Genomic DNA, 72089 nt, shown 5'->3' with positions numbered 1-72089 from the left:
GAGTCACAGAAGTTTTCGATCAAACTGATATTATTTGAGTTTTCCATTCATCCATGTCTGTGTGACCTTATTTATAGGTTGGATGACAAATAAACATCACTGTGGGCCTTAAGAAGGTTTCAACGGTAGAGGTCATTATCCCCACTGTTTCCTGTAGTGTGGTCCACTTGAGTTTTGGATATCCTTCATTTTTGGCTTCATCCCCTAAAGTGAGCTGAAAAAATGGATGGACGGCGTGGATAAGACACCTACATCCACGGTGGGCTCCATAGAGTTTACTCAGTACTGTATAGCGTACTGGGTTACTCAGTACGGAGTCGGCTTCCCGTGGGTATGTTCGGGAAATTTGCGACTGTACGACCCATTTATAGCCCGATTTACGAGATCAAGCCCACCTTATTTTCCCTTGCGAGAACACGCCCCAGCTGTACGGATGGCTTGCCAAAGGTCGAAAATGCCCCTGCTTGTTCCTTCAAGCGGATAGGTGGTGCTCGAAGACGAGCGCTGACACTCCTCGAACTCCGAGTTATACGAACGGTTCAAAAGATATCAAAGTTACATGGGCCCCACAGTTACGTATTTATTATATCCACAACGTTCATCCATATTTCGAGATCATTTGGGAGCATTATCAAAAAAAAAAAAAATCATATCCAAAGATCAACTGGACCACACCACAAAGAGCAACGGGAAAATTGATTTTCACCGTTAAAAATTTTGTAGGGCCCACCATTACATTTATTTTCCATCCAATACATTCATGAGGTCACAAAAGCCTGGATGAAGAGGGAAAAAAAATTCATAATGATCCAAAACTTCTGTGACCCCTAAAAAGGTTTCAATGGTAGACATTCAATCCTCCACAGCCTTTTACAGTGTGGTCCACTTGATAGCTAGATCTGTCTTATTTTTCACCTCAAGCCTTAATACAAGTTCATCGAATATATGAACGGTTTAGATATAACACATACCTTATAGTAGGACCCACAAAAAGCTGTGGGGATTACAATAGTAAAAAAAATAAAATAATAATAAATAATTAGGCCAGGAGCTTATGGCTACGGTGTTTTCTATAACTACGGATTATAACCGTAGCCATAGCCATAGCCCCTGCCGTTTCGATATATCCTTTTATATGTATAGAAGGTCTTTCGATTAATCGAAAAAGGTCCAGAACTGTCCGACGAATTTGCCTCAAAAATCCTGCAATTTTCGATATGGGTGATATGACCAATAGCTACGGATTATAACCGTAGCCATAACTGTAGTCTGTGCCACTTTATGAAATTGTTTTTTATTTTTTTATTTTTTTACATGGATAAATTTATTCTACCTACAATTTTCTCTAATACATATTTATATAAATATGTATATATAAGCATATAAAAAAAAATTTCTCTCTTTTTTTTCATTTATTTCTTTATTCATTTAACGAGAATATCTCCTAAACCAAAATTAGTTACTTGACGTACCCTATATGATTTTGGGGTAGGAGAAGCTACTTTAGCCAACCAACCTGGTTATTTTTCAAGATTCCATTAGATCTATGGTCGAAAATCCATTTCATTCACTTTGCGGTCAATTTCAATCAGTTCGCGGTCAATTTCATTCATTTCATTTACTTCGCGATCAGTTCCATGCATTTCATGGTCAATCCCAGCGATTCTGTTTTGATTCACGGTCATTTCCATGCATTTCACAGTCAATTCCCTTCACTTCACGATCATTTGCATGCATTTCACGGTCAATTCGCTTCAATTCATGATCATTCCCATGCATTTCACAATCATCCCAAACTATTCCGTGTTGATTCACGGTCATTTCGAGGCATTTCATGGTCAATTCCCCTCACTTCACTGTTAGTTGCATACATTTCGCGGTCAATTCACTTCAAACCATGATCATTCTCATGCATTTCACGGTCATCCTAAACAATTCCGTGTTGATTCACGGTCATTTTGAGGCATTTCGCGATCAATTCCCTTCACTTCATGGTCAGTTACATGCATTTTGCGGTCAATTCACTTCAAACCATGAGCATTCCCATATATTTCACGGTCGTCCCAAACAATTCCGTGTTGATTCACGGTCGTTTTGAGGCATTTCGCGATCAATTCCCTTCCCTTCATGGTCAGTTGCATGCATTTCGCGGTCAATTCACTTCAACCATGATCATTCCCATGCATTTCACGGTCGTCCCAAACAATTCCGTGTTGATTCACGGTCGTTTCAAGGCATTTCGCGGTCAATTCCCTTCACTTCACGGTCATTTGCATGCATTTCGCGGTCAATTCGCTTCAAACCATGATCATTCCCATGCATTTCACGGTCGTCCCAAACAATTCCATGTTGATTCATGGTCGTTTCGAGGCATTTCGCGGTCAATTCCCTTCACTTCATGATCATTTACATGCATTTCATGGTCAGTTGCATGCATTTCGTGGTCAATTCGCTTCAAACCATGATCATTCTCATGCATTTCACGGTCGTCCCAAACAATTTCGTGTTGATTCACGGTCGTTTCGAGGCATTTCGCGGTCAATTCCCTTCCCTTCATGGTCAGTTGCATGCATTTCGCGGTCAATTCGCTTCAAACCATGATCATTCCCATGCATTTCACGGTCGTCCCAAACAATTCCGTGTTGATTCACGGTCGTTTCGAGGCATTTCGCGGTCAATTCTCTTCACTTCACGGTCATTTGCATGCATTTCGCGGTCAATTCACTTCAAACCATGATCATTCCCATGCATTTCACGATCGTCCCAAACAATTCCGTGTTGATTCACGGTCGTTTCGAGGCATTTCGCGGTCAATTTCCTTCACTTCATGATCATTTGCATGCATTCCACGGTCAATTCGATGCATTTCACAATCAATTTCCTTCACTTCATGGTCATCCCAAACTATTTCGTGTTGATTCACGGTCATTTCAAGGCATTTCACGGTCATGCCCCTTCACTTCACGGTCATTTCCATGCATTTCACGGTCCAATCGCTTCACTTCACGGTCATTTCCATGCATATCATGGTCATTCTCACTTATTCCATGTTGATTCACAGATATATAGGCAACCTTGTATTCAAGATACAGGGGAACCATATAAAATTTACCAAGATGGACTTCACCCTAATAACAGGGCTGAAGACTAGTGATCTCTATATACCCAATATCCATCGTTCAAAGAAGTCATTAAGAGACAAATACTTTCATAAATTTCCTATCCTAAAGAAACATGTACAGGAGGTGTTCAATAGGATAGTTTATAGCAATAAGCACGAAGATGTCGTGAAGTTAGCACTAATATTATGTGTGGAGTGGTTTATTAAGGGTATCGACACGAATATGTGTAGAGTGATTTGTTAGGGGTACCGACACGAATATGCCTTCAATTAGGTAGTGTTTTTTCAAGGGACCCACATATGAGACCCACTGTTTGGTAATCCAGAGTCCTCATGGTGGACAACCTTCCAAAAGGCATTTCAGAAAAAGCATATGAGACCCACTATTTTGTAATCCAGAGTGTTGATCTAAGGGACCCACATTGGATGGACTGTTCACCAAAAATTCAGATATTGACCATAGGCCTTTTCCCACTGTTTGGTAATCCAGAGTGTTTACCAAAAATTTTGGTATGTAAGATATATGTGGACCTCCTAGATGCTGAGAATCGGATGAAAATTCTAAGAATATTTCTGGCCCAAGAAAACCTAGATTTTGTATTCCGATTTGACGAACTTGTCAATGCAACTGAAGGATATTCAGGGAGTGATTTGAAGGTGAAGTACCTACACCTGTTGTCTTTCTTGGCCATATATTCCTCAATTTCTTACTTTCTTTTTGTGCAGAACATTTGTATCGTAGCGACATATAGGCCAGTGCAAGAACTTCTAGAAGAAGAAAAGCGGCTATTTTCCTTGACTTGTAGGTTACTGTTGATGTCTGTTTATTTCCTTGGATGCAGTTAGAGTCGAACCAGATTTATGTATGCTTTAAGGAATAACTTCATTTCTGAAAATGTATGGACCAGTGCATGGGCATTGGGCTTTGTGAACAGGCATTGATGTGTCCACTTGTGCATTTTTACAATTCATCTGATTACTCGTTACTCTCTCTTTCACTTTTTCACATATGCTAAATTGCCATTGCCTTTTGGTTTAGGGAGGTACAAATAATGCACCGTGAGTATTGAGGCCTCTGAATTTGGACGATTTTATTCAAGCAAAAGCTAAGGTATGGAAATAATCTCCTTTTGTAGTTCCAAATTCCTATAGTAATTGATTGAAATACTTAAAAGAGAAGTGCCCAGTGTATATTCTCTCAGGTCAGACTAAGCGTTTGCTAGGGTGATGCCGTTGAAACTAATATCGATATCTATACAATTATTCTATAATCTTAAGAGAATAGGGGGAACGATCACCACCTACAACCAGTGGTAAGCCACAGCCTAGTTTCTGCCTTCATAAATTTGTATGTACATATGTATCTCGGTTGCAGGTGATCAGTCCTCCAAAAATAAAGGGAATTGATCGCGAAATGCATGCAAATGACCGTGAAGTGAGGGGAATTGACCAGGAAATGCCTCGAAATGACCGTGAATCAACACGGAATTGTTTGGGATGACCGTGAAATGCATGGGAATGATCATGGTTTGAAGCGATTTGACCGCAAAATGCATGCAAATGACCGTGAAGTGAAGGGAATTGACCGCGAAATGCCTCGAAACGACCGTGAATCAACACAGAATTGTTTGGGATGACCGTGAAATGCATGGGAATGATCATGGTTTGAAGGGAATTGATCGCGAAATGCATGCAAATGACCGTGAAGTGAGGGGAATTGACCGTGAAATGCCTCGAAACGACCGTGAATCAACACGGAATTGTTTGGGATGGCCGTGAAATGCATGGGAATGATCATGGTTTGAAGCGATTTGACCGCGAAATGCATGCAACTGACCGTGAAGTGAAGGGAATTGACCGCAAAATGCCTCGAAACGACCGTGAATCAACACGAAATTGTTTGGGATGACCGTGAAATGCATGGGAATGATCATGATTTGAAGCAATTTGACCACGAAATGCATGCAAATGACCGTGCAACTTAAGAGACTAGAAGAAGCACACTATGAACACAACTTGGATAACATGGAGTGTGTACCGACATGGGTGTGTACTAACAAGCTAACTTAAAAAAGCAAAACAAATATATATATAAACACATTAGAAAAAAAAATGAAAAAATTACACTTCGATATATCGAATAGAACACGATATATCGAAACTCTTCGATATAATCGAAACCTAATCGATTAATGGTAGAGTAAGTTGTCGATTATATCGAAATCTAGTCGATATAATAGTAGTAAGTCATCCTTACAACCGACCGATATATCGACTATTATTCGATTGATCAAAAATGGTCACACACTGTCCAGCGACAAAATGCTTTTTAAATTGTATTATCAATATAATCGAGTAGATGTCGATATATCGGGGTATCGATATATCGAGTAGATTTCGATATATCAAAAATTGTCAGAAAATGTCCAATGTCGAACTGCTTTTTTAGTGCAATTATCGATTATATCTCCGATATTTCGATATATCAAAGTAAGTATATATCGAGTAAATATCGATATATCGAAAGTGTACCTCAATGGTCCAGCAACCAGAATCTTATTGACTGGGGAAGGGTTTCAAGTGGAGGAGGTGGGCCACCATTCGCTGATCGAGAAGCTCAATTTAAATGAAGAGGGGGGAGGAGATGGTGATAGAATCGAGGGTATGTTGTTGTATGGGTCAATTGAGAATGATTGTCTATCATCATCTGGTAAAGAATCTCTATTGATCGAAGTGCTCAAAGAAAGATATGATAATGGACTGGAGGATGTGATATTGCATCGGTCAATAGAGAAATCATCAGGTAAAGGATTTGAAGTAGAAGTGGACCACCATCCACGATCGAAAGGATTAATTTACATGAACAAGGGGTATGAGATGATGACAAACGCGAGGATATATCATTTGATGAGTCAATAAAGAGAGGGCCAGTTTCATCATCTGGTGGAGGATCTGAAGTGAAGGAAGTGGGCCACCATCTTAAAATTGAGGATATCTATTTGCATGAAGGGGGAGAAGGAGATGGTAGTGATTTAGAGGGTGTGTTATTCCATGGGTCGATAGAGAACGAACTACTATCATCATCTCAAAAAGTATTTGAAGCAGAGGGAAGCCACCATCCACCAATCAAGGGTCTTAATTTACATGAAGGGGCAAAAGGAAATGGTAATGCACTGGAGGGTATGTTACTCCATGAATTCATAGATAAAGGGCCGCCATCATCTTCTGGTGAAGGATTCCAAGTGGCGGAGGTTCCCTACCATCTGCCTAGCAAGGAACCCGGTTTACATACAGATTGGAGTACAAGAGATGTTAATGGGCGAGAGAGTGCATCATTTAATACATCAAATGGGAAAGGATCCCAACCGTTGCCTAGTACAGGAAGTGAAGTCGACAAGGTGGGCCATCATCAGCAGATCGAAGAACTTGGGTCACATTTAGCAACCGCAAACGGTGTGGTAGCACAGCCAAGGAAATGTTCCCAGTCTGACCAACAAAGGCATTGGATGACAGGAGGTAGTCGATCACAAACAATTTTGATTTCTTTCAAGTGTGGGAAGGTTGAACACTCGAATGCACAGAATTGTCGAAATTGACCGTGAAATGCATGGAATTGTCCATGAAGTGAAGGGAATTGACCGTGAAATGCATGGAATTGTCCGTGAAGTGGAGGGAATTGACGGTGAAATGCATGGAAATGACCGTGAAGTGAAGAGAATTGACGGTGAAATGTACGGAAATGACCGTGAAGTGAAGGGAATTGACCGTGAAATGCATGGAAATGACCATGAAGTGAAGCGGAATCACCGGGAATGACCATGAATGCAAGAAAATGACCGTGAAGTGAAGGGAATTGACCGTGAAGTGAAGGGAATTGACCGTGAAATGCATGGAAATGACCGTGAAGTGAAGCGGAATCACCTTCATTGACCGTTCCATGCATGAAAATGACCGTGAAGTGAAGGGAATTGATTGTGAAATGCATCGAATTGACCATGAAATGCATGCAAATGATCGTGAAGTAAAGGGAATTGACCGTGAAATGCCTCGAAATGACCGTGAATCAACACGGAATAGTTTGGGATGACCGTGAAATGCATGGTAATGATCATGAATTGAAGCGAATTGACCATGAAATGCATGCAAATGATCATGAAGTGAAGGGAATTGACCGTAAAATACCTCGAAATGACCTGAATCAACACGGAATAGTTTAGGATGACCGTGAAATGTATGGGAATGATCATGAATTGAAGTGAATTGACCATGAAATGCATGCAAATGATCATGAAGTGAAGGGAATTAACCGTGAAATACCTCGAAATGACCATGAATCAACACGAAATATTTTGGGATGACCGTGAAATGCATGGGAATGATCATGAATTGAAGCGAATTGACCGTGAAATGCATGCAAATGACCGTGAAGTGAAGGGAATTGACCGCGAAATGCCTCGAAATGACCGTGAATCAACACGGAATAGTTTGGGATGACCGTGAAATGCATGGGAATGATCATGAATTGAAGCAAATTGACCGTGAAATGCATGCAAATGATCGTGAAGTGAAGGGAATTGACCGTGAAATGCCTCGAAATGACCGTGAATCAACACAGAATAGTTTGGGATGACCGTGAAATGCATGAGAATGATCATGAATTGAAGCGACTTAACCGCGAAATGCATGCAAATGACCGTGAAGTTAAGGGAATTGACCGCGAAATGCCTCGAAACGACCGTGAATCAACACGGAATTGTTTGGGATGACCGTGAAATGCATGGCAATGATCATGATTTGAAGGGAATTGATCGCGAAATGCATGCAAATGACTGTGAAGTGAGGGGAATTGAACGCGAAATGCCTCAAAACGAACGTGAATCAACACGGAATTGTTTGGGATGACCGTGAAATGCATGGGAATGATCATGGTTTGAAGGGAATTGATCGCAAAATGCATGCAAATGACCGTGAAGTGAGGAAAATTGACCGCGAAATGCCTCGAAACGACCGTGAATCAACATGGAATTGTTTAGGATGACCGTGAAATGCATGGGAATGATCATGGTTTGAAGTGATTTGATCGCAAAATGGATGCAAATGACCGTGAAGTAAAGGGAATTGACTGCGAAATGCCTCGAAATGACCGTGAATCAACACGGAATTGTTTGGGATGATCGTGAAATGCATGGGAATGATCATGGTTTGAAGGGAATTGATTGCGAAATGCATACAAATGACCGTGAAGTGAGGGGAATTGACCGCGAAATGCCTCGAAACGACCGTGAATCAACACGGAATTGTTTGGGATGATCGTGAAATGCATGGGAATGATCATGGTTTGAAGCGATTTGACAGCGAAATGCATGCAACTGACCATGAAGTGAAGGGAATTGACCGTGAAATGCCTCGAAACGACCGTGAATCAACACGAAATTGTTTGGGATGACCGTGAAATGCATGCGAATGATCATGGTTTGAAGCGATTTGACCGCGAAATATATGCAAATAACCGTGAAGTGAAGGGAATTGACCGCAAAATGCCTCGAAACAACCGTGAATCAACACGGAATTGTTTGGGATGACCGCGAAATGCATCGGAATGATCATGGTTTGAAGCGATTTAACCGCGAAATGTATGCAAATGACCGTGAAGTGAAGGGAATTGACCGCGAAATGCCTCGAAACGACCCTGAATCAACATGGAATTGTATGGGATGACCGTGAAATGCATGGGAATGATCATGGTTTGAAGCGATTTGACCGCAAAATGCATGCAACTAACCGTGAAGTGAGGGGAATTGACCACGAAACGCCTCAAAACGACCGTGAATCAACACGGAATTGTTTGGGATGACCGTGAAATGCATGGGAATGACATGGTTTCAAGCAATTTGACTGCGAAATGCATGCAATTGACCGTGAAGTGAAGGGAATTGACCGTGAAATGCCTCGAAACGATCGTGAATCAACACGAAATTGTTTGGGACGACCGTGAAATGCATGGGAATGATCATGGTTTGAAGCGATTTGACCGCGAAATGCATGCAAATGACCGTGAAGTGAAGGGAATTGACTGTGAAATGCATGGAAATGACCGTGAATCAAAACAGAATCGCTGGGATTGACCGTGAAATGCATGGAATTGATTGCGAAGTAAATGAAATGAATGAAATTAACCGCGAACTGATTGAAATTGACCGCGAAGTGAATGAAATGGATTTTCGACCATAGATCTAATGGAATCTTGAAAAATAACTAGGTTGGTTGGCTAAAGTAGCTTCTCCTACCCCAAAATCATATAAGGTTCGTCAAGTAACTAATTTTAGTTTAGGAGATATTCTTGTTAAATGAATAAAGAAATAAATGAAAAAAAGAGAGAAATTTTTTTTTATATGCTCATATTTATATAAATATGTATTAGAGAAAATTGTAGGTTGAATAAATTTATCTATGTAAAAAAATAAAAAATAAAAAAAATTCATAAACCGGCATAGACTACAGTTATGGCTACGGTTATAATCCGTAGCTATTGGTCATATCATCTTTGATACATATCGAATACTCTTCAATATGTATCGAAAATTGCAGGATTTTTGAGGCAAACTCGTTGGACAATTCTGGACCTTTTTCGATTAATCGAAAGACCTTCGATACATATAAAAGGACATATCGAAGCAGCAAGGGCTATGGCTATGGCTACGGTTATAATCCGTAGCTATAGAAAACACCGTAGCCATAAGTTCCTGGTCATTTATTTATTATTATTTTATTTTTTACTTTTGTAATTCCCACCGCTTTTTGTGAGTCCTATGATGAGGTATGTGTTATATCCAAACCGTCAATATATTGGACAAACTCGTATTAAAGCTTGAGACAAAAAATAAGACAGATCTAGCTATCAAGTGGACCACACTGTAAAAGGCTGTGGAGGATTGATCGTCTACCATTGAAAACCTTTGAAGGGTCACAGAAGTTTTGGATCATTATGAAATTTCTTTTCCCTCTTCATCTAGGCTTTAGTGACCTTGTGAATGGATTGGATGGAAAATAAATGTTACGGTGGGCCGTACAAAATTTTTAACGGTGAAAATCAATTTTCCCGTTGCTCTTTGTAGTGTGGTCCAGTTGATCTGTGGATATGATTATTTTTTTTTCGAAAATGCTCCCAAATGATCTCGAAATATGGATGAACGTTGTGGATATAATAAATACGTAACTGTGGGGCCCATGTAACTTTGATATCTTTTGAACCGATCGTACAACTCGGAGTTCGAGGAGTGCCAGCGCTCGTCTTCGAGTACCACCGATCTGCTTGACGGAACAAGCAGGGGCTTTTTCGACCTTTGGCAAGCCATCCGTACAGCTGGGGCCTACTCTCGCAAGGGAAAATAAGGTGGGCCTAGTCTCCTAAATGGGCCATAAATGGGTCGTACAGTCGTAAATTTCTCCGCATGTTCTCGTATATAAGAAAAGTTATTTATGCTAGTCGACTATGACAATCCATACTCATGCATGCAAATAATTTACACGTGGAAGCACATAAATCCTACTTTTCAGGTGATAGGGCCAATTTCAAACTGTAAAATAACCCAGGAAATATACCGAATGGGTGATCTTAACCGTCGGATTTCTGTCCATCAAAAAGACAGTTAAAAAAATTTCCAGTGTCCGATTTAAACGTACAGATTTCCATTAATCGGATTTTCATATCATCTAATCTACCTGAATTTTGGGATGTGGCGCATTTCCAATGGGGCCAGTGATCCAATCTACCTGAATTTTGGGATGTGGCTATGTGCATGCGTATGGAGTATCCTACTCTGCAAGAGTAACAATACTTTTGCCCGTGAGATAATGGTACTCGCGCCCGGACGCGGTTTTGTGTCGGTCTAATTTTTAGTATTTTCACTTCATCCCAGTGAAAATGACCTTGTAAACGGCTTGGATGGAATATAAACATCAAAGTGGAGCCTAGGAAGGTTTCAACGGTGGGAATTCCTTTCCCTACTGTTTCATCTCGTATGGCCCACTTGAACATTTTATCCTCCTCATTTTTAATAGTATGCACTAAAACGAGCTCTAAAAACGGATGGACGGGTTAGATTTCTCATAAACATCACGGTGGCCCCCACCTTGCATCCCAGCGCAGGAGCTTCCTGCGAAGGTCTTTCGCAGGAAATCCTCGTCCCGCGCGCCATAATTTCTTTATTTCAGAATCATTCTTGGCAATTTCATGACCGTCCGATCCTCCCAAAACAGCTACAAACATACACTTTAAAACACCTTTTTACTCTACTTTTCCCTCCATCGAGATGGGTCACACACTATAATGCCATGCTTTGCAGGTTAAGATTAAGATACAACGGGATATATGGGGACCACCGTGATGTAGGCATGACATCCCATCCGTTCTTTACGTGCAAACCTTAGTGTTCTTGTCGGAATCCAAAAATCAGGCCGATCCAAAACTCACGTGGGCCACACGATGTAAAATGGTGCCTAAAACCTCTAAGATCACGTGGTGTGGCCCACCTGAATTTTGAAATGGTCTGATTTTTAGGTTATTCATTCATCCTAGTTGGGTTCGTCTTATGAATTTATTGGATGGGATATAAAAAACACCTAGCCCACATAAAATTCGAAGATTTTCAATGGTGGGTGTCCCATCACAATCGTTCCCTGTGAATGGATTGGCCTTATTTCCACTTGCAACTAGAAGCCAGGCCAAGCTTTGATATCGGACCCGCTCATCAGCCCATCCTCGATTTCTGGATGCTCTCTGTTAAAAATCAGGCATCTGATCGTACACAGAAGCATGGCCCGAGTAATGTTTTGCCAGCGTTCTTAACCGTTCATTTATTTTGTGCGCCTGTGATCCAACTGATGATCGTTTCCTCCTATTTTTTTTTGAATAAAGTCCACAAATTAGACTGCCGGATGAGCTGCCCCAATATCTCATACGTCAGCGACTGCACTTAAAATTTTCTCCTCCCGATTTTCCGGATTGCTGGGGCCCACCGTGATGTTTGTGAGAAATCCACTCCGTCCATACGTTTTGCCTGCTCATGTTAGACCACGGCTCCAGAAATAAGGCACGTCCAAAACTCAAGTGGACCGCACCACAAGAAAAAATGAGGATTGAATTTCCACCGTCGAAACATTCGTGGGGTGACAGAAGCTTTGGATGGTTAATATATATTTTTTTTCAGTTCATCCCAATGGGAATGGATGGCAAATAAACATCACGGTAGATCCTGGGAAGGTTTCAACGGTAGGTAATTCCTTACCCACATTTCCCCCATCGTGCGGCCCACTTAATTTTGGATCTGCCACATTTTTAGAGCCACGTCCAAACACGAGCCGGCAAAACGTATGAACCGGGTGGATTTCTCAGAAGAGAAACATCAGGACGGGGCTTTGGTGGATCCCTGTGGGGCCACCACCAAATCTCAGGTGGACCACACCACAGGAAATAGTGGTGATTGACCATTAAAAACATTCCGTGGGCTACAAAACTTTTGGACCGAGTTGATATTTTTTTTTATGGTCCCTTCATCCAGATCTGTGTGACCTTATCAATAGCATGGATGGCAAATAAACATTTCAGAAGTTTTTAATGGTGGGCGTTCAATCACTACTGTTTCCTGTGGTATGGTCCACCTGAGATTTGGATCTGCCCCATTTTTCCAATGATGTACTAAAATGATATGGAAAATCATATGGACGGCGTGGATATAATATATATATATATACATCACCGTGGGTCACACAGTCAGGGATCCACCGATCTCTGTGGATCCGGGGATCCACGGAAGCCGCGCCCTTTTGTTTATATTTTGAGTCCTGGTGTTGTAGACCGCGGAGTACTGAAGTGAATCCATAGAATGCCATGGATCAACGGAACCGCTCAAATGTTAGGTCTCACAATGTATAAACCAAAAATAAAAAATACGTTTCCATAAATGATCCTGTCCATTCAATATAATAAGATACAAGCCATACATAGATCAACGATTTACATTAAAAGACCATTTTTCGAAGGTTAGGATCACCTTAAAAGGAAAGACGGAACATGGACCATAGTTCCTAATGTGTCCCACGTGGTTCGCGCTACGAGCTTACTTCAGTAGTCCGAGGACTACCTGCATTTTACCACTCTATTTTAATTGATTTCATTCTCCAACGACCAGAGAGAAAATAAGAACAGGAACTAGTGCTGCAAATTCCTCACATTCTCTCGAGTCAGCAGTAGCAGGAGATCATTGAAGCTATTTTTACTGACTTTAATGGCAGCGACCCACTTCCCCTTTTTTCCATTAATCAATCCCAGAATTACATTTTTGTCTTTTTTCTGAAAAGGAAAGGGAAGGGCCATGGAAAAGAAGAAGGAAGAGAAACTCACTCAGAAGAATCAGGAAATAGAATCACATGAATATTTGGTGAGTTTTGATATTTTCTACCTTTTATTGAAATGGGTTTTTTTTTTACTCTTGTTGGTTTTTTTTCTTTTTTGAAAGAATGGAAAGTTGGTTTTTTGATATTTTGATTCTCTTTTGGGTCTTTCTCATTGAAATTTTTGTTGGGTGTTTGGTTATTGTTGTTGCTTGTTATTTTGTGTTCAAAGCATTTGCAGTTAGAGAGATTTTGTTTGAGTTGTTTTCTTGGGTTTAGTTAGTTATTTGTTTTTTTTTTTAAATGAAAAACTAAATACAAAAAGAAAAATAAGTTAAAAAAGTAAAAAAGAATCAAATAAGATTACATTTGGGTTGTTTTTATCTTTCTTTGTTTTTTTACTTACATTGTTTGGTTGAACATTTCTGTAAATGGGGTTGATTTTTTGCTGATCCAAACCGTTCATATGGTGTGTCCTATGATGGATGGGAGGTATCTCAAATATGTCCTGCTGGGACCCTCCTAACCGTTTAAGTGGAACCTTGTTAAATTTCATACATTGGTTGTTATTTCTCATTTTCATCAGAGGGATAGGATTATGGAGGCGTTGTGCATGTCCCATCTGATGATGAAAGTCCCACCAGATCAACGGCTTGTATTATCAAAAGGTGGGCGCCATCCCTACCATCGGCGATCAAGCATTATATAGAGCCTTCTCATGGAATAGCAACCAATTTGGTAATTTGTTCTGCAATTTCCCATTCAACTATATATATATATATATATATATATATATATATATATATATATATATATATATATATATATATGATGCATAGTGGATTTCTGCAACTATGTTTGATTTAGAAATGCATGAAAGAGCCTGAAATCAGTAGCTTCTTTTGTTTTCTTTAGCAATGGAAAGTTGCATTTAATGGTATTTTTAGAGGGCGACAGAAGCTGTTCTTGGACTGTAATGCTGATTCATGCAAAATGCAGTTTTGTTTATGGATGCATGAAAAAACCAGCAAGTGATGGAAAGTGATAGTTGAGGTTTCTCATGAGAGTTTTAGAATCATTTCCTGTAATCTGTTGATGATTTATGGAAACGAGTTTTCTTTATTATGCGTGAAAAGAAGCTTTTGAAAGTGGTGTTTGAGGTTTTTGGAAAAATTATAGAAGCATTTCTTGGACTATATTGCTGAGTTTTGCAGATGGGTCTTGTTGCTTATGGATGCACATAAAAAGATAATCAAATATGGTATTTGGGTCTGTTTCTATTTCCTGCTGCCTCTACTCAAATGATCGGTAATTTACAAAGAGCTGGTTTTTTTTGGTTTGAGGTTTTTAACATTGCTCGAGCCTGAGAGCTATATGGCTTCGTTCATGTTTTCAGTTTGTATAACTGGGTACCTGATTCAATGATCCAAACCATTGATATAGAGAGCCTAGCCATGGATGGCCCATGCACATAAATCCCCCAGATAGGAATATCCTAGCTATGTAACATTTGGCCCTTTTCTTGGTTGAGTGCAAACTCTGGCTTATCTTCTCTCTGAATATCTATTTTTTGACCACCTTATTGAAGTGTTGGGATTTTTTCCAATCTGAGGTATTTCTGGTGCATGGACCTTACACAGCAGGGTCCATAAGACCAATTATTTGGATTGCTGAACCATGGGCCATGAGCCTTGGACACTACCTATTGACCACCTATTAAAGGGTTAGGATTATTCCAATCTGGGGCTTTTTTTGGGCATTAGGCTATCCATAACAGGGTCCATGGTGTCAAAAGTTTGGATTGTGGAAATGTGGCCCCACTTCACCCTCTTGTCCAAGCTGGAAACCTGAATGGCACATTAAACCTTTCGGCATCATTTACTGTTTTGCTATTGTTTTAGAGAGCCACTGAAAGTGCTTGTTTTTTTTTTTTTTAAATCTCATTTCTATTAGTGGCTCTTTTTAGATATAGGAAAGTAAGTTCTTGGATTTCTTTTTTTGTTTGTTTCTTTTCTGTTTATTTGTTAGCGGTGATGATCGTCATAAATGATAAAACAGACCGCTGAATGCCAGAAACAAACCGGTGTGGATCGTCTTAGAAAGAACTCCAAAGTTGGTAGCCCTCCACATGACGCTGTATCTTCGCAAGCTCAGCAATACATACCGACTCTTCAATGGCCATATACGCCTCAGCCATCCACTGTAGAACACACACTTAGTAGACAGTTGCTTAACACCCAACAAAACTCTCCAGCAATCTTAAACCAAAGACAAGCCCCGTTGCTCAACCCCCAACAGCAGCAACCGAATTCCATCAACCATCATCACCAACACGGGCAATTGCAAGTAACTCCATCGCTTGGGGCCTATTGGCTGCCTCCACGGCCTGGATTCCAAGCAGCCTTAACTCCTTATCAGCCCTTGGCTCCTGCAGGAACCACAGATTCTAGTTGGCAAGCTCCGGTAGTAGTTGGGGCTTCATCAGGAAGCGAATCTATTTCCACATATGGCTATCAAGGTGGTTATTATCCAATGGGATTTCCAGGTAAAGTAAAATACTAGAACAGGACTTCTGCAAGTGTTATATGTTCTTGGTCTTGGGATGATTGATATCTTTGAATCAATACTCATAGCTTGTTTTCAGGTCCTTGGTATCCTCCATCTTTGTGGGGGCAACCACAGCAACCACAGCCTCCATATTCTCTGCATTATCCAGCTTGCACTGGAGGATATGATCACTTTGCAGTACCACCGCCAGCATCAGAAAGTTTGTCATTTGGACAACCACATCAGAGAGGAATTATGCAGCTTCAAGCGAAACTTTCTCAGAAACACCAGCGGATATGGGAAGCACAAGTACGCTCTTATCAAGCTATTTCCTTTTCTGTTGTCATGGGCCTTTCGTTTGAAAGAACAGAATATGGTCTGTGTTTGATACCATTCTCAAAACAGCAGCAATTCATCCAAAATTTATACACATGGCATGCATAGAGTCATCGAGATCATCTAAATCATGGGCCACATTGTGGATGGAGAACAACCCAGAAATCGCACTAACAGGACGATCTTGAGACTACCTGATTTTGCCTGTCGTATTTGACCACATACCAATTTATTCTTATACATCCATTTTATGGCTACAAATTGGATGGTTATGATCGATTAGTGTAATTTTTAGGATGTTCCTTCTCTAGAATCAGACTCATGTGTTTAGACGATCTTGATTGATGTACATGCATGCTACAATGGTGAGTCACAGCCCCTTAAAAAAATGGGGCAACACACTGTAGAATTGACCATGTTTGAATCATGTGGTCATCAATGTTTAGTAAATTGGAGTCTCTGATGTTGATGATGCAGTCAGCTGAAAATGTTCATCTTCGAACTGCTCTTTGCCGCGTGGAAGCAGAACTGGCTACACACCGGAGTAAGCTACTAAAGCTGGAGGCTGAGGTTTCATCCTTGAAAACACAGCGGGATTCTGCAGCAGAGGGATCCGCCAGGGCTGGTGCCATTCCTGCTGTACAAACATCAAAGAGAGGGAGACCAAAGAGACCCATTGCTTCAGTCAGTTCATTACCCTTTACTGATGATTTACAACCCAAAACTCGCGGAAGAAAGCCCGCATCATGTAAAGTTGAAACTGAGATTAAGGGGTTGATTCCTGAGAAAGAAAGCTTAAACAAGGAAGAAGATAGAGCAAAAGCCTGTCAGCCAGTGCTTGGTATTGGCCCGGCATCTTTTCAAGGGGAAACTGATGGAAAGATCTCAAACACTTTTGTGAATGGCTGCCCCTCCGAGCTCTGTGGAAGCAAGCTTAAGCTCTCTCCGGATGTCCAAACCATACCAACATTTCAAAATCAAGTGCATTACAGTCCCAGAGTCCAAATCAGTCCGGTCAGTCTCACTCCCGCTGTGGAAATGAAAGGACAGGACGACAAGGAAGAATGCCGGAAGACTGCCTTCTCCATCCCATCTCAGCATATCAAGGGAGCTGATGCGGCGGGGACAAGTAATGGGAACCATGCGTGGCAATCGAATATCTTATCCGAGGATATCAGGTCGCATGCTTTCTACGATGGTGCCAATATCATAAGACAAGGAGGGAAGTTGTTCAGTGGATGGAGCTTCGTGAATCAGGATGCTTCGGAGGAGCCTGAGGATGTGGTGGGGTCAGGGAAAGACGATGATGAGATGGAAGAGGATGTTAGTTCGGCAGCGGATGAAATGAGTCAGGCCAAAGCCGAGGGTGGCTTTGGAATGGATCCTTCAGCTGTCACCTCCAATAGGTGGTAACGCAATATAATACTCTACTAAATAGGCAGGTTAGCATTTTTTTTCTTGGCAGGTTAGCGATTGTCATATATCAATTACATCTACTTAGGAAATCGTCTGCTTGCTTGGGTTAGCTTTCTTTTCTAACGAGAAGGAAGTTAGCCTGGGATTTTGTAAGCTGCAGACTTGTTACACTGACACTTAAACTGAAATTACAGATAAAAAGAGACTAGTGTGGAAATGGTGATCAATGCGAATCTAGTTTTCAGATTTTGTTTTCATATTGATGTCGTTGAGATTGAGAAGAATGCGTTCTCCATTTTTTTTTTAATGATGTCGATGAGTAGATTTGATTTCAGGACAGTATGAATGATGAGGCACTGAATTGAAAACAAGTGATTGTTCATATTGGTTGATGGTGGTTAACCAATCTGAATTCAGACTGATTGTGAAACATTTAGGGCCCATTTGGCATACGCTTAAAAATGAGTTCATTTCATTTTAGTTAATCATAATTATGTATTAGAGATCATACTTCATTTTGGGAAGGATTAAAATCGTTATTGATAACCAACAATCAAGATCTCTAATATGGAATTACGTTTAAGTAGAATGAGGTGAATCATTTTTAGGCCTCTACCAAATAGAACGCTGGTGTCGTATTTTGGGATCAATGGTTCATCGATTTTGATTTAGGGACATCTGACTTATCACTGATACAATTTTCTTAGTTCTGTAATTGTGTCAGTTTCATTGACTGACGTTTCCCAAATTTTGATTTAGCACCCCATAACTAGTAATCGGCATTATGTGGTCATTTGACAAAGGATTCGTACGCCTGCTTACTGATCAAGTTCCAGCAGTAGTCATGGTTTACTCTCTCTTCTTTTTTTACCACTAATAATTATTTGTTTATATTCTCTGTACAGTTTATCCATTTCGGCAGATGAAAAACCATAATAACTTAGGCCCATCTGTTGGAGGCCCGCTTGAAACGGAGAGGCGAAATGTGGTTCCCATCTACACTTTAATGGCCATTTCATTCAATGGCACTTGCACAAGAGCATCCAAATTGGCGACTTACCCGGTTTGGTGGATTTCAGGACTGAGGTTACCTGATATTTATGAGCAGCCATAATCGATGTCAGAGATCCATGTGAAAGCACGTGTGACAGATCCAGGCCATTCATTAGCTAAAGGTGCAGTGCAAGCATGCCATCTCCCAACAGAGAAACGGTGATATTCTGGAGGCGTGATAGATGACTCGTAGGCACTTGGAAATACTAAAAAATGCTCCCCTAAGAACTGTTAGTGTAGGGGATCAAGAAGAGCATCTGAAAATGATTTTTGCCCACTCAGAAAAGCAGGAGCCTGCCTGATGATGTTTACAGGCCCTGTTCCCCACCTTTTATTCACCCAAATCATGATCTGGGGTTGCATCTAAACGCAACCGTTCCTTTCATCTTTTCAACTGCCCTTTCTTTATGCATATGGCCGCATGTGATAATCAAACAAGCCTGACTTATGACTTATGGACCATGGCCATACCTGATGAAAAGCATCTCTCACACAGGCATGCCTGCTTTAAAAGGGGACGTTTTTCAACTAATTCAATCCAATTTTGGGATGCAAAACCCACCTCTCAAAGTTTACAGGAACCAATCCTTGCCTATTTAAACATTTCTCATTCCCCCTTTTTATCTTCTGTGATACATCAAAACAAAGGTAATGCATCGTGAGAGGGATGAAAATAGGAATCCCCTACACATTCATTACCAACAAGCCTTTTTTTCAACTACAGTCAGCATGCCGGCAATCTCGATTGCTTCTCTACCTACATGAAAATCAAACGTTTGTCCTAGATGCAGGCTTCAAATTAGAACTCAAAAATGACCGTCTCCACAGCGCTTAATACTTGGCCCTGTTTGGTAGATGCCTAAAAATGAGTTGGATCTCATTTTAGTTTCATCTCTAATGCATAATGGGATCATCTTAGCAATAATAATGTATCACAGATCAATATCTCTAATACGTAATTACTGGCAACTAAAATGACATGAACTCATTTTCAGGCATCTGAGAACAGGGCCTCGGGGGTTAAAACAAAATCGGGAGAAATATAATATCTTCAAACAAACAGGCATAGAATCAAGTGTCCCCAGCATCTCCACCCTGCACCAGCCACTGTCAACAGATTTTTTTATTTTTTTCTCCCACTACATAGTAGGCTGACCATGCAACCTTCCACAAATTCCAAAGCTGACAATTTAGGCAGCGCTCTGCGTAGAGGCCAAAGAGCCACCTGTATCTTGTTTGAAATCGGTGGGTAGTGCTTGTGGTCCCTTTTGGGGCTTGCTGAGAGGTTATTTGGCTTGTATTTTTGTAGCTCGTGGTGTTGTTTTTTTGCTTTTTACCTTTGTTTTTGTTGAATAAATTTGATTCGTGGATTTTTATTTTATTTTTTAAGGCAGGGTGACCGTTCCTGTTACGATGGCACCATCATAAGTAGGCATTATAACAAATATTTTTTTGTAAATGTTGCTATTAAGTCATCCACGGATTCCAGAGTAGGGATGCTGCCGGGGTTATGCAGCTAATCCAAGAGCTAAATAAAATAAAGAGAAGAAATAAGCCACCCATCACAAAATATCATTAAAAAATCAACCAAATACTTTTCTGGGCTGCCAAAGATTAGCTGCACTTACCAAACTTCTTTTTTAAGCCAAAAATGATTCGATGAGGATATAAAGAGGACGCTTTCATCATAAAGAGGACGCTTTCATCATAAAAATAAAAAATTAGAATAAAAAGGTAAGTTGGTTATTTTACAAAAGTTAGGTGATCCAAGTTTAATCTCCCTCTTGCAACCATTATACACTCCACAAAATTGACGCTAAAAGAAGCACCAAGATGCAAAATAGAAGGGTCTCCCCACGTTTTTCCAGCTGATTGGTGCAAGTACCATTGATCTAAAAGTGCCCATGATCGCCATCAGTATCACAAACCAACTGAGATCCATCATGACAACATACATACAACAGTTGTATCTGATGGATCACCTCCCTCAATACTTTCTCTGGGAGCTGCTCAATATTACTTGCCGGAAAGGTGGATTCCTCATCACTGTTGAATTCTTCCAATCATTTTTTTAAAATTCATCCATTCAGTCTTCTTGATTGGCACAAATCTACAGAAAGACTTCAATAGATCAATCCACCAATATGACGATGGAATAATTGCTTGAGTTTGGATATTTAATTGAATTGAATTGCAACTCAACCAATTCATTATAGAAGATAAGGTGGAGGGGGGCCATTTGAATTCATAATGACAACTCAACCCCTATCAGAATTCTATGCATTTCAAGTTGGACTTCAAGTGGGGGCTAATCTTTCATTATGAATGTCAGGGATAGAGTGGCCCCCATTTACGCATTATTGAATTTAACTATTGCAAATCAATTTAATTAACCATATCAATGCACCATCAAGCGAAAATCAAAATATTATATGAAGAATTCCACCTCAGATTTCATTTAGTACTTTTGAGCACAAAACAAACCTGAAGGTACACCTTTGAGGCTATTCAACGGCAGCGTGAAAAGCCAGAGTATCTGCCAGATACAGAAACATGCATTGAAAGATAAATTTTTGGAAGCTAAACTGCAACATTTTCGACCAGCAAAGAATACGCTAAGAAATGAAAACCAAATAGAAATGGAAGCATCAACAAAATGCACTGCAAGTCTGCAACAATGCCAACTAGCCAACAGTGCAAAAAGAGAAGATGTTGCAAATAACAGGTGCAATGTTAACATTACAAATTAGTTCAAACTCCGCTAGTTGTGCAGGCTGGAGATGCTAGGTCGGCAGCCGGTCATCAAAATTTTGCAAAACAATCATCATCATCAAGCCAACCCGAATAGATGGGACAAGGCTATGATGATGATGAAATTAGTTGGAATATTTATTTTTTTTGTTTTTTATGACAACAAAGTTGAACTTTATTGGATATTCAAATCTTACTACAAATTAACATGATGCTGCCCAAGTTAGAAGGCTTCAAAAATACCAAGGGAATGTGCTTTCGTAAGCCAAATAGGGTATAACATTTCCACTCGCATCGTGGCTCTAGTGCACATGCCGACATCCACAAGCTACCCTTGTTTAATGATATAAATTCACATCTAGTCAATGTGTTTGAAGAAATTTTCAATCAAATAAAAGATATTCGATAATTTAATAATATAAATATCCAAAAAAACATGATTCCATTTTGTTGCTTTTGTAATTAATTTTGATTTGCACAATACCCATTTTCCATTTTGGGGAATGAATTACCTACATTTTTGCGTTGGGCGCATGCACATAAATTATGGATGCAGTAGACATCCATTCCTAAATTGTTGACCATCTAATACGAGACGATTCCAATATGTTGACAACTTAATAAGCTGTTAGACAATTGCATAATGCAATGTCAACCAACTAGATCATCACAATTGGAGTTTATAAAAACTAGACTAGAAAACCTGAACTATATGTGTGCATAGTGTGTAGCATAGCATTCACTCCTCTAAAGCGTGAGGCGTAAACTACACACTAGTTCTAGATTTTTAATCAAGGTTGCTTGGTTGCACCAATTTCATGATATTTTGCACAAAATTAGATTGATTAATAATGAAACGCAGCCTAAAGTAATAGGAAAAGGGCAATGATTAAGTATAAAAGTAAAGAAAGAGTACCGAAACTGATTTAACACTGTTACTTATATTATTTTACTAAAAGCATTGAAAAGATTAACTAGTTTTTATTGAAAATAATATATGTAATCAATTATTGAAAACATTAATTGAATGTTGTAGTGAAAAATAACTAGCAACATGAGCTATCAGCTATGTAGCATGTAATGTGGTCTATGCAGCATGTAGTGTATGCAAATTATCATGTAGCATACGCTACACACGATTTAAGCTATTTTCATGAGCTACGTAGCATTAAGACTAAGCTATGGTATGTAGCATAAGCTACACACTACATAGCATAAGCTATCTAAAATGCAGGAGCATAACTAATACAATAACTTATTATTAATTGAAATCACAAAAAGCAATGTATGACCACAGCTTTTTAGTTGCTACAGAACCAAATGACATGCAAAAAAGGTTGCCCTTCTGTGGAAGGGACTCAGCAAAAAATAAGGAGTCGCCACTATCTAAAACTCCCCAAATCTACAAAAGGCTATAATCTGTAGGACCACATAACCCCAAAGGTTAATAAGCTCAAAGGGAGCTGATTGAATAACTCCAATGGTGTAGCTTTCCAAAAGTTTCTGAGCAATGGCCTCAATTATGGAGGAGGGTATTAGTCACCTTCTCTGGTCATATGATGTACCATCTCTATTTAACAAGATCTAAGATTTTTAGGATTAGAGCTCCAGGGAAAGATCCTCTGCTTGAACAATAGACATAAGAAAATAAAACGCGAGCGAGCAAGGTGTAAGATAAAGGAAATGTAGCAAGTGTAAAATATAAAAACTCCATCTACAAGTATTCTGTAAATTTAATGGAGAGCTTTGGTTGTTAGAGAGCTGAGTGTTAAAGAACTCTCAAATCCTTTTTTTTCCTAGCAATGGTTTGGGAGCAGCTTCCCGAAACCCGGAGGTTAAGGTGCACCCTGTACACACTTGCCAATTGCACTAACCGAAGATTTGAGTCTTAAATTCCTAACCACTTTCTCTTTTCTAGTTGTATGTAGTTCCTCTTCTTCTCCTTCGCAAGGTTGAGTTCAAGGACGAATAGGTTTCCTTAGAAGGATGAGAAGAGAGGGAGGAGTGTAGAGAAGGGAAGAAAATCTAAAGGCCTTGGTGGCAGAGAACCAAGGAAGAAAGAAGGCTCAAATCCTCCTACTTGGCAATGTTTTGGGAGCCATTTCTCAAAAACCCAAGAGGTCAAGGAGCACACCCTTTTCTATTGAAAAAATAAGTTTCAAAGGGTCTTAAATACCCGACTCCTTTCTCTTTCTCGAATACTTGGAAGCTCACACACTCCTACTTCACAATGTTAAATCTCCAGGAAAAAAGGGGTTTCCTCAGTTCAACTCTAGGAACATTGGGGGAGGAGAGAGGGAGAAAATGTAGAGAATGTGTAGGGGGAACTTGAACCAAAGGCCATTTGCTTGTAGAGAGATGGCTTATTTGTAGATGAGGTGGGTGACATTTTGGTATTTTTTTAGAATGATTTCAGGGCAGGGGACACATGACACAAATCCATTTGACTTTAGGTGTAGGGACACATGACACCCTCTCATAGGATCTCGAGGCAAGTTTTGTATGGTACTTTTGGAGATCTTTAGGGCAAAGGTATATGGATCCCCAATGTCATTTTCTCATGAGGAAACAAAAAGAGAAAAAAGACTTAACAGCACAAAAGAAAAGGGAGACCTGGTACACAAAAAGATAAAAAGGAGGAGATGGCACAAAAAGACAAAAGGGTGACGCGTCTCAACAAAACAAAGGGTGACACATGACAAAAAAGTCAAAAGTAAAAGCGAGACATAAAAGTCAAAGAGTCAAAGGGATCAAAAAGTCAAAAGTCAAAGTGAGATACAAAAGACAAGGTAAACGAGTCGAGGGAGAAAGGGTCAAAAAGTTAATGGGAGCGCACAAGGAAAAGTCAAAGATTTTTGGGCTTTTGGATCGAATTGGGCTTAGGAGGCCTGGCCTAATTTAATGGATACAATTCATTGTGAGGTAGAAGTTAAGGGGCAGCCCCTCCTAAGTCCTAATCAGGTCCAATCGAATGGTTTTTAGGAACTTCTAATGCTAGGTGGGGGTGTCTACACCTTTCAAGTAACCAAGTAGTGCAAGAGACCGAATCAAAACAATATTGTGACACCCTAACATGATGAAAAGAATCATTTCCAAAGTAACTGTCAATAATACAAGCTTCTGAGAGTAAATTAACAACTCCACCCAAGGGATTCTCTTAAAAGTTCCAAGTGGGTAATATGCCAAACTGATCTCTATATGTTTATTTTGCATCAAATGCATTAGTTATTATAAAACCTGCCCAACTGATCTCAACTGATCTCTATCCGCAACATAATTCATTATGAAATAAAACCTGCTATAAAAGAATGTTTAGTCTCAAAGAAATATTATTCAAAGAGGCAAGAAGCATGTGCAAAGTAGTGCTCAAGGTAAAAGTTCAATAGCATTGTGTTCCTATCATTTTCCCATACATGAGAATTTCAATGGTTCTTTGTTTCTCTCATTCTTTGAGTGTCAAAGGTACATTTTTTACTTCTCCAAACAAATCTTCAGTTGATATTGGATGGGTAAGCTTTCCATGAAAGATCTGCTGGCTCTGAAAATTATGAAGTGTGTCCCTAGTAATGTTCCACAGAGGTTTGAACATGATTGTCTCAAAACTGCAAAATTAATTTTTGCATTCTTCAAGCTTCTATGTCCGCCGACGAGCAATGTTGAGATTCAAACAACACAAGTGAAATAAAGAAGCATTAGAGACACTCTTGCCTTTTTAAATGAAGAACAACAAAATAATGGGCTACCCTATGATGTGCACCTGCCACCATTCTTTACATGGTGGTGACCTCTTCACTGTAAACATGCCCTACATTTTGGCAATCCAAGCCATCCAAATTGTGGGCCCTATTGAAGATGGAGCATGGCGTGAAAATGACACTGCCCAGATGATCTCAACCATCTGATTTCCCCATTGAATCTCAACCGCGGATAACTTTATTTTACCATCCAATTTAAGGCCATAAATAGGATAGTCAGATCATTAGATTGTTAAGAATCTTGGGTCATGCACGCAGTTTAGATTTGCAGGCATGTATGCCTGTCCAGGAAATGGGTCATCGCCATTTAAAACATGGTGGGAAATGCACACCACAGTCTAGCCCTAAAATAGCAAGTGAGTGCAGCACTAGAATTTCTAGCCATGGTTAACAGAGGAATGCAGCAGAGTGCCTCTTACTAGCTGAATAAGCTCAATGACAAAGGCCAGATACAACAGCACAAACGAGGTTACCTGTTTGCTGTGGCAAAGCAGAGGGAGGCTGTCCCACTCATTACACACATGGACAAAGTTCTGATACAACAGGAAGAATGTAAGGAAGGTTACCTGTCTACTACGGCAAATCAGGGGGAAGCTGTCCCGCTCATTACAAATGCTTGAAGCAGGCTCTGTGCAGCATGGGTCTGTTCGGGTGTTCCCGATATTATAATGACAGTCTCAGTTGCCCCAGGTGCAGTATCAGTGATGGTAATTTTAGCACCAGAAATCTGAAAATGCATTTATTGGTCAGTAACAAAGCATCAAGGATGCAGGAACATCAACAGCCATCATGTCTCAGAATAAACCTCGCGTATCTGTTTTAAACAGCCTCCATCCTCTCCATAGATAGAAGCAACAAGTGATCGAGGAACAACAACTTCTACAGTCGTGCTTGTGATAAAAGATGGCTGGCTTCCACTGCATAGACAAACAGATATCCATGGCAATGTCACTAACGTACACAATTCAGCACCTCAAAATACTACTGAAAAAAATTAATACTGAAAGAGTAAAAATGCACAAACCCTCCAGCTCCACCCATTCTTCGCTGGGGAGCTCCTGTGTAATCTGAAATTCCAATTGGACCACCACCATCCCGTGTGCCCTATATTCAGAATAAAACCAAATTGAGAAGGAAGCATATAAAAAAAATCAAAAAATTTCTGCGATCTTTACGATATCACTGATTAAGTAATGGTATATGATGGTGTGGAACAAAGCATGTAAAAATTTACATCCAATAACTTATGCAAAGGTTTCATAGAGACGTGATAACAGAAGTCGTAAAGAACATAACTGAAAGGGAAGGGAATCAAGTGGGAAAATGGTCTCCTTGTAATTTTTGGTATATGACTTACACCTGCCAAGCAGGAAAGAAAAAGCAATTGACAGCTGAAGTTCCGGTCCCAATTGTTTCTGTGGAACATTTGTTTGCAATCCACATAGGAGTAATGAAAAAGCACCCATCAAGGGATGTCAAGACTCCAGTCATAGCTTTTTCCCAAAAAGAAATCCCTTATCCTTAGCCTTCTACACCAGAGCAGATCGATTGAAAGGATGTGCTGACAATATTCATGGCAATGGGGCAGAACTAAATGTAGAATGACTGATAAAAACAAAATGAAGATTGTCACGGACGATAAAACAGACAAATACCTGAGCTGCCCATGGCACTGAGGATGGTAGTCTTTCAGAACTATGTGGGGGGAAGCCATGTCTGTGAATGCCATGAGCAAAAGCAGATCGTTCATCATGATGAGGAAGGCCCCCAACACCATCAAACTTGTGAAAGGGGAGGCCCAAATTAGAATACATTCCAGGTGGTGAAAGATCCCTCCTTCCCATGTAGGGAACAAAAGGAGGTCCTTGATCGGGAAAAGCAGAACGTGGTGGATGGTTCATGGAAGGAAACTTATCACGGAATTGATGATGCCGCAACCTTGAAGTTATTTGCAACACCGCTTCCTGAACTGCCTCAAATTCCCCATTTATCTGGAGAGGAGAGATTCAAACATCAGGTTGGCACTGAGACTATGATCAAGACGTTTGCTACATTGGATCGCCTTTCTGTCCCACCATGTGTTAATCAGACCATTCATCCAGTAGGTCCAACTGTCAATGGCCTATGTGGCAATAATCTGAGGATCTCTGAACAGGCTAGTGAGATCTTTTCCCATCCGGCCATCTACGGTGGACCTTCGATGAATGACCTAGATGAGGTGCGGCTCATGGGGATGCATCCCTAGTATCTTTCAACATTTCAATAGGTAAAACACACGCACCTGAACTACTTCTTCATTTTCCGAGGCACATTTTGGGATCTGATCCTTCCCCAAAATACGTATGTACGCACCAGATGCCTTTCTCATTTCAGCTATTATGGCACCGCCCTTGCCAAGAAGGCAACCAATCTGATTAGAAGGAACAAGAAGCCTAGACGACATACTTTTCTCTTTACCGTCAGATACAGGTCTCAAAACCCTGCTCTGAACTCGAAGGACTGCATCCTGTGCAGCAGAGATCCTATCATCCAGATGCTGCACCATTTAAATTATTCGATTAATGGAGTCATCTTAAGTTGTGCTCATAAAGCAATGGAAGTAATCATTAAAAAGAAACAAGAAAGTTACAGGAAGGAGATGGACTATAATGAAATATTATGCATAAGAAGAAGATGTGTCACATTTGAACAGCATCCTGATGCTCCCAGACTGTACAAGTGGGATCCATTTTTTCCATGAACCAAACCACCAATCTGATGGGACCTACCATGGATAGGCTTGCCCAGAAGTTTTCCCAAACTGGAAAATCCTAGCCATCTAGCCTTTCACCTTCTTCTTTTTTTTAACCTCTATTTGTAGTTCACTGATCGACAGTTTAGGATCTTCCAATCAGGCAACCCCCATATATAAGATAGGATGCATCAATTCAATGATTCAATCATTGACGCATTGATCCCACCTCTATGAACTGAGCAGATCAGGACAATATTCATGCACAGCGCATCGTAGCCATTAATTAATATCAAGAGGAAAACCTAAAGTTCGACAAGTAACTTCAGAAATCCAGCAGATATTAACAGTTGACTCGTCAGAAAAGAAAAGGCAGGACAAAAGAAACATTACTGCAGGGCCGGATATAATTATGACACGGTCATCTGAGTCAGCAACAGCATCAGGAATTTTGATATCACAACCTGTTTCGTGTTGGAGCGCTTTTATTATGCTCCCTCCTTTCCCTATCACACCTCCGATCTTATCATCCATACACAACAACCTGAATGTGAGTATTTCCTGAGAAGTCCTCATTCGACCCAAGATAACACTTTCAGTTTCATGAAATTTAGGAATAGATGGGGTGATGCTTGGATGAAAATCAGAGCTAGAATGAGGCCTGACAGCATATGGTGCCCCTTGAACAGGGAAATGATGAATTGCAGGTGGGTAAATTTCTGGCTGAGGAAGAGGCGTAAACGGATGAGATGATGGCCCGGCAGTCTTGCTTGCAGGAAATGAATCACGGTCACGAGGTGGGTTCTCAAGAAGCTGTTGAGAAACCAGTTGAAGAGCTTTCCTAACTGCATCTAACCCTCCTGTTATCTGCAATCATAATGTGACGGCCACAGAATAACTTAAATGTTAAAATTTTTTGAAGCTTGAACCCTAAACCACACAAGATTGTTATTGCAGATGACACTAAAGATAAGAAAAAAATAAAGCACAACCGATGTAATAAATGAAACAGGGCTGCGAACTGCTTCGATTCAGGATGGTCTGGTAATTGCTACATTCAGATTGAACAGAATGACCATTGCCCCAAATGGCAAGTGAGCTAGTTACTTTGCCCATTGCCATCCAGAGCTGATTCAATTAACTTTTTTTCTCAGTTGGCATTCAAAGTCTGTTTCTTCGCTAACAAAAAAGAAGAAATATCATGATCCAATGGCTTTTATGTTACCTGGACCAGTTCATCAAAGGGCGAAGCACATGAAGGAAGCTTGTCCCTAGGAAGGATCCGGATCTGCGCCCCACTTTCTGCAGATATATGCTTAATTACGCTTCCACCCTTCCCCAGAATGCAACCAACTTGGCTAGAAAGCACAAGCAATCTCACATAAACTGCGGAAGACTTCTTACTCGCTTCATCTTCCCCATCCACCTCGGGATCTACTTCGACCATTCTCTCAAAAACACGCAACAAAGCCTTTTGTGCAGATGAACTTGCCTTTTCAGATTGTGGACTCTCTATAGGAGCAACTTCCTTATCATCCTTGCTCTCATCTTGTTCCCCAGCATCATCAGAGTCATTAGCAATATCATCAGATTCATCATCTGATTTCTTCTGGTCATTGCTAGTTTCTGCATCTTTATCAGAACCCACTATAACAATAATTCTTTCAGCACACCCAGGGATAGTTTCCTCAATTCTGATCTTTGCGCCAGTTTCTTTGCGTATCTTATTTACAACGGTGCCACCTTTACCGATAACACTGCCCGACTTCAAAGCAGGACAAAGTACCCGAAAAGCAGTGGAACCAGGGGGTATTTTCAGTGGTTGAAGCTGTGGATTGAAAGCTGCAGTCTTTTGCCACTTTGCCCTTCCATTCAGCTCTAAAGGATTCCTATCATAGGGTCTCTTAGAAGGTGTTATTGGAAAAGACATGTCCACAAGAAGATTATAGTGAACCTTTGCAGTTTGACTCTGCACAGAAAAAATAAAGAGGCAATTAGAAGGCTAGAGACAAACATAATGAAATGTTATAGGACAATCAAGGGCATTAATCAATATAAAACAACAATGTATGATGTGTTAATGGATATATGCACCACTGAAGAGTCAACCTCATCAGGTTTTACAAAGCGGCGATACTCGGATCTTCTGAAAATTGAAGTACTTTACTTGAATACACAGATAAGGACAAGGATAAGGGGACCCCATTCCACGAGAACTAGACTCCAGATCAACTGGTGTCTTGAACTCTAGACATGACAGTTATTAAGAAGTTTTATCGAATCGTACAAATTGCAATATGAACCCAACCTGCCATATTGTTAGTTAAATAACATGACCTTGTAACCAATCCTAGTCATACCTGTATCCCGATTCCTGAGAATTCAGGCTTAGGGGACCCACCATACCCAATCCTCACGGCATTTGATCCCCATAGCCATTCTCAAGTAACATAGAAAGTTAGCAACAAAGTATTCAAACAAACAATCTGCAGTTTCTTCAGTCCCCCATATGAACGATACTTCAATTTCATTGCTTGCTTGGCATCTAGAGAGATGTGTCATAAAGGTGGTTTTCTAACATAGACCAGCATAACTTGGCCGATGTTACTCATTCACATTAAGCATCACTTATTTCAGACCAAATACCAATCAGCTAAACCATGAAGGATGGCCACGGGATGAATAAAGAGAATTGTCCCATCGCACATAGAGTCTCTATATGATGGAATGTATCTTGTGAAATAATAATCAACGCTAAAGTCATCAACTGTTTTTTAGATTCTTATCAATGAAACAGAAGTTACTGATAACATGTACCACAACAAAAAGGGAGATGGATGGGTTCCAGGGCTCATCTGCACCACCACAACGATCAATTCAAATCAAGACAGCATCTGTCAAATAAGCATACTGGCACAGCCTAGTTCGTCATCTAGGAAATTTACACTGGACCATTTACCACAGTCAGTTGATGCAATGCCTGCAGGTGTTGAGTGTGAATGTACGATAGCTTATCAAGCACGTTGCAACATACTCATGTAACCATAAATGATGGTGGTCTATGCCAGTTAGTGCCTGTTCAAAAATCTACGAATATGCACCTCTAGGCTCCAAGCAAGTCATGACCCACATAAAATCTAGACACAGGTTCTGAATGTTGAATGATATCGGCTTACAGCACACATTGCAACATGCCCGTGTAACTGTAAATGACAGTGGAGTACGCATGTTCAAAAATAGATGGACCAGATCAAGTTATCACACAAAAATCTAGAGACAGGTGTTGAGATAACAACTGACGAAGCAATAAAACTATCGCCCAAATGATGACACGATCCGAAAGGGTAGGAAAAAAAAAAAAAATCAGACTGAGACAATGGTACTGAAGAAGGATGATCATATCGGAATTAGATCGATAAAAGCTACATAAAGAAGGCTCTACTGCACTAAATATATTCGACATTTTTCACCTTTGACAAAGATTGGAAACAAGGAAAGAAAAAAGATATAGCCTACTAAATTATAATTACACAATTAAGCCTTTTTCTCAGATAAGATAAAAATAAAAATAAAAATAAAAATAAAACAGAGAAGAAAAGAAATAAGGAAAAAGAAAATGGCATTATCAGAAACAAACACGAAAAATGCAAACTAATACTCCACGCATTGCTGCAAGAAAAGACTTTCCTTCTTCAAGAAAATCCTGCACAATGAAAACAGTAGCAATCTAGACACAAGCCCCTGCAGTGGCCTCTCACCATAGGTGAAACTGACGAAATGGGATAGCTAATGTCCAAGGAACTTTTGGGTCCTGAACATTGCAAAATGCAGTTTTCTGAGATGACTAGTCATGTACAGATCGAGACCATGGTTTGGCAATACGAACTGTCGATTCGACGGGCCACACGACAGGCGGGGTTGCGCAATAAAAACTTACAGATTGGAAAATATTACTCTCTAATCGGTGGGTAACACATGAATGGGTAGTAATAGAATGCACTAATCATTCATATGAAGATAATTAGAAGAAAGAGGCTGAAAGAAGTTTAAAAGCTAAACATCTTCGAATCTGTGAGGTTTTGTGGCATTCAGCACCTAGGGTAGATTGAGGGCTGAGAGATCAACGGCTACCGACCACCAAAAGGTGGGCCCTAAATCGAACCACAATAAAATCTGAAGAGAAGTACATACCTAGATCGAAAGGAGATGCGTTGATGATGAAACTCGTAAATCAAGAAAATGGGATTGTAGAGGAAATGGCTTTGAGAAGGAGGGATTTGCTGAGATGGAAGGGTTGTTGGAAAAGGAAAAGGGCAGAGAGTAGGGTTTTCGCGAGGGAGAGCGCCAAGTGAAAAATCCAGCTGCTGCGACTGTGGGGCAATTAGTCTTATATGGTAGTTAGAGGCGATTTTCGCGGCACACGTGCTGGCAGGCGGATGTGCCTAGGGCTACCATCGGGTCGTGTTTGGGTCGGGTAACATGTCTCCGGCAGTGCACAAGGAATTTAAATTTCGGGTCGGGTTCGGGTCTAATCGGGTCGGCCCAATCCGACTTCTTTATTAAACGGAGAAATAATTCTAGTCTGAACCCGACCCACAACCCATTTCCTTTTGGCCATGCTTAAACGGACCCGAATCATTTAATTGAAACCGGGTCGGGCTTGATAGACCCTACCTTGTGATCAGCTTGATGGACCCGACCGATCCCCATACAAAAACATGGATTTAAGAACAGATCATGGGCTAAAGGTATGTCCACGCCAGCCTAATTAGTGGATATGTGCATACATACACCATATGGATGCATCTATGACTCATCGTCTACGAATTCTTCCAAGGTTTAGCTGGTTCTATCATATGGTCTAGAACATCAACAAGCTACGTCGGTAGGTCAGGTTCGGCAGAGTTCAATCCAAGTCCAACCCATTATTTATACAGACTATGTCTAACCCAAGCCTAACCTATTACTCATTTTGCTTGGCCATGTCTAACCCAACCAATTGCCAGCCCTACCAAGTACCATTATCAGTAGGGGTGTATATGAACCGAATTAGCTCGCTCGACTCAACTTGAAAAAGCTCAATTCGACTTGGTTTGAAGCTGAGTTCAAGCTGAGTCTAGCTGATTTTTTGAGCTCGAAAAAATTTCGAACCAAGTTCGAGTTTGCCTAAGCTCGACTCGACTCGACTCAAATCGAACCCCAACTCAGAATCGAACTCAGATCGAACTAGTTCGGTGACTCGGTTACTTTGATATTGATGTTGCTCACCAAGTGTTTGATGAAATGACTCGACGAAGTATCAACTAGCGGCAAAGAAGGTATGTATATAAAACAAATACCATTTTTCATTGATTTTGATGTTGCTTATAAGGTGTTTGATGAAATACTTTAAACAGCTGTTATTGTTTTACATACATTGAGAAATTGAAACTGCATTGCATGTGTTTGTGAAAATGCCACAAAGACTCGATTTTGGCTGGAACTCGGCTTAAACTGGCCCGAGCTGCTGACCGAACCGAGCCGAGTTGGGCTGAGTTTGAGCTGGGGTCAGCTAGTGGCCAAGCCGAGTCAAGCTGAGGCCAGCTTGACTCGGTTCAACTCGGTGTACACCCCTAATTATCAGTGTCAATGGGATGGATTGGGCCACGGGCTCCGAGCTTGGCCCACCTTGTAATGGGCTTGGGCTGGAGAATCAAGCTAGATGGTTAGCCTTGGGTTTAAAAATCAAGTCCATTCTAAAACAAGCTGAGCTTGTATGTATATGTCTGAAGAGCCTTTTACGATTTTTTTAAGAAAATAAAATCATTGCAGCCGCATTTTAAAATTTATAAAGAGACCCTAACTTTCACCAATAAAATACTAAAGAGGAGTTCAGAGAAAATGAAAATTTGAGAGAGAGAGAGAGAGAGATAAGGCAGGTTTCAGAAGATTACCAATGAGAATGAGGCGTTTGTCCGGCTTGTTGGCGCATTTCATACGGTGGACGAGCTGATGCGATTTCACTCAAATCTGCATCTATCCACCAACCTACACCCCTCTCTCTCTCTCTCTATTAAAGCTCGGGCTCAGCCCAGGGCTGGACTATTAAGGCCCATCATGGGCCTAATGGGCCTAGGTTGGCTTTGAATTTATGTTGACAATGGCTTGGACAAAACTTGGCCCAGCCCGCTGACACTCCTAGTTACCGTATTAGGTTCCTACACGGGGATCCAATGAGTTCAAGTACCCTTTGGGTCTTGGTACCGTGACTTCACTTTAGTTCATGTCAGGTCCAGGTTTAAGTTTTGTTGGTTTGGCAAGCTTTTACCTGAGGCATCTACAGACATAGGCCAACAATCGGATTGGATGTCACGTAGGATTGTCTACAAGATTCTCAGACCAGGGTCCAGTTTCTCAGACCCTTATAGAGTCGGGATCAGGTCCACCATTCAGGACACATTAATAATGGGTTAGTCAGGTTCGGTGTCAAAGTGGCACACATGTGTAATAATTATTGTTATCTTGTGAATAATTAGAATATTAGTAGCACACCAAAGTATATTTAAAATTTCTCATATTCAAAAAATAAAAAATATTAATTAATAATCAAAGATAATAGTGAAATAATTTGGTAATGTTTTCGTATTGCCATCTTGGTTCCTTGTACATCCTATCTCTGATATATGATTTACAAACCTTCAAAAGTAAATGTAATATAATCTTTACATGTTCTCAAGTTACAACCCATGATTCAATAGTACACTGAGTGAGTTCAACATTGACGTTGTGGGTTCAAGTGCCCGTGTGGCTTGTCTTGAAAAGAAAAAATTTGTAGATATTGCTTATTCTCGTGATGAAAGTATGATTAACAAAAGTTCACACTTGACCCTATTTTAATAGTCCACAACTCACATTGATCTACATGGTATAGCCGGTGGCATTGTTAAAAAAAAAAAAAAAAAACTCAAAAACTTCACTTGAAGCCAAGAGTGTTGGGCATGAAAGTAATCTAAGATTGAATCCAACAAACAATAAATAACAAAAAATCCACATGGACAAAAATGACACCTAAATTTTAAAGATTTAACGTGAAAAACCCTAATGAGGAAAAAAATCATATCGCAGAGAAACTATCAATCAACTATAATTAGAAGAAAGTTACAAGAAATGGAACAGCTTACGGTAGAAATCCTATCTTTCCCCTCAAAACCCTTGAATATCTGTGATAGGCTTTCCTCGTTAACCCTAATCACAATTAAAATAATTAGAATGGTATTTATACACTCTTGTACAAAATTAAGAAATAAAACCCACACTTATGCATTCCGCTGGTCGAACCGATAGGAACCAACTCACACACATCAGTTAAACAAATAAGTACAAAATATCATGGCGTGCAATATAAGAATTCACCCTCTAATTTGGTTAACTAATGAGAAACCAATCGAACCAAAAAATGTCTTCTTTGCACTAGGATTAAAGGCACTTAATCAACAATCTCCAACGTGACTTCAATCCTCCAGCTCCACTGCTCCAAGTTACTACCACCATTTATAATTATCTTTAAAATAATATCATCATTGCTTCATTCTCACTCCATCTTCATTTCTTCTTTGTCAAGCTCAAAGAAGTCAAGCAAAACTTAAACTTCTCTATAGGAATAATATTCGTAAGCATGTCTGTCGGATTTTCGATAGTATGAATCTTCTTAAGAGTGGCATCTCTTTCCTTTAGCATTGTCGAATAAAATGATGGCGAACATCAATATACTTAGTCTAGGAGTGATACACCGAGTTCTCCGTCAAATTGGCTGCAGTCTTACTGTCACAATGTACAGGCACGACTTCCTACTGAGACTCTAATTCATCCATCATCATTTTAAACCAAATAACCTCTTTGAACGCTTCCATCAATGCATGTATTCAACTTCAATTGTGGAAAGTGCAACTACAAATTGAAGCTTCGACGTCCAACTAATAGATAGCTCCACCCGCTAATACAAACAAGTAATCGGAAGTCAACCTTCTATTATCCACATTCTTTACATAATCTGCATCCATATAACATACGAGTTTTTCTATAGAATTTCTAAAAGTCAAGGCTGTAACATCCCGTACTTTCTAGTACTCGAGTGTTACCATGTAAATTAATTTAATATAAACAAATATATATATATATAGTGCAACCTAAATATATACACTATGAAATGTATATACTTCGTAAATATTTAAAATTTTTGTATGTAATAAGATATTATAAAAATAATGTTATATTAAATAAATACAATGAGTAATAAATTCACAACATAAAATCAAATTATAAATAATAATGTAGCATTGAATATCTTTTATAAGTATATATAAAAAAATCATTAGATACTTTAATATAATTGTATATTATTTAACAATATTATTAAATACAAATATAATTTTAATTAAATATGATATTGTATATTATGAATTATATATATTAATGAATGTGTGAACAACAGCATGTAATTAGTAGTAAGCTACTATTAAAATTGTGTGTGTGTGTGTGATTTTAATTATTTTAATTACAAGCAATTTACAGAAGAAATAAAGTCTATATTAATATTAGTATTGGTTAGTAATAAATAATGAAAGCCTTACAAATGGCCTAGTAGGATCTTTTAATCATTGACGTTCAATCTCGGGATGATTCGACCGTTAAATCAATGGGAAGTCACTGTTAAAGCTAGGAATCAGCTCGTACGGCCCACCGAGACCTTGGACATGCTTAATTTTTAATCAGGGGACCCATTTAGACCCCCTAGAACCAAATGGACGGAGTGAATTTCCTCGATCATCACTATAGGCCCCACATTTTCGCTATGTGTGTAGCACAGTGGGTGCACACCTGCAATGCACCATGCCGGTTAAGCGGCATTTAACCCGTTGTCCTGAAGAGGAAAACTTCCTCTTTCCTTTCTCTTCACGAGACTCTTGTCCGAGTCCAGTTTAAACGGACGGTGTCTGTTTGCGACGACCGTGGCCCACCATCAACACTCATCGACACGATCCAAGCCGTTCATCTAATCAAGGAAGTCGAGCTAACCATAACCTAACTGCTTTCACGTGATAGAAAGAATGCACGTGTGCACGAGCCCCCAGCCAAATCCGGTGTGTGTGCAGCATCTCCTCGAAATGGAAAGTTTCCATTCTTCTCTTATTTGCCTCGCTGGCAAGCTGTACACTTGCAACCTCGACCCTTGGATGTGGAGCATCTCAGCTGTGCATCTTACCTTACCTAAGGTTTTCTTAGCAAATCAGAAACCACGAATCATAGCCAGATTTGTTGTGCCGCAATTTGCAAATACCTTCCATCCATGAGACGCATCCGGGCCGTTTATTCTCATTTGACGGCCTTAGAGAGCTAGGGTTCTCCATAAATAGGGAGCTAGTAGATGCGGTCGCTCTGCACCTCCTACAGTAGTTCGAGAGAAAATCAACCGAAATCTGCTCCACTTGAACCCACCACCCAGGCGTTCCCCAAGCTTTGAAAAAGCTCGTCTACAAGCTCCCCAGGGTCCCTACGGACCATTTGGAAGAAGCCTATTAGAAGGAAAAGCTCTCATTCAAAATTCGCCATCAATGGCCATCACCATCTTCGTCAAGGGAGACTGTTGCTGAACTTTATTGCAACCAATCCCACCGCTGGACGTCTCTAGAGAAGATAGGGAAAGTAGAAAAAGAAGAAAGAAATGAAATCAAAGAGAGAGAGAGAGAGAGAGAGAGAGATGGGGAGATGGTGCGTGTTGCACGAATCTTGGACCACCCAAGCCGTCAGCCAAAAGGGCTGTTGTTGCATCGGTTTGGTTGGACCAAATCATCTGGTTCTGGTCTAGGCTATTGCTAGGCATTCCCGGTGGTGGTAGCAGGAAGAAGAAAAATGAAAGAGAAGATAGAAGGAGAAGAATCAAGTAGAGAGAGAGAGGAGATAAGTGAGATGTGGTCTGCCGAGCCAGGTCTGGATTGGGCCTGTTCCGGTCAGGTTGGGCCTGGTTCGAGTATTGCTGGACATCCCAGCAAAGGAGAAAAGAAGGAGAAAAGGAGAAGAAGAAAGAGAGAGAAAAGGAGAGTGCGAATAGGGAGAGTGAAGGTATTGGACCGAGTTGACTCAGTTGTAACTGAATCAACTCAGTTGTGGCCGACTCTAGCTAGGTCAAGTTGGACCTAGTCTGATTTGGGTTAGCCTAGGGAGAAAGAAAAGAAAAAAAAAAAGGGAAAGTGAGAGAAAAGAAAGAAAGAAAGAAAGAAAGAAGAGAGAGAGTGAGTAGGAGTGTAGCTGCACTAGCTCAACTTGACCGAGTCGAGGAGTTGACTCAGGACCAAGTTAACTTGCTGGAATAGGTGTTGGGCCACACTCAACTACTGCTAAGGTATAAACTCTCTACCCTCTTAAGTGTAATTTAAATTTGATTACTGAATTAGAAATTGTAACTATGAAACTTGTATTTATCAAAACCTTAACTATAGTATAGATTGTAGGTTGAAGTCCATTAGATAAGATAGTTAAGACCCTAACTAACATGAATATTGAGCATGAAGAGCCATTAGTATGTTACGTATATTAATATTAAATATAATAAACAAAACTATAATTATTAGACACTTACATTTTATCTACTAACCTTAAATATTATCATGGGATTAGTATAGCTCTTGTTAATATGGTTATTAGTATTAGTCCTTATTATATTAAATTATTATCATTATTACTTGTATTACTTAATGGATTTGTAGTCATTATAAGGATATTAGATAATGTGGATATATTTAAATATGAACTTGTGAATTATCATTATTAGTATTGACAAATTAATACTTCTACTATGAATATTAGCTAAGAATAGCCACTAGCAAATTATCTATATTAATGTTAGTTAGGTTAGATAAAAATAAAATAAAATAAAATAATATCATTATTAGACACTGGTGTTTTGTTTTGTCACCCTTAAATATTATCATTGATAGTAAATCATGATATTAATTATCATCATAATGACTACTATTACTATGATTAGTTAATATGAATTATAACACTAATACTGATAGTTATTTTTTAATTATTAATTTACGTTCTAATTGATGGTACGCCATCTAGGATTCAAATCCTGGAATCTAGAGCCTATAACTAAACTTTAGGATAAAACCCTAATTCTACACTAAAAACTGAAATATAAGTAATTAAAACTCTAGGCTATGATCTTAAACCCTATGTAGTGTGTAGAACTTGGATTTAATTGTACAAGTTCATGATTTATGATAGAGATTGATTCTAAGAAAACATGCATTCTCTAGCAACACTGGTAGGCAGTTCAAAGTTTGAGGTGATGATTCTTCTCCTTGAGCTTTCCATTTTTTTATTAACTTAAGTGATAGTTTTTATTTACATTTTAGTTAATAATTGATATCTTTTATCTTATAGTCATATGTGCTAAGTGTTGGGATTAAATTGCTACATTACATGCTTAATGTTTATCCTGCATATTTATTCATGCTTGTGTATTATTTATAGATTTCTTATGAAACTTAAACCAGTACATCAGTGGGAAACCCACCACCTATAAATATATACCCATACTTAGGATGTAACCCGATTGGTTGTGATTGTAATGGACCTTCGGCTTAGTGGTTATTGAATAGTAGTTTAAATTAACCATTGATGTGGGCCTATGTCCAATGGTTTTCAAGGATGGTCTTTTATCGCATGGTTTCGATACTTACACTATATGTCCTATTTTGAAATTTTGCCCTCTATGGCTTGTTTTGATATCGCCCTATGTGGCTTTGTTCTAGTATTCTCCCTATATGGGTTCGATGTTTTATTTTGTGCAACCATACGATGGTAAGTCCCGTATACTGAAATGATTGGCCACTAGTCGATTGGGCTCCATTAAACATCTTAAGATGACAGCCTCATGAGCCAGGGATGGTGGAATGGGACACTATGCCTGAACTGTTGGCCTATACTGGGCTATAAGCTCCCCATAGTGACCTTTAACCTTATTAAACCTGTTGGTTGTAAACGGATTAATAACGATTGGGCTAATTGATGTTTTGTTTAAACCAACACGATTTAAATGATATTTAAACTTGCAAGTATACGAATCAGATGCAGATACGGTACGTATTACGAGATCGTTCCCACGAGGACTGGTCGTCACAATTCAAATCTATGACTCTCCTTAACTAATCCAACAGATAATGGAATGAACTACTAAGCACAATTTTAGGGAAACAAAACAATTAAGAACAGGGAAGAAAATTCAATCAGAAAGAGAGCACTAGGACTTTCGAATCCACCCCTAATTATCCTAACCCTTGTTTTGTCTGTTGATTCACCTTGATCTAGATTAATACCACTTAAATAGAGAAAGCACAATCTGTGTCCTTAATCGGGCATACAGACTGTCTAATTCCTTTAAGCAATGCCATGAATGACATATCCCATATCCTTGGTCGGGCATAAGGGATGTACAATTCATTAAAGCATCCTGTTTCTTCCTCTATAGGAAACCTGTTCTTGATCAGACACAAGCACCTATAATAAGCATCCAAACAACATCCATATATATACTTTGGTCAAGTTAATAGATGGAGAAGTATAGAATTTAAACCCATAAAGCCCACTTAAAGAAAGAAACAAATTAATTGAAATTCAAAGTAAATCAACCAATACAAGAGCTAATCAAATTAGGGGCTTCATCTCAGCCCTAGCTGAGAGATTAGTGACCCATAAAATCCATAAAAAATATTAAATAAAATTCATAAAAAAACGTCAAACCAAACAATCTCTCTCTCTCTTCTTTCTTCTCTTTCTTCTCTTTCTTCTCTCCCTTGCTCCAAATATGAAATTTCCTGGTTCTAAATGCCTTTCCCACATCCAAAACTCCCCTTTTATAGCTGCTGGATGGCTGGGGTCGGTGGCAGAGTCGTAGAAGGACTCGGAGTACAAATTTTCGCAGCCGTGATCGGTGGGCCCCACAGAGGTATTTTCTGAAAAATCCACCCCGTCCATTGGATTCAGAACGAAATTTCAGTCAAGAATGAGTGGTTTGGAAGGTCCATTAACGCGGCCCACAGAAGAAATCTCAAAAAACTTAGTTTTGAACGTCCCGGGGCAGTCTACTTTTGGCCTCTATACCGCACACGTGTGAACGCATGGGCGAGGAATATCAATATGGTTTTGAAGCTCTCGAAGCCCTCTACACGATGGACGGATCAGATAGGCCGTACGGGTGACGTACGGGGCCCACAATCCTTCGCAAAAACTGGCAGCGTCCGTGCGTTTCGCGGACGCCAAACCGACGCTGCGATGATGGTTGGGTCCATTATTGAACTTTTCACAGGAATCCACGCCGTCCATTGGTTTCAGCTCGAAAAATCAGTAGGAATTGACTGGTTTTAGGGTGGATTCGGTGCAGCCCACGTGGCTTTTTGTCTTGCCGTCCATCTTACGTTTGTACGGTTAAAAACCGATCTATGCTATCATTTGAAGTTTTTGCCACCTAAGCAATGCTAATAGTCTTCATGTAAACCTGATGAACGGCCCAGATCATGCATTTGGGTAATGTGTGGGGCCCACAACTGAGGACAGCCGTCGGCAGCGTTAACGCTGGAAACGGCTGTGCCGTTTTCGACAAAGACGCCTCGGGTCAGCGCTTGCGCTGACCCTTCAACCGTCCGGTGTAGCGCCAGCGCACGTGCACTTTATGCACGTGCTCACGCATGTGGGGCCCAGTGTAATGTTTGTGGGAAATCTGCACCGTCCATCCTTTCCTTCATATAATTCCAACCGCCAAAACCAAGTTTGAGGCAGTTCCAAATATCAGGTGGGCCCCAAAGTGAAGATTAATGGGCTGATCTGTCCGTTGGACCACTTCCCGAGATCCTCAATGGCTGCAATTTAATATGTACGGTTAATTTATGGCCTCCATCACATGTATGAAGTTTCAAGTTGATCGGATGATGGAAACCATGTGATCTTGTATTCTGGACGTCCTTCGGGCCCCTTTGGCTTGCTTTCCTCAAATCTCAGGCGTGTAAAATCTTCACTATTGGTTTTCTGGAATCTATCCCGTGCTCTGGTAATTTTGGAGTGCTAAATCCATATTTTTAACATCATCTTTCAATACACACTCCTGATTTCATCATGTAATAAAAACACGAGTAAAATCTGGCATTAAACATTATCATGTATGTAAAATCAGGAAATTACTGGGTCTGATATGCAATATTCGATACTCATCACTAATCATGCATTCATAACATTCGAGCGATGACGGGTAGCTAATTCTGGATGTTGTAGCACGTGCCTAATAAAATTTAGTTGAGGTATCATTTCACTAGCTCCCAGACCATCGACTATCAACCTACTTTTGGTGAGTTTGACACTACGTATGTACTATGTACTTTCGCTGGTGACCGGCCACATTGCATGGGTTTTGCCCAAAAGCCAACTGGATGAGCATCCCCAGTTGATGTGCACTCATACATCCATGCATTCAATAAGACTACGTTATGTATTGTTTTGTATGTCTTGTTTGTTTTCATAACTATACTTACTTAATGCGGCGGTGTGTAATCTTGAGAAAAATTCACACTGAGTTAGCCACTCATCCATCAAATATACAACCGTACAGGCAGTACGGATGGCTTAAGTGATATGCAGGTTCTGATTGATGAGGAGCCGTTATGATGGTCAAGGATGCGTGATTGTACCTGTCAAGAATGCAGCTTTCGTTATATATTTCTTTTATATTTCTCATGTATGTAGATCTTGTAATTATTAATGTAAAGACATTGGTTTGTATAAGTCATTATGGGTACTCTCTTGTATACGCTAAATGTAATTGAAATTTTTTCTTATGTTGATTTGTTCATTTTACGCTCATCTGCTTACTCTGGTAATTGAAAAATATATATACTCGAATTTGACCATCCTTTAAGGTTAACACCCGGGTTTTTGGGGCACGGGTCACATATTCGAGTCCTGAAAAGTTGGGGTGTTACAAAGGCGTAGTCCATGGTACTCCGTATGTAGTAAAGTAACCAATTCATTACTTCCCAATATTACTTGTCGAGATTGACATATATCTGCTCACAATGTCATCTGCATGTGAAATATCCGGTCTAGTATCAACCATGGCATACATAAAACTATCATTCGTGCTTAAGTAGGGCACACGAGACATATACTGTTTTTCTTCATCTGACGTAGGACATGAGTTTGAATAAAGCTGAAAGTGAGCAGTGTGGGGAGTGTTAACCGGTTTAGCCTTTTTCAGTCCAAACTTGACTAAGACATTTTCAAGATATTCCTTTTGAGACAACCATAGCTAACTCCTTTCTTTGTCTCTGTGTATATTAATGTCAAAAATCCTCTTTGCAGCCTTCAGTTTTTTTTATCTCAAATGTCCTAGATAACCAAGCCTTTAATATATTAATTTCATATATGTTATGACTGGCGATAAGCATATCATCAACATACACAACAAAATAATGAATTCATTATCAATTAATACCTTAAAATAAACATAATGATTAAATTCACTTATGATAACCACCAACTCAACATGAAAAAATTAAATTTCTTATAACATTGCCTAGGCGACTATTTCAGGTTGTACAATGACTTCTTTAACCTGCAAACTGATTTCTCCTTTCATTGCACATCAAATCATTCTGATTGCTTCATCTAGATCTGTTCTTCTAGTTCCTCATTTAGAAACGCAGTCTTCATATCTAATTATTGTTGTTTCAGATTATATTGGACAACTAAGGAGAATGCAAATCTCATAGGATACTCGCTTTACCACTGGCGTGAATATCTCATCGAAGTCGACACCCTCTTTCTGAGCATAACCAGTCGCTATCAATCTAGTCATGTACCTATCTAATTTTTTTGTAGTAAATTCACCTGCAACCGATCGCTTTTCACTCAGTGAGCAGCTCCACTGGCTCCCATGTTTGATTTTTGTACAAAGGGTCCTTCTCATCATGAATCGGTATCTTCTCTGCATATCCGTTTTATAGTGCTTCCTAAAAAGTGGATGGATTTTTCCTATTTGTAATGAAAATAAATGCAACATTTGAGTCATCATTGTGTCTCAACAATAACCTACGATCCCTTGGTGGATTTCTCCTGACATGTGGTTATTCTACCTCTTTTTTTTTTTTTTACCTCTATCTATGGCTCAAGTCCTTTTAAGTATTCCACTATTATATGCATTAATAATTGATTTTCTTTTCGTTTCCTTGTGCTCGTTCTTCTGATCATACAATATGTAACATTTCACCCTATTACTAACTGACAAAAGTACATTGCTTAACTCATTGGTCTATCTTATCTCTCTTAATTGATAGTGTATAAGAGTAAGCATCGCAACCAAATATCCACATCCCTAAGTAATTAACTATCTGACTATTTTATAATTCTTATGAAATTTTGCAATCAATAGCTGTAGAGGGAGATCGATTTACCAAATAGCAAGTTGTAGAGATGACTTCAACTCATAGCTCCGTACCCAACCCATAATTACTCAACATACTCTGGGCCCTTTCCAAAAGAGTTTAGTTCATCTATTCAACCACCTCATTATGCTTTGATGTATGCATCAATGTGTTGTGTCATATTATCCACTCACTCTTACAGTATTGGTTAAATTTATTTAAAGTAAATTCATCGCCATTATCTATCCTCAAAATTTTCACTTCCCTTTTGTATGGTTTTTAATCATTGCTTTTTAAATTTGAAAGTGAAGAAAACGTTGGATTTATACTTCGGAAAGTTAACCCAAACATTCCAATAAAAGTTGTCAATGAATATAATAAAGAATGATGACCCTCCTCCATAAATCATAAGTGACGACCCCCACACATTAAAATACATATATTCTAGTTGACCTTTACTAATATGCTCCCCGATTTTAAAGCTTAATCTCGATTATTTCTCATATATGTAGTGCTAACATATAGCTAAATCAAAACTTTTTAAACTATAAAATAAATGATGATCAAGAAGTACATTCACACCTCGCTCGCTCATATAACATGGGTATGCATGCCATAAATATGTTGACGTGGATTCTACTACAAACATTGCAGCTCCAGCCGATATAGTATTCTCGATCAACTTATAAAGATTTTCGCTTCTTTGTGCTTTCATAACTGTAAGTGCCCACTTTGAAACCTTCAAGATACCTTCATTACTAGCGAACTTACACCTAAACGCATCTAAACTTTCCAGAGATATCAGATTTTTCTTCAAACCCGGAATGTGCCTCACATCGGTAAGAGTATGCTCCATCCCATAAAATGTCCTGATGTAAACTAAACCAATTTCGACCATCGTACAAGCATGATCATTGCCCATAAGAACTAAGCCACTATCATACTCACTATAAGTGGCGAATCAACACCGATGGGGACACGTACAGTACAATGCCCCTGTATCCAAAATTCACTCATAATAGAAGTGATCAATCTTGGACATTAATAACATGTCACAACCATCCAATCTCTCACTAGATTTTGTTGAATTAGCTTCCTTTTGTGAATCATCAGATATCTTCTCCTTCAGGGTTTTGGAATATTAACAGTTATTTTTCATCTGTTACATCCTCTGATAATTGCAACACTTCAACTTGTCTTCACCTTTCGACTTGAATCTAGATCACTACTTCCCCTTCTCTCGCTCAAACGGTCTTCCTCGAGTAAACAATACATTCATAAAAATATATTCCCCTCTACTCTTCTTTCCCAACCACTTCAACCGAAAGGTTGAGATAACAGTCTCGACATCTAAGGTATCCCTACCATAATAGAGAAGATCAACCAGATACTCATAGGACTTTAGGAAATATGTTAATAAAATAAGGGTTTATTCTCTTCATTGATCTTCACCTCCATGCTTGTCAACTTACCAACCAGCTTTTTTAAAATTTTAATGTGTTAAGAGCTTTGACCCTTCCGTCATTTTCGAAGTGTAAAACTGTCTCTTTGGATATAAACAATTAGTGAGTGACTTCATTGTATAGATGCTCTCCAACTTCACCCATAAGCTGCGATAGTTGTTTCATCAATGACATTGTAAAGGACTTCATCGGCTAAGCATAATTAAATTGTGCTAATCACACTCTGATCAAGTTCATCCCAATCCTCTTACTCTATAGATTTCAGGAGATGCGCTTTTCCAATGAGTGCATGCTGTAACCCTTATTGAACTAGGAGGGCTTTCATCTTCAACCTCCATAGTTCAAAGTTATTTTTACCTACGAACTTCTTTGTCACATTCGATCCCCTTGATGCTATGTTTTCATATTCAAACTTATCCTCCAATCTACTCTTTGATACTACTTCTTGGGGATGGAATCAATCTCATATTGAATCAAACAAGAAATAGAAAACAACAAATTCAAGCAAAAAAAAAAGATTTAACGTGAAAAACCTTTGTAGGAAAAAACCACAACACAAAGCAACGATCAATCCATTATAATTAGAAGAAGGTTACAAGAGATAGAACAACTAAAATAGAAAACCCTAACTTTTCCCTTAAAACCCTTGAGTATCCATGCTAGGCTCTATCATCAACCCTAATCACAACTAGAAGGGTATTTATACACTCCCATACAGAATTAGGAAATAAAATCTACACTTATGTGTTCCGTCGATCAGATCGACGTGAACTGACTCATACACATCGGTCAGACCGAATACGTGCAAAAGTTCACAATGTGCAATCTGAGAATTCACCCTCTAATTCAGTTGATCCAATGGAAAACCAGTCAAACCAAAAAGGGTCTCCTCTACACTAAGATCAAAGGCACTTGGTCAACAGAGAGATCAAGAGATTCCCTGAGAGCTCTTGAAAAAGCTTTTAGGTGTATCATTTATCAACATAATGAATTCGAAGATAATGACAAGTTATCAAAAAATTAAAAGTTCTAATAGAAAACAAGAAAGAAAAATATTATACAAAAAAATATTGTGAAAAAACACCCATATATAATTAATGTAAGTAAAGTAAAACAATGACGCTAGTAAATTTTGTTTAATTTAAATCAGATATTCAGGTAGTATCATTGTATCTTTTTAATATAGCAAGATAGGCACTATAATGTAAATGACAAGCTATAATGCTTTTCAAGTATCTCATAATCCTAGATAAGGCATTCTAAAACTATTTTTCCATGTTATATGTATAACTACCTAGCCTTCTTATTCCAAAAGCTATGTCTAGTCCAGTGCATTTTATCAGATATATGGGCTACTAATTATCCTAAAATATTTCAATTGATATATACTATTACCTGTATTCTTCATGAGAGTCACACGGTAATCATAGGTTGTACTAACAGATAAACAATCAAAATGGTCAAATTTTGCTTAATAATTTTTCAACATAATGAAATTATGATAATATAAGACTAGCATATTTCTTGGTTACCTTAATATCTAAGATTATACTAGCGTCTTTCAAGTCTTTCATATCAAACTTAGATGACAAGAATTTATTAGTCGCATAACTAATATTATAGTTCTCAAAAAAAACATGTCATCAACATATATAAAAACAGAGAATAACACTGTCATTTCTAAAAAAAAATTACTATATACACATCTATCTCCATCATTTATACAATAATAATTAAATTTTAAAATACTATCAAAATTTTTGTATCATTGTTTAAGAGTTTATTTTAGACCATATAAAGACTTAATTAATCTACACACTTTATTTTCTTTACCTGATATTGTATAATCCTTAGGTCGCTCCACATATATTTTCTCTATAATCCTCAGGTTGCTCCACATATATTTTCTCTTTTAAGTTTCCGTTAAAAAAATCGTTTTAACATCAATCCGGTCCAATAACGACGTTCCTACCACAATTGTCAGTATGTGATTCACATTGCATGTAGAGTACCGTGTTTTGCCCAAACCAGCTAAAAAGTTTGATTCCCTATGCATACTCGAACCAATTAGATTAGGGTCTATGTTTCCTAAAAGGTGACCTAACAACACTATGACCTAGTTAGCTTAGATACAACCCGTGACATACTAGTCGAAGGAAGCACAACACAATCCCAGCCTCAACCCCAAACTTTTTAATTTACAAATCAAAATTCTAAATTTCGATTTTAGATTTGGGGTTTTCTTATTTTTAAACAATTATATAAATTAAAAAGAAAAAAAAAGAGGTATACCTTGTTGTTGAGTTGAGAGAAAGAAAGATGATAAACTTTGAACGGCTAAACGAATGAGTTTCGAGTTGGGTAGGTTGAGTTGAGCAACTTGGTCGAGTCAATCTCAGAAATGGAGAGAGAGAGAGAGAGTCGGGCAAGTGTGATTGAGTTAATCAAAGTCTCTACTCTTGGTCGTGTTGGGTAGGTGCGACTGGGGGGGGGGGGGATAGAGAGAGAGAGGGAGAGAGAGAGTATGTGTGGTGTGTGTGTGTCGGGTGGGTGTGACTGAGGCAAGCAAACCCTCCACTCTTAGTCGTGCCGGGTGGGTACGGCACAGAGAGAGAGAGAGAGAGAGAGAGAGGGCAGGCGTGACTGGGCGGTTAGGGCTTGTAACGAAAAAATGGATGCACGGGTTGCTCTAAGGGTCTTAATATATATTATTTGAAATTATACTCAAGTTAATCCGATCTCGAGTGAGCTGAGTTCAAGCGAGCTGAGCTTGGACTCGAGCTTTGAGCTTCAAGTTGAGCCTCATTCTGCTCGACCTTGGCTTGTTTTCAAACAAGTTACGTCATGAGAAGCTTGGCTCGCATCGAGTCGATGTTTAAGCTATAAGACTCGTAACCTCATGAGACATTCCGTACACTTCTACTTAAACAACAACATGTTCCTAGTGGACCAGATCAGCGAGTTTTGATCGTTACCCTACTTTTATACTGCGATACTCTAAGACTTATACCCTAGTGACCGTACGGGCGTTACGATTCTAACGCAACGCGGCACGCCCCATTTTGACCCTTAGATTTGAAGTTACAATTCTAGCACGATCCAAGATAGGCCGCACGATGCACGCGGGCACAAATCCTCATATTGTTAAATTAATCAATCTATCAATCCATCAACCCATCCATCAATCAAGTCATCCATTACTTATGTCACTCTCTCCTCATTAGTCAAACAAACCTATGCCATTCTTATGCAACTCATACCCTTACCTATACTAGCCATCATTCTCTTATTCTTTTTCTCCCCATTGTACCCTTCTATCTTTCCCTTATTCCCTCTCTATCCTAAAATCTCTACCATAATAACTCCCTAACTCCCTCTCATTTTTACCATTTCCTAGCAAGAGTAGAAAGGGATTTAGAGAGAGAGAGAGAAATATTAGAAAGATTAGGGAGAAATTAAGAGAGAAAGAGAGAAGAAAGAAAGATTAGGGAGATATTAAGATAAAAGAAAGAAAGCTTGTGAGAGTATTAGGAAAGATCAAGAGAGTAAGAGTAAGATAATAGAAAAAAGTAAGATTTAAAAAAATTAGGGGTGAAGAGGAGCTTGGTGGGCCATCCGATCGCCAATCTGAGATGATCTAACCGTCCATCCTTCTAAGTAAGTGCATGGGAGGGTTAAAACCCTCCCATTCTTTATGATTTCTCTATTTTGGTGGGCCCATAAGGGTGAGACCCACCTTGATCATGTATTAAGTATGTGATAGACCCCATAGTGGCGGGGGACCACCCCAATGGCCGGATCTATTTCCATTCCTCTCCCTTTTTTTTCTTATTCTCATGGTTTTATGGGACCCACAAGTGGGCCACGCTTTTGGAGACCATGTCCCGCATGCTATCATAGCGTGGACCACCTTGTGTGGCCAATTGTGATATTTATTTTCTATTTAAACCAATTGATTGTGTAAGCACACTTGGATGGTAAAAATACACCAAAAATGGATGTGATCCAAAGCTTCTTGACCCCACCATGAGTTGGACATTCAAATGGATGTAGTGAATTTCCCAGGTGGGCCCTACCTCACCCTTAAAACACAAAAAAGGGAGAGGGGTAGTGGCACCGTGTCCCCGGACACAATAATGTCTAGAGGTATTTGTCATTATTTACCTTATAAAGCCATCATGTGGGCTTCTCTAGTGGGCCCCATCATGATGTATATATATCATCCACACCATACATCCGATTTCCCTTCTCATTTTAGGCGTTGAGCTAAAAAATGAACATATTCCGAATCCCAGGTGGGCCATACCACAAATGCTAAGGGGTTGGGTTACCCACTTCATTTCTTACTTTTTTCATGGGAGGTTTGGAGTGAGTGTTCACTCGTGGGACCCATATTGATGTATTTCTTAGATCTACACCATCCATCCATATGCTGGCTCATTTTAGTCGTGGAGCCCAAAAATCTAACCGATTCAACCATCAGGTGGACCACACCACAACCAATGGTGGGAGTGGGAGCACCCCTCAACCATGCGGACGTCCCAACCATGGACCCCACCTTGATGTATTTGTTTAATCCACACCGTCCAACACCTTCCCCATGTCGTTTTAGGTTATGCGACTAAAAATGAGATAAATCTAAGTTCTTAGTGGATCGTACCGAGGGAAACAAAGTTCCACTGTTGGAACTTTTTAAGGCCAACTATTATGTGTGTAGGTGGTGGACCTACCCATCATTGGACTCCTTTGATACATAGAGAGTTGGCCGATATAATGGACGAAATGGATTATCCACTAGTGGACCCCACATAGTAGAAAACAATATATATATATATATATATATAAGGAAGAAAGAAAAACAACAAAAAAGGGCGAAAGACCATTTTGGCTGCCACCACACGTGGACCCTAACATGATGAATTTGTTTAATCCACATTGTTCACCATCTTCTCCATATAATTTTAGGCCATGTGCTAAAATTTGAGGGAAATCTGAGTCTCGAGTGGGCCATACTAAAGGGAACAATGCCCATCTGGCGAAACCTTCTAGGGCCCACTTTGGAATCCCTGATCATCCAAACCAGTCCTAGTCAGAGTCTATTTGACCTCATTCGAGGTGGTTAAGACGGTGAACGAATTATATCATCCACTTGGGGCCTACATTAATAATGTATGCAAAACATACAACAAATATAATAATAACATAAAAAATACATGAATGTCATGCAACGTGGGAGTTAACCTGGCCAATTTTGGGTCTCACAAGTGGGATCCTGTTCTTATGTTTATATTAAATCCACACCATCCACCGTCTTTGCAAGATCATTTCAGGCCTTGGGCCAAAAGACGAGACATATTCAAGTCTCAAGTGGGCTGTAATGAGAGACATGAACCATTGCTGTTGAAATCTTCCAAGGCCCACTATGGAGTATCTGTTCGTCCAAATCAACCCAAATTAGAGTCCATTAGACTCGCTCGAGATGAACTACGTGGTGAACGGAGTAGAAAATCCACGTGGGCTTCGCACTGATGGTGCATCAAAAAAAGAGAAACAAAGAAAAATGAGGGTGGAAGTCACCTTAGGTTACTGCCCCCACACGTGGGACTCTTCATGATGTATGTATCATATCCACTTCGTTCATCTGTCTTATCATATCATGTTAGGCCATGGGCCCAAAACTCAGGTTGATCCAAATCTCAGGTGGGTCGTACTATAAGGTAATGTGGGGATAGAAACCTCTTAGACTTGAGATTTATTGGTTTTGGGATCCATTGGGCTTGGGAATCCCTACTTTTTGGGATACCTTGGACTTAGGAATCCTTGGAATCGAAACCCCTTAGGTCTTTGGTTATATTTAGCATTTTGAATCCAAATCCTTAAATTAGTTGGTGTGTGAATGTTGAAATTATGGTTCTATTAAATTCTTAAACTATGGTTCTATTAAATCTTTAAATTTAGCACCGACTACGACACAATGGGAGACGTGGCCTCCTGGTATTTGGCACTCGGACGCTCATGTATCCACTCGATATCGACATTGGGGAGTCCTCTGGTACCAAAAGGGTTTATGGATTTTCACCCAGGGCCATCTATGGCAGCCCAATGATAGAACAAATTTTCGATGCTCCGTCTGGCCATCCACGATATGCCTATGGAGGCTACGGCCCTGATGTCGCTATGACTTATAGTAATCATAATACAAGATGCATGAGTTATACAATCCAGTCATGCATCAATTCTGCGCATACCGTGCGCTCATGTGAGATAACCTCCGCCTATCAGGGAGTCTCAGAACAACATGCTCAATGACATATGCAATGATCAACCACATCTCATAACAAACATGCAGATGATGCGTATGGGCTTGTCTCATGATGCTATGCTGTCACATACTCATAATCGGTATCAATAACTGGCATCGACAATCGACCTTGGCAATGTGGACATTTAACCAACATTGCCCCCGAGGAATGGCCCTCATAGATCCTAACATATAGTAGACTCATGACCTCATAGAAGGGCCGAATATACAACACCATGGGTCTCACTTAAGAGCTTAATACACATCACGATGGGCCTTTCACATGGACCTAACATACATCACAATGGGCCTCAACTACGAGTCGCATATACACCATATAGGTCTCGACAATCGGCCTCGACAATCGAAATCGACACTCAGACTTGACAATCGGGATCCATCGATAATCAGAATCGACAAATCGGTCACGACAATCGGGATTGATCGATAATCAGAGTCGGCAAATCGGTCACGATAATCGGGATCGATAATCGGCCGCGACAATCGGGATCGATCGAGAATCAGAATCGGCAAATTGGTCACGACAATCGAGATCGATCGATAATCAGAGTCGACAAATCGGTCACGTCAATTTGAATCGGCAATCGGCTATGATAATCGGAATCGAATGATAATCAGAATCGACAATTCGGTCATGACAATCGGATTGATCGATAATCAAAATCGGCAAATCAGTCACGACAATTGGGATCGATCGATAATCAGAGTTGGCAACTCGGTCATGTCAATCGGAATCGGCAATCGGCCACGACAATCGGGATCGATCGATAATCATAATCGGCAAATCGGTCACGACAATCGGATCAATCGATAATCAGAATGGACAAATCAGTCACGACAATCGTATCGATCGATAATCAGAATCAGCAAATCGATCACGACAATCGGGATCAATCGATAATCAAAATCGACAAATCGGTCACAACAATCGGATCGATCGATAATCAGAATCGGCAAATCGGTCACGACAATCGGATCGATCGATAATCAAAATTGGCAAATCAGTCACAACAATCAGATCGATCGATGATCAGAATCGGCAAATCGATCACGACAATCGGATCGATCGATAATCAAAATTGACAAATTGGTTATGACAATCGGGATCGATCAATAATCAGAATCGACAAATTGGCCACGACAATCAGATCGATCGATAATTAGAATCGGCAAATCGATCACGACAATCAGATCGATCGATAATTAGAATTGGTAAATCGGTCACAACAATCGGATCGATCGATAATCAGAATCAACAAATTGGTCACGACATTTGGGATCGGTCGATAATGAGAATCAGCAAGTCGGTCACGACAATCGGGATCGATCGATAATCAGAATCGGCAAATCGGTCACGACAATTGGATTAATCGATAATCAGAATTGACAAATCGATCACGACAATCAGATCGATCGATAATCAGAATCGGCAGATCGGTCACGACAATCGGATCGATTGATAATCAGAATCGACAAATCGGTCACGACAATCGGGATCGATCAATAATCAGAATCGGCAAATCGGTCACGACAATCGGATCGATCGATAATCAGAATCAACAAATCGGTCATGACAAATGGGATCGATCGATAATCAGAGTTGGCAAATCGGTCACGTCAATCGAAATTGGTAATCGGCTACGACAATCAGAATCAGCCTAACAAAGGGCCTAAGGGAAGGTCACAGTGAGAACCTTCAACCATCATTGGCCATCAATGTGGACATTTAACCAACATTGCTCCTAAGGAGTGACTCACATAAACATCATTACATACATCATGATAAAATCACATATCTCAACAGGCCTTGAATATATAACAGGTGGAACATGCACCTGGGCCTCAAATACATCACAGGTGGGCCTTGCACATGTGCCTCATATGCATCGAATGGGCCACGCGACATGGGCCTAATACATACCACAATGGACCGCACAATATAGTCCTAATACACATTGGGTGGGCCCCATTACATGGGCCTAATATACATAGCAAGTGGGCCCCATATACTAAGCAAATGAGCCTTAAATTTATCACATCAGGCCCAAACATTGCCCGTGAAGATCAGCACCGTGCAAACATTGTCCAATGCCGTCCTAAGCTGCTGGACGGCGTAGACTAAATACATACAACATTGTGAGGCTCATAGCACTACCCAAACATTGCTCAACACCGACCAAACACATGGACGATATGGGTCAAAATACATACATAAAGGCAGGGCCCCACAGCATTGTCCAAACAATTCCAGCACCGTCCAACACTGTCTGGACGGTGTGGATATAGCACATACCTCATGCGTGGTCCACACAGATGGATGGTCAGAATAAAACCCATACACCATGGACAGTGTATAAAATTCACATATAATTCAGGGTGGGCCCGTGATTTGGCAAAACGAATGGACGTTTTGGATATAACACACGCCCCATGATCAAACCCAACAGAGCTTGTTGGCATCATCTGCAATAGCTGAAGCTGCTGGCTGTCCAGCAGATGGACGGCCGAGCACAAGGTACGTACATCATGGTGGAGCGCCCTGCACCGTCCAAACGGGTCCAGACGGTGTGGATGAAAATATCACGGTGGGTCCACCGTCCTACCTGGACGACTGGACGAAACCCATTCGTCAGGTGAGTCCACGCGTGTGGCCACCTGCTAAATAAAGCTGTTTTTTTTTTTTGTTTCCCATCCGACGTCCAGGTAGGACGGACGATCTGGATATCATGTACGTGGCATGTGGGCCCCATAGCGGCTGGCCATAAAACGATCTAGAAAGATAGATGGACGGTGTAGATGTAATACATACATGTCGGTGGGGTCCACGTGCTGGATGCAGCATTGCATCAGGTTGGTACCACCGTCCAGCGAGACACGTATCACAGTGGGTCGCACACACCGTGCACTGTGGATGGTGGCATACATCACGGTGGGTCTCACATCCATAAACAAATGGGCGTTATGGGTACAACACATGCATTGTGGTGGGTCCAGAAGCATGGATAAAATACTTAGATCACGGTGAATCCCACGTCCTCAGATGGATGGTGTGGATGCCACACGTGAGTGCCAGGGCCCCACCGCCTTGAATGGCAGGTATAAAACACATTCATCATGAAAAATCCCACCGTCCAAATTTGGACGGTGAGTATATAACATATATATACCATGGTGGTTCACGTGGTGTGGCCCACACATACAATACACATATGTATGTATTTATATTATATATATATATATATATATATATATATATATATATATATATATATATAAAACATAATATATACATTTTATATTATATAATACAATACACCTGAGTAGGACAGAAACGTCCAGCGTCCAGATGGATGACTGGACACAACACATACATCATGTGGCCTACTGTCCCGGCCCTACTGGACGGACGGCCGAGAATAAGCCACGTACATCTAGTGGCCCCACCCTCACATGTATCACACGTGTGGGGTAGGTTCCACGCAAATGGATGAATGGTTAAATAAAACACATATCTCATGGTGGGGTTCACGACTTGGGTGGTGTCAATACAGCAATTACCTTGCTGCTGTGGGTTGGATGGACGGCATGGATAAGATCAAACATCAAGGTGGGCCACAATCTATCATACAGAGAGAGAGAGAGAGTGTGTGTGTGTGTTCGGCTATGGGAGGGGCCCCACCACTATGGGCCCCCATTATATACAAAACACACATCAAAATGGGTCCCACCACAAGTGAGACCTCACATACAAATCAATGGTTTAAAAAAAACCTAATATCACCCACCTATTGGCCGCCTTCTTGGTCCAATGGAACGCCCAACTTCTTGGCTTCGGCTTTGACGGTGGATGATGGAGATTGGATGGTTGGATATGGTGGTAGGGAGGTGGGCCATATATGACCTCTCTCCTATGGACGTCTACCTCTCCCATGGTTGCTTAGGAGAGGGATTTTGAAAATGAGAGAGAGATTAAAAGAGAGAGAGTGATGGGGTATGTAAGAGATGGGATGGAAAGGTTGACTTTGGGGATTGTGTTGTGTACTTGGGATGAGATAGGATACTTGACTTGATGGGTTATGTACTTTTATTGATTGATGGGATTGATTTGACATTTGGTAGAGATTCTCTTGGGATTACAAACGTGCGGCGTTTTCTCGAACTGATCGCGGGCCCACATCTCTTTACTTGGGTATCACATCGCGGCGACGGCGCGGCCCAAGGGTACAAGTCTCGGGTCGAGCCGACTCTGGAATATGGGACACGATTCAGGATCGTGCACAAATGTCGGATAAAGGTCGAAGGTTGCCCGAATTCGACCGAGGGAACCGCGGAAGCCTACGGAACGGTATGTGCTATGATACAGGTCTCACACAGTAGACCCTGCCTTGTTATATATATTCTATTCATACCTTGTAGGCAACATGAGAAGCTAATGTTAGTCTAATGTGGGTCATACCATATATACTTCTATATTTCTAGTAGGGCATGTTGTTCAGTTCTCACACTCTATATATGATGTGCCGATTAAGGCCGATTATTGTCTGATATGTTTGATAACATGCTAGTGCACTTGGCTTGATAGGACACACTAAGAACATGCTTAGTATAATGACATCATGCTCGAACATATGCCCATACGCATCATTTGTATGCATGTTGTGGGTGGTAATTGATCATATCATACACCATTTTGCTGAGATACGTAGGGGACCCCATATGAGATAGGGTTGTCCCACATGATCGTGCGGTACATGCAGGTGTGATACATGACTTGGATGGTATGACTCATTCATTTCTCGTCTTGTATGCTATGATTACTTTACGCCCTAACGACATCAGGGTTATAGCCTCCACAGGCATATCATGAATGACTAGATTGAATACCGAAAATATCAATTCTAGCATTAGAGCGCTATGAATGTCCTTGGGTGAAAGTCTCTAAACCTTTGTGGTACCAGTAGGATATTTCAACGTTGAGACGGAGTGGATAATATGAGCGCCCGAGTGCCTAACACTAGTAGGCCACGTCTCCCACTGTGTAGTGGTTGGTTTAAAAGGGGTGTGACCTTATCCACCTGAGGGTAGGGGGCTGTAAACTAAGTTGAGTTTGACCAGCTCGTAAATGAGTCCGCTATCAACGAGTCGGGTGGGCATTAGCGCACCACTGGCCAGGCGGATAGTGAGGTCTCTTCCATTCACTTGATCATGCGCGTGATGTAGCTAGTGTTGGAGTGTACTAGACACCTGTGATGTTTTCAGTAACGAACCGTACTGATACGTAGACTAGTTGAGGATTGACATGCTTGTATTGCATTTATAACATATGACATTTGGCCATATAGGCCTTGTATTGCATAGCCTTGGTATGACTAACATTATTTATGGACTTACCAGTTTAGCCTTCCATCATTTTCGCTTACTCTGGCATTTGTATGCTTGACACATGCATTGCACACACGCGCGCGTACTCTCTAAGCTTCGTAGTAAGCTTATGCATATTCGTTACGTGCAGGTTATGCTAGACCGCAGCAGTATTGAGGCAAGAGCATGTGCCCGATCTTTTGGAATTTTGTTATATGATGTATTTCCCTTTTAGCACTGTACTCAAATATTATATTAGTGGATATGTGGTGGTGATGTTTTGATGACTTGGGTACATTTGTGACTATGCTCCTTAAAAAAAAAAAAAAAAAATTCATCTTGAAAATTCTCCTTATAGGATCCAAGGATTGAAACCTGATGCATGTGAGTTGGGAGCCGAGAGCCGAGAATGGGGTACTACGGAGGCTGTCGGCACCGGATTCGGCAGTCAGGAATTTTGTGAGCTCGATTTCCAAGTTTGGGGCATGACACAAGCTAAGTTAAATCGAGCTAGATTGAGCTATCATGTGTACAACTATATCCATTACTATAAAATCCACTGCAATCACTAGTTGTGCCACCCATGTTGGGAAATGGGCTAAAAATCAGCTACATATGTGATTCAAATGAATCACGTGATCAGAAATAGTGTTCAAGGTAACTCTCATCTTTCAAATTGTTTTCTATTAGTGTGGTTCAAGTGGCTTATAATTGAATATGATTTTTACTTCATAAAACTGAAATTTTTGTGTGGAATCAAATGACTAGAATGAAATCATATAATCATCATAGTGAGCCTCGTAGAAATTAAAGGTGCACGTTCATCTCCCGTCCTTTAATGTGGGCCCTAGAGTTATCATGATTTATTTTTGTGGTTGGGCCCAATATAAAACTAAATATACAATGGTCAGAGTGGATTTTACATAAATATACCAGTGGCCTGTCAAAATCAAAGTGACATTTTTTTTTTCTAAGTAATCTCTTCGTACAGTTGGCAATTAATGCCATGACTTTATTTTTGGTGGGACCACTATGATGTGTATGCTATCCACTCTGAACATTACATGTGTAATTCCAATTTAGATCCAAAGCCAAAAAATCCTGATGACCCATGATCAAGGTGGGCCCATTAAAGAAAATAGTTGGAACAGAGATAGGCCACCGTTGATTTTTACAGGGCCCACCAAATATATATATGATATGATATGAAATCCACTCCAACCATTAGATGCCGTAGCAAAATTTATGCCCTAGGACTACAAATTAAGGGCCATCTATTAATCTAGTGGGCCACATTAAAGGAAACAATTTAGAAGGTGATCGTTGCCTTATACAATGTTTCATTCGTGCGGTCCACCTGAATGAGGATGAAGATATTTTTGGGACTAATTATATTGATTATTGGGTAGTTTTTTGAAAACTTCTTTCAAAGAGGTACCGGAATGTATTCTTTTTTGTGAAATTCCTCTCACTCTCCGCCCGAGCATCGTATCCCGACCGATGAGCTGTTGACCGTTAAAAAAGGAACTGCTCCCAACTACAGCGTGTTTGAAACATTTAAAATGCCGCGAGAGTCGTTGAGGGATGAAATTAGGGTTACCCTCTCCTTGTAAACACCGTCACCGATTCTTAAAAGAAAAAAAACGTAAAAAGGCGACGGACATTCCAACCTTGAACACGTCAGGATCTTCAAAAAACCCTAAATATCCTCTTCTTAAAACCTCTCTCTCGCAGATCTAGAGTCTTCAAGCTTATCATCAATGGCCTCCATCACCATCGACTCACTTCCATCTTCTCAGATCGTCGCAAGAAGCCAGATCTTTCCATCAAAGAACCATATTTCCCCTGCAATTTCGCTTCCTTCTAACAAATTCTCCAATTTCAAAAAATGTAATGTCAGGATCAGAGCTCAGTCCTCTGCTGTCCCGACTGATCTGAAGGCTGTGGGGATTCTGCCACCTTTTGAATTCGACGTGGTCTCGGAAGCAGAGTTGAAGAAGAAGGGGTTTCTGGGGCTGAGGAAGACTAAGCTCGTCTGTACGGTGGGCCCTGCCTGCAGTTCTTTGGAGGAGTTGGAAGCGCTGGCAACGGGAGGGATGAACGTTGCGAGGCTCAACATGTGTCATAACACGAGAGAGTGGCATAAGGATGTGATCCGGAACATCAAGAGGTTGAATGAGGAAAATGGGTTTTGCATTTCGCTGATGATTGATACGGAAGGGAGTCAGATGCATATGGTCGATTTGGGGGATGCTTCGTCTGTTAAATCTGAGGTAAAAAATAAGAACTGTTCTAAGAATTGTCTGGATTATAGATAGTTTTCTTTCGTTACTTGACTTGCCACTATTACCAGATACATTAGACCTCTACTGTTAGATTCTACAGAAAATGTTTGAAATTTGATGGTTGGTGTGTGATAACATATCAATTAGCTACAATTTGTAGAACAGTAGCAACCCATCTCGCAGCACACTGTGTACATCCACACCAATTCAGACTGTCCAAGTAGTGCGCCCCATTGTGGTTGTAACATATGCTTAAAATCGAAATAGTCGCCAATCTCAGCCATCTGATTTCAGCTGGTGAATTTGGGCTTTTTGCTATTTTGTTTTTAACCCTTCATTTGATGGCACCAATTGGACAGTCGGGGTCATCCAGTCAGTGTGATATTTGGCCTTAATCCATAAGAAAGGGACCCAATTTGGATGGTCTGGATTGGTGTCTGTGCATGCCGCAAGTATCAGTGATGGGTTGCCACGAAGGTTCCAAGTCTTGGACGGGTCCCATGTGACTTTGCAGAGTCAATTTTGAATCAGTCAGAGCCGATCTGGTTTGACACCATGAGTCAGAATTGAAAATGGGGGGCAGGGGGTGACTCGGTGCAACTCAGATGAGTCACAACTTGACTCGGGATCGGATGAGTCGGTCTGAGTTGCCAAGTCCTAAAACCATAGTTGCTACCATTTAATTAATGGTAGCAAACTCAAACCGTAGAGCTTATCTTCGCCCATGGACAGCCCTGTATTGGTAGGTGTGTTTATTTACCACTTTAACAGTTATAATGAAAGCAAAGTATGAAGAACTAATTGTAGAGAGAGGAGATTCTTTTCTTGCCCAATTATATTTTATATGCCCTTTCTATTGATTTTATATGAAATGCTTGAATTTTAATCGGTATCATCTTTATCTTGCGACAACCTAGGATGGGTCTATGTGGTTATTTACAACTCAAAAGTTTGAGGGCCGTCGTCCATTTACGGTTCAAGCAAACTACGAAGGATTTGCTGAAGGTACGGGAACTAATGTGAGTTGAGACGAGATAGGTTGTTTTATGGGTATGGGAAAGATAACCCAATTGATTGTATGGCAGGTATTGCAGTGGGAGATGAACTTGTTATTGATGGTGGAATGGCTAGCTTTGAAGTTGTTGAAAAAATCGGTAATGATTTGAGTTGCAGGTGCACAGACCCTGGTCTACTTCTGCCTCGAGCAAAATTGACCTTTTGGAGGGATGGGAAGCTTGTTGGGAAGAATTTCGGGCTCCCAACCCTATCAACAAAGGTCAGTTTTGTGTGCTTGTGTATGGGTTTAGATTCTTCGTTTTTGTTTCTTGAGAGATTATGTAGCTTTCTTTCTCTTCCTCTTTTTCTTTTTTGATGTTTCTTTCTACTACTCCATGACTTTATGAAACTCAATGTGTCAAAAGATCCTAGTATGATATTGATTTTGATTCTAAAAGGGCATGGTTCTAATAGGTTCCAGGTCCATGGGGTCCTCAAAAGTTTCCCCTGAGGCCATTGGATTGTAGAATAAATTGTTCGTTCAAAGTCATGGTACCCATTAAAAGGAAAATCTTTCTTGGTTTATATTCTATTCTAATGTATAGAGAAACTGAATTTGTACCCATTTCTTGTCAAATAGCTGATGGCCCACTGGATTTTCTTTTTTCGGCCCTAGATTTTGTATTTGTGTTCTGAATTGTAGCCTTTGTCAGCGCAATTGTAGGGAAGATAAGTTTTTTCCGTATCCAGAGTTTAAAACATTGACAAACAAAGACCATTGTTAATATCTAGTTCAAAACATTGACAAACAAAGACTATTGTTAATATCTAGTTCAAAACATTGTCAAACAAAGACCATTGTGTAGTATGCTGATGCATACATGTTAGTGGTAGAATTGGAATGAAATTGCATGACTACTTTCCTCGTCAAGGGTTGTGGTGCAAGAATTGAGTTCTCGAAGATGGATGGAGCACACTGGTACTTATTTGTTTTAAGCAACTTATTCTCTTTCAAGAATCATTTTACTTGTTTATTCCAAGTACTCACATCCAAACCCATGTTTTTAGATATTTATTTATTTATTTATATGTAGATAGTATTTTGTCTAATTCTGGATTAGTGTTTAGTTCTAACTGGCAGTTGGCAATCCATTGAGAAGTCAATGATCTTTTGTAGGAAGTCGCAAACTTTTATCAGTTCTACTGTGTTACTGTTGCTCATCTGAATCTTCACCAATTGTTTGTTTGTTTGATATTTAGATGTATATATCCTTGTTTTCCCAGGGCCAGTTTTTGAACTTATCTTGTTTGATATATATAGGATTGGGCTGATATCGACTTTGGAATATCAGAGGGTGTTGATTTTATTGCTGTGTCACTTGTTAAGGATGCTAATGATATTAAGGACCTAAAGAACTATCTGTCCACAAGATCATCTGAGTAAGGAGCTCATTCCAAATTGCAAATTTTCATTCATATATTAAACATATATTATTTATGTTAACCACATGACAAATTTTCATTCATCTCTGTTACTCAATCTAGTGAAGTCATTGACTCTCTAGTTTATGTCTTTCATATGGATCTCTTTACATGCATTTCTTTGATCCAATTACTTTCACGCACAGTTCTTGCAAGACATGTATCCAATTTAAAGGCTGCTGATCAGCATAGTTATCTTTTTTGCATTTTGAAAGTTTTGATTGCCTAGCATTATGTTTTTGATGGGTCAACAGTTAGAAAAGTTAGTCCTTATTTGGTATGCAATTCTACCGATCATATGGGGAGTCTACAACATTAGGTGTTCCATCAGCCCCTTATTCTTTTATGAGGCTTGTCAACAGTTTATCCATTGCAGTTTACTCATCTTCAAGATAATCAAGATGAAAGGTACTGTTGAAGATGCAAAACATAACATGCCATTGAGAGCATGAAAATGAACTATGAATGTGTTTGACATGTGATTTAGCCTTTAATGAACCATGAAAATTGTAGCTGCACCAACAACACCCAACTATTTTTTTTTTTTTTTTAAATGATATGCGTTGCTGTCATGGCTAGCTCATTTAAACGAGCTTGCCTCCTTTTTGGACTGAACTCATTCTGGACATGGAGAAAAGACTAGCACTTGTAGTCCTTAGGTTGTCTACTTTCTCTTCTTTGTGCTTCCTCAGGTATTCTTTTTCTTTCTCCTTCAATACTCATCTGTGTCTTTTCACACTGTTTTCTGCCCTTTGGTTGGTTATTAATTCTTGTCCAGTGGATTAGTGTGTTAATTTTTTAAGCTAGTTTTATTATTTAACTTCTAAATGTGTTCTTCAAACAACATCATTATACACTTAATCATTCTTTCTGAAGTATCCATGCACATGGTAATGCATTTACTTACAGGGTGAGCAATTCTCTCTTTCAATTTACAAAGATTTACTCGCAGTTGTGAACACCAGCTTTTTATTTTTATTTTTATCATACTCTAGACTCTAGATAGGTTGAATGGTATGGTCTCTAAGATTAACAAACAAATGTGTAAATTTTGAGAAGAATTGGGGTTTATCATATCGTACTTCGTACCTTATTTAGATGGTTTTCTTTTCTACTTATGAATGTTTTTGGACACATTTGAATCAAGAAATTTTTGCATGACACAGGTCTATCAGAGTTTTGGCAAAGATTGAAAGCTTGGAGTCTCTTGAGAATTTGGTAGACATTATAGAGGCTTCTGATGGCGTCATGGTGGCACGCGGTGATCTTGGAGTGCAAATTCCACTCGAACAAATCCCTGCTGTGCAAGAGCAAATAACACATATCTGTAGGCAATTGAACAAGCCAGTGATTGTGGCTTCTCAGCTTCTTGAGTCAATGGTTGAATATCCAACCCCAACTCGTGCTGAGGTATTACAAAAAACTATGTTACGAAAATGCACCATAATGCCTAAGAACTCAAATCCTATTTACATATATATGTGTAAACGCTGCGCGCGCCTAATGCTAGAAGTCCTTAGACCACTTGATTGAACCGGATTGGGAGGGCCTACTTCCCATCTCCTACTTAACAAGGAACCATAATCATTAGATTGGGCTAGACATATCTACAACCCAATCTGAGTGAAAATTTCTAAATTTTTTACTTTTTTCCTATGTGTTTTCCTTTAACTAAGTTTATTTTGCCTTTTTGAGCCGTTAATTTCCATTTGATTTTTTCTGTCCCTTTTATGAGAAAATGAAATGTGATCCCCATATACCTTTATTTTTAAAGGACTCCAAAGTTGCCATGCAAACCTATTTGAAGACCCTATGAAAAAATGCGTGGCACCATGCATCCAAAAACAAATGAAGTTGTGCCATGCGTCTTTTGCCCTCCAAGTCATCTCAAATTACCAATAGCCACCCCTTCCATCTATAAATGAGCCCTCTCTCTCTCTCTCTCTCTCTCGCTCTCTCTCTCTCTCTCTCTCTCTCTCTCTCTCTCTCAGCAAAGGGCCTTTGGTTAACGCCTCTCTACACATTCCCTACATTCCCTTTCTCTCTCCTCCTCCCCTTGCCCCTAGAGTATAACTTAGGAAACCACTTTTTCTAGAGATTCAACCTTGTGAAACCCTTTATTCTTCCTAAGCAGTTGGCGAGGGATGTGTGCCTTGACATTTGGGTTTTGAGGTACAGTTCCCAAGCCATCTCTAGATTGAGGATTAGAGAGTTCTTCCTTCCTTCTCGGTTCTCTTCAACCAAGACATCTTGAAAAGAGTAGAGATAGGGATTTAAGACCCTTTTAATTTTCCTGAGCAATCAGTAGAGGATGTGCGCCTCAACCTTTAGGTTTTGAGGAATGGATCCTAAACCATTGCTAGTAGGATTAGAGAGTTCTTGTTTCCCTCTCAGTACTCTATAACCGAAGCCCTTCATTAACACTATGGGATCCTTATAGACGGAGCTTTTACCTTTTCACTTTCTACATTTCCCCTCTTTCACTCCCTTGCTTCCTCACATTTATTTTCTTATTTTTTTATCATTCAAGTGAAGGGGTCTTTCACCTAGAACTCTAATACGAAGAATCTTGAATCCCGTTGAGTAGAGACTGTAGTATGTCCAAGGGAGGAGGCACCTAACACCTTTCTCTGTAAACATGACCCTTGCTCGGAATCTTTTGGAAAACTAGACCATTTGGGTTATTCAATCAACATCATTCAAGCTTAACCTTTGGGTTTATGTGAATAGATTCTAGCTTTCCGTAGATTCTGAGATTCATGGCTAGTGGTGACTCCCTTTTTTGCCGATTTCTACCAGTGATTTTGCCTGTCCGTTCCACAATGTGCCTTTTTTTTAAATTCTATAATAATTCCTGATAATGATAAGAAGCTAGGAGAACTTCCAATTGTTCAAATACCATTAGATTAGGTCATTAGACATTTTTACATAGTCATGCATATTTGTATTAGGAGGTTACTTAGCAACACAATGGCTTTGGGATTTAAACAGGTTGTTCTTTTCCCTTTTGGAAGTGGTTCTAATTCTTTTCAGTATCTGTGGTGCTAGCCCTTTCACAGAAAAACATGCAAATTCCTCTTAACATTTTGCCAAAAAAAAAACAAAAAACCAAGAAGAAGAAGGAGAAGTCAAACTCATGATATTGATATTTTATTTTGTGAAATGGGGAAGAATGAATGTGTCAGTATTTACCTCTAAAACCAAATTTCAATATAATCTCCCTACTTTGTGGTTGTTATCCCTACCTTTTAATGTAGAAATCTTGGCTCTTCTTTTTGTCCATCTTTTAATGGCTATTTGCTTTCATTGTAATAAGGTTGCAGATGTTTCTGAGGCTGTTCGCCAGTACGCTGATGCTTTGATGCTATCGGGTGAGTCCGCGATTGGATCATATGCAGAGAAGGCTCTTTCTGTCTTGCGCATGGCTAGTGGACGGATGGAGCTTTGGAGTCGTGAGGAAAACCGGCAAAGTCTTCTCTCTCAGCGTCAACTTGCAGTGTCATTGTCTGAACGGATAGCTGAGCAGATTTGTGACAGCGCCGTTGAAATGGGTATGCCTTCTTTTTCTCCCCAATTTTCTTGCTTTTCAAGTAGGAGGTTCCGTTGTGAAATTCAACCGATCGGACCATGTAACAAAGAGCAATTGGTGCTATACCATCCTTACATCAGCAATTTATAGTGCTATACCATCCTTACACCAGCAATTTATAGTGCTATACCATCCTCACATCAGCAATTTATAGTGCTATACCATCCTTACATCAGCAATTTATAAGCCTACTTGAAATTCTGATGCATATCATGAAGAATTCTTTTATATTCCTATTCGCTGAACATTTCAGTTAACATGCCCCAGAAGAATGCTAGAATATATTCGGTTCAATGTGATCCATGAGGAATTTGAACATGATAGGTATTCGGTTCAATGTGATCCATGAGGAATTTGAACATGATAGTGCACATGGTCCCGAGACAAGAACTTTGGTGGATTGAATGATCCTAACAGCTCGATTATTACAAGGCCCAAAATGGGTGATTATCATCTTCTCCACCTCAAATGGAGTACTTGGGATAGTACAACTAGCCTGATTTCCACAGCACATATATGGCAGGGCCCATTGGATGTTTTGTCTGGATCTTCTATACACCTGCCATGTGTCCCCATGAGAACTCTTTTGCAACTAGCATTCCTTGTGATACATTAACCTGGAAAGGTTAGTAAATATCAAAGTTTACTAAACATTCCATTAGAGCCTTTTTGGTTGCCTCTTAAAAAAATAAGTTAATGACATTTTATTTAAGCATAATTGCCTTAAGAGTTTTTTTTTTTTTTTTTTGGCACGAATTAAAAATATAATCAACAATTTATATAAACTATGATCTCTAATACGTAATTGATTTCCACTAAAATGACATGAACTCATTTTGAAGTGGCAACCACACATTTTATTTTAGAAGTAAGTGGCAACCAAACATGCCCTCAGCGTTGCATAATTGGCTTGCTTCATTAGTGAAAAAAAAGAAAGCTTAATCATCTCGTAGTATTTTTTTTACACACATCCACACGCTTACACAGTACACACACACCCCCCCTCCCACCCACACCACATGGGCACTCAAACCCATGACCTCAGTGCTGAAACTCAGTCTCCCTCTGTCTCCCACCGAGCCATGGGTGGGAACCCATTCTGTAGTATGTTACATGATGTAGGTACGGCATAATCTTTTAAAAGAGTTATGTTACGTGATGTAGGTACGGCATAATCTTTTAAGAGAGTTGTGGCCAATAACTTGAGTTCCTGTTATCCTTGTCTGTGTTCCCTTTAATTCTCTGGGGTTGCTTTATAAAGGATACATTTGGAAGTAACCCTGGAATCATGGAATGGAATCAATTTGCACAAAGTTACATTCCACTCATTACAACTTGCTGTTGAGGCAAGCGATGTTATTATGTCGGGGCAGAAAACCAATACCTAAGAATAGTTGGGTTTTGTTTTTGGTGGCACTTCAAAAACATTTAAGTTCAAAATGAAACTATGTGCACTCTAATATCCATTTGGAGGTATTCCTGAATGCAACCTACACAAAGGTATACTGTCTATTTGTCTCTTGTTTCTCAGAATGACAATTTTCAAAAAGCTACAACCAAATTTCCATTTAAGATGAATATACCCTCTTGACACACACATGCACATGAACTGCCAGGTGTGTGGCACACATGATAATGTAATTCATATGGAAAGCAGGTTTTTATTTTTCCTTATTATGCATTCGATTTTGCAGCTAACAACCTTGGCGTCGATGCCATTTTTGTGTACACAACGCATGGAAAAATGGCGTCACTTCTGTCGCGCAACCGTCCAAATCCTCCCATATTTGCATTCACCAACACAAGCAGCACTAGAAAGGGTCTGAACTTGCAGTGGGGGGTTATTCCCTTGGGAGTTGAGTTATCAAATGACATGGAAGATAACATCGAGAAGACCTTTGACCTCATAAAGGCGAGAGGGATGGTGAATACCGGGGATGTCGTTTTGGTGGTCTCAGATATGACCACCTCTTCACATGAAACCCCTTCTGCTTTCCAATCAATTCAGGTGCGGACCATCGTCTAATTTCACCGTGTACTTGATGTATCCATGTTCAAGATTTTGATTCTAGCATTAGAGCAGTGCCCAAGCTGTATGGGTACGGTGTCTAGGCTATTTGCTAGGGTGAGATGGACTTGTGTTTGATTTTTGTCATGAAATCTCCACAGAGCAGTTTGATCTTTAAGGTGTAATAGTGTGTACTTGCTATTTATCAAAATGGATTTTTTTTTTTTTCTGGGTTTCAACACTTCAAATGCTTCTAAAGAAAATGCTATGATAATTTGAATTTCTGTGGAGGATTTTCAACTTTAGGAAAAAAATAAAAATAAAATCATTTGATCCTGTGCACCATGGTTGCTTTTGGGCTTGCTTTGGTTGAGAAACCATTTGTAATGGGTTTTTTTTTTTTTCCTTCCTCATTTGAAAACATATGGCCCCCTAACAACAACTCATTGTCTGAGTTGTCATCTAGTGGGCCGTGTCCAGCAAAACTGTAAAAGAGGTGTTTCTTCTTCATTTTTGAAGAAACACCCATCTAATTTGCATTCTTCTTCTTCTTCTTTTTCACAAAAATTCTGATCGAAATAGTGGCAGAAGCGTAGAAGCGTGAGGCATTCATCTGGCGGGCCTCATCATATAGGGTCATGGCCTAAAAATCAGGCCCATTGGACTCATAACTGCTTACTGTGATATTATGTGGAAGTATGTTCTTCCTAAAAGGAATGGCATCTTGAGGTATAATTGGTGCTTTTTGGCTACCATGAAATGCCATTTCTCCCCGTGCACATGTTTATGATTATCCAAGCTATTCATCCTTAGGACCCTCAACATCGATTTGCCAATAACCTAAATTTCTATTGATTGGGATTATGCTAAACCATCCGATGAATGGGAAAATAAATAAATAAATAAATAACTCATTCTGGTAAAGCTAGTCTGATTTTGGTCTTTTAGTAAAAACTCCATTCAGGTTTGAGAGTAATACAAGTCTAACTTGACTCAAAGAGATTTTGAGCCAAGTCACTAAGGGGGAGTTTGGATCTTTAAGTTACTTATGATAAGCTACTTATGCCTTACGTAGCTTATCTTAATTTCTACTTATTAAACTGAAGGGAGTAACTAATTTTAAATAAAAAAACTACTTATAATTGATCATAAACCAAACTTGGGTATCTCCAATAAGTTTTTTATCTACCGCTATAAGTACAAAAAGATCTTATGGCCCACCGTATTGTTTATTTGTCATCCAACCGGTTGATAAAGTCATATAGACCTGGATGAAGGAAAATCATAAATATCAGCTTGATCCAAAACTTTTATGGCTCCCAAGGAAATTTTAATGGTGAGCCTTTAATCTTCACTCTGTGGTCCACTTGAGCCTTGGATCTACCTCATTTTTTGTGTTCACACCCTAAAATGATCTTCCAAAATAGATGGGCGGCATGGATAAAATCCATACATCATGGTGAGCCCCACAGAGCGTTGCCCAGACGGATTAGTGTCCAGGGGCAGGAGGCAATCCGCTTTCCCACTCAACGACGTCAACGTAGCTACCACATACAGTTATCTTTGTTGTAGCTATCTTTGCAGGGCCTATCGCGATTTATATGGTTGACGCCATCTATTTATTTTGATAGATCATTTTAGGGCATTAACCTAAAAAAGAAGCATATTTAAAGCTCTAGTGGACCACATCACATTAAGTGATGGGATTTGACTCTTACCATTGAAAACAATTTTCAGCCACCATGATGTTTATTTACAATCCAACCTGTTCATAAGGTCACACAGACTTGCACGAAGGGAAAACATAAATATCAACTTGATCCAAAACTTTTGTGGCCTCGAGAAGTTTTCAATGGCGGAGCCCACCATGATGTTTATAAGAAACTACCCTATCCATCCATTTTTTCATATAATGTTAGGGTGTGGTCTCAAAAAATGAGGCAGATTCAAAACTCAAGTGGGCCATATGATAATAAAAATTGGGTAAGGAAATGCCTACCGTTGATGCCTCACTAGGGTCCACCGTGATGTTTATATGCCTTTCATGCCATTCAAAACTTGTGTGGCCCTACTGGTGTTTCAATGGTAGAAGTTATTCATAGTTGTTTCCTGTCTTGAGTTTTGGAATTGCCTCATTTTTGACCTCTACTCGTTGCATGTCCCGAAGAAACAGATGGATGGTGTGGATTTCTCATAGACATCATGGTGGCCCAACTTAGTCTTGTGAAAGGCTTTTACCAGCACTTGTCTCACCTTCCATTTCCACCAGGAATTTCAAAGCAAAGTGTAGGGTTTGATACCCATAGGTGGTGAAATCCCACCATGGCGTGCGCGTGGTGTGGGGACTCCCAAAAATGAGAGGGATATAAATCTCAGGTGGACCACACCACAGGATAACAATAGTGATTGGATATCCACCATTAAAATTCTCCAAAGGCTTACTGTACGGTTTATTTGATAGGGGGGAATGCCCACGGCGAAGGAGTCCCAAAAATGAGAGGGATATAAATCTCCCAAAAATGAGAGGGATATAAATCTCAGGTGGACCACACCACAGGATAACAATAGTGACGGGATATCCACCATTAAAATCTTCCTAGGGCTCGTTGTACGGTTTATAGGGGGGAATGCCCACAGCAAAGGAGTCCCAAAAATGAGAGGGATATAAATCTCAGGTGGACCACGCCACAGGATAACAATAGTAATTGGATATCCACCATTAAAATCCTCCTAAGGCCCATTGTACGGTTTATTTGATGGGGTAATGCCCACAGCGAAGGAGTCCAAAATGAGAGGGATATAAATCCAGTCTGTTGATTAGGTTATATAGACGTAGATGATGAGAAGAAACTAAGATCATCTTGTTCCAAAACTCTTGCAGTCCCCAACAAGTTTTCAATGGTCGATGTTCATTAAACGCTTTCTTATGGAATGAGATCCTCCGTGCTGGGGTCCTTACTCTTGTCCGGGTGGTAGAGTCTCGGGAGGTTCAACTCCCGGTCAAGGGTTCGAGTACCTATAGGTGGTGAAATTCCACCAGCGTGAGTGTGTGTGCCTGTGTTAAAAAAAAAAAAACCTCGTGCTTTGTTTTTTAAAATTGAGTTTTTTCCACCATACACCTCACGTTTAAGCCAGCAACTCTATCACACCAGTCTAAACTTACTATACCAAACTATGCCCTGGTATACAGGCGACTTTTCTTGACCAAATTACACCTGCCATTCCTTTCGGAAGTGGATTGGCTGGTGTGCGAAGACGAGTGCTGACGCTCCTCGAATTCCGTATAAACGGTTCAAAAGAGATCAAAGTTAAGTGGCTCCACAGTTATGTATTTATTATATCCACAATGTTCATCCACATTTCGAGATCATTCTAGAGCATTATCCAAAAAAAGAATCATATCCAAAGATTAATTGGACCACACCACAAATAGCTGCGGGATATTGATTTTCACTGTAAAAAATTTCCTAGAGCCCACCATAACATTTATTTTCCATCCAGTCTATTCATAAGCTCACAAAGACGCAGATGAAGAGGAAAAACAAATTTCATACTGATACAAAACTTCCGTGACCCCTAAAAGGGTTTCAACAGTAGACATGTAATACCATGCTGCTTTTTATAGTGTGGTCCACTTGATAGTTAGATCTGTCTTATTTTTAGTCTCAAGCCTTAATACGAGCTCGTCAAATAGATGAACGGTTTGGATATAACACATACCTCATGATAAGACCCACAGAACTTGCTGACGTCAATACACTTGTACACCAGCAAATCCACTTCCTGTTTCATGGGCGGCACTACCTTGGCCGCGGTGCTCTGTCCAGCGGGCAGTAGTGCCGCGGTCCAGCGGTTGTGCTGTCGGATTTTTATTTATTTAAATTTTTAAGGAGATTTTTTCCCAACATTTTTCTCCAATGCATGTTCACGTAAATATGTATATATGAGCGTATAAAAATATTTTTCTCTCTTTTTATTCATTTAACTAGCATCTCCCAAATTAGAATGAGTTACTTGACGTTCTATA

At 39.8% G+C, this 72089-nt stretch overlaps 3 protein-coding genes across 7 annotated transcripts; 2 read left to right on the top strand and 1 right to left on the bottom strand.

Annotated features, from left to right (window-relative positions):
• The first annotated feature begins 13306 nt into the window (after positions 1-13306).
• On the top strand, positions 13307-18069 carry LOC131229419 (uncharacterized). Of its 3 annotated transcripts, XM_058225379.1 has the most exons (5): positions 13307-13560; positions 14728-14782; positions 15572-16058; positions 16158-16369; positions 16874-18069. In XM_058225379.1, exons 2-5 carry the CDS (start codon positions 14744-14746, stop codon positions 17807-17809), a joined length of 1674 nt encoding a protein of 557 aa, XP_058081362.1. In that variant the 5' UTR covers positions 13307-13560; positions 14728-14743; the 3' UTR covers positions 17810-18069. The 3 variants fall into 3 exon arrangements, with proteins under 3 accessions (XP_058081362.1, XP_058081361.1, XP_058081360.1); XM_058225378.1 differs by lacking the exon at positions 14728-14782 and having other exon boundaries at positions 15587-16058; XM_058225377.1 differs by lacking the exon at positions 14728-14782.
• A 2504-nt stretch (positions 18070-20573) lies between these two features.
• Positions 20574-32469, bottom strand: LOC131229789 (RNA-binding KH domain-containing protein RCF3-like). 3 transcript variants are annotated; one of them, XR_009163598.1, is made up of 10 exons: positions 32294-32469; positions 29328-30071; positions 28496-28969; positions 27653-27907; positions 27027-27362; positions 26396-26475; positions 26177-26288; positions 25938-26098; positions 21350-21401; positions 20574-20975 (listed from the first exon to the last, which is right to left on the bottom strand). XR_009163598.1 is itself a non-coding variant. In XM_058225804.1 (9 exons), exons 2-8 carry the CDS (start codon positions 30030-30032, stop codon positions 25955-25957), a joined length of 2106 nt encoding a protein of 701 aa, XP_058081787.1. In that variant the 5' UTR covers positions 30033-30071; positions 32294-32469; the 3' UTR covers positions 24983-25250; positions 25938-25954. The 3 variants fall into 3 exon arrangements, 2 of the variants coding, with proteins under 2 accessions (XP_058081787.1, XP_058081788.1); XM_058225804.1 differs by lacking the exons at positions 20574-20975; positions 21350-21401 and adding an exon at positions 24983-25250; XM_058225805.1 differs by lacking the exons at positions 20574-20975; positions 21350-21401 and adding an exon at positions 24983-25247.
• Positions 32470-59285: 26816 nt separating this feature from the next.
• LOC131229300 (pyruvate kinase isozyme A, chloroplastic-like) lies at positions 59286-68236 on the top strand. Its single transcript, XM_058225210.1, has 7 exons — positions 59286-59975; positions 60905-60992; positions 61073-61263; positions 62305-62423; positions 63632-63875; positions 65782-66016; positions 67749-68236. The coding sequence occupies exons 1-7, from the start codon at positions 59463-59465 to the stop codon at positions 68078-68080; spliced, it is 1722 nt and encodes a 573-aa protein (XP_058081193.1). The 5' UTR covers positions 59286-59462; the 3' UTR covers positions 68081-68236.
• Positions 68237-72089: the final 3853 nt, after the last annotated feature.

This window comes from Magnolia sinica, chromosome 16 (genome assembly GCF_029962835.1).
Source record: "Magnolia sinica isolate HGM2019 chromosome 16, MsV1, whole genome shotgun sequence".
Classification (NCBI taxonomy): Eukaryota; Viridiplantae; Streptophyta; class Magnoliopsida; order Magnoliales; family Magnoliaceae; genus Magnolia; species Magnolia sinica.
Note: the sequence above shows the minus strand (reverse complement) of the source record. Positions and strands in the feature narration are given on the sequence as shown.

Coding starts and splice junctions, on each gene's coding strand:
- LOC131229419 (XM_058225377.1), top strand. CDS start 13,495: ATGGAAAAGAAGAAGGAAGAGAAACTCACTCAGAAGAATCAGGAAATA. Junction 13,561..15,571: donor TAGAATCACATGAATATTTG/GTGAGTTTTGAT, acceptor ATGATAAAACAG/ACCGCTGAATGCCAGAAACA. Junction 16,370..16,873: donor AGCGGATATGGGAAGCACAA/GTACGCTCTTAT, acceptor TTGATGATGCAG/TCAGCTGAAAATGTTCATCT.
- LOC131229789 (XM_058225804.1), bottom strand. CDS start 30,032: ATGTCTTTTCCAATAACACCTTCTAAGAGACCCTATGATAGGAATCCT. Junction 27,908..28,495: donor TAATTATATCCGGCCCTGCA/GTAATGTTTCTT, acceptor TAAATGGTGCAG/CATCTGGATGATAGGATCTC. Junction 27,363..27,652: donor AAAATGAAGAAGTAGTTCAG/GTGCGTGTGTTT, acceptor TCTCCTCTCCAG/ATAAATGGGGAATTTGAGGC.
- LOC131229300 (XM_058225210.1), top strand. CDS start 59,463: ATGGCCTCCATCACCATCGACTCACTTCCATCTTCTCAGATCGTCGCA. Junction 60,993..61,072: donor CTACGAAGGATTTGCTGAAG/GTACGGGAACTA, acceptor ATTGTATGGCAG/GTATTGCAGTGGGAGATGAA. Junction 61,264..62,304: donor TCCCAACCCTATCAACAAAG/GTCAGTTTTGTG, acceptor TGATATATATAG/GATTGGGCTGATATCGACTT.